This window comes from Mytilus edulis, chromosome 6 (genome assembly GCF_963676685.1).
Source record: "Mytilus edulis chromosome 6, xbMytEdul2.2, whole genome shotgun sequence".
NCBI classification, from domain to species: domain Eukaryota; kingdom Metazoa; phylum Mollusca; class Bivalvia; order Mytilida; family Mytilidae; genus Mytilus; species Mytilus edulis.
The window spans coordinates 65,234,499-65,306,587 of NC_092349.1; the positions used below are offsets into that span (position 1 = coordinate 65,234,499).

Below are 72,089 nucleotides of genomic sequence, written 5' to 3' on the forward strand. Positions count from 1 at the left end.
TATATAATAGAACAAATATTTGAAAAAAACGTCAATTTGCAGAACATATCGACGATTTAATTTCGTTTTACATTTTCGGGATAATTGATAGTTAATTGATTTGAAAATATGTCTTTATCTGATATTCACAATATATTGCTGTATATATCTTTACTGAATTTTGAAAATATAGAAGAAATCATGAAAATAGTAGTTGATCTTTGACCTTTCTTTATGCACAACTGTTACCACATTGTTCTTTTGGTGATATCGATATTTCAATGGTTCATATTTTGATAATATAGCAATACAGTATGTTTAAAAAAAATATTGTGTCTAGTCATCATACTAATTGCTTCTCATACATATCTAAGAACGAGAACAACTTATAGAAACATTCATTATCATGTTAGTAATAAGATTTAGAAAGGAAATGGGGAATGTGTCAAAGCGACAACAACCCGACCATAAAACAGACAACAGCCAAAGACATGTATCTGAAAATAACTGTAGACATGGCGTTGGTGTTTTGTCGATTATTAGAAAAAAAAGCTGCAGAAATAAAATTGAGAATGGAAATGGGGAATGTGTCAAAGAGACAACAACCCGACGAAATAAAAAACCAACAGCAGAGGGTCACCAACAGGTCTTCAATGTAGTATATAAAAGTCTTCTTATTAAGAAATGAAATGTAAATATCAATAAAGATAACAACTAGTTTTATGTTTTCCTTTGCTTTCATCATCCGAACATAACACTTTTCTAGTTACTTCAAAATAAAACCACTGAACACTAGTATGGATTATGGACGCACCGAAGCAGTTCGACAAAACAAAGGGAAAAAACATAAAGCTGTAGTGTGACCATTTTCATCTCATTACAAACGACTATCAATTCAAATGTTTTGAAAGTGAAATCTTGGATAATTTTTTTTCTTTTGTGAACCGTATTTAATAAAAATTGTAGTTCAGCGACCGTGCGATTTTAGTAATCTTTCCATGGGGTAATTATGTGAAGACTCTGAAACCCCGCCGCTTTTTAAATTGTAAAATTCAAATTGTTCTTTTTTACAACCTATTTCTGACAATGCGCTTAACAATAGCACTGGGGTTCCTGTCTTTGGCAACGGTTTGTTATCTTTACACAAAACAAATGAATATTCATTTAAAAAAAAGGAATAGCTCTGAAGATAAACTCATCTGAAGAAAGGGAAATGATTGCTGCTTTAAATTTGAAGTTTTCAAAAACGACACTTAACAAAAATCCCGATGAACAAAAAAAAAACTAAATAGCAGATTCCTAAGTCTGTTAGATTAATAGATGATCAAACCTATCTATGACTATCATTATTATATCGTTAGTGATGAGTTTTTTCTTGTTAACTTGTGTTACTCCACCTTGTAGAATTATTGACAACAATTCACTTGAAAACAGATTACAATACAGGTTTCTGAGCCCAGTAGTCAGCACTTTGGTGTAGACATGAACATCATTTATATGATCATTTTTATAAATTTCCTGTTTACAAAAGTATGAAGTATTCGAAATACGACGGAATTTCTTATACCAGGCATATATAACCTTAGCCGTATTTTGGCACAATTTTTTGGAATGTTTGGTCGTAAATGCTCTTCAACTTTTTACTTGTTTAGCTTTATAACGTTTTTGATCTGAGCGACATTGATGAATCTTATGTAGACGAAACGCGAGTCTGGCATATTAAATTATAGTACTGGTACCTTTGATAACTAGTTACACAACACGGGGTGGATACCACTGCTGGTGGACGTTTCGTCCCCGAGGGTAATACCAGCCTAATAATAAGAAAGAAATGGAAACCGGACGGGGATCAGGATCTCGAAACCATCCAACCAAAGGTCTGCCTGATAAAGCTACGGTAATCTATCCGTGGTATAAAATGTCACATATAAAATTTACACTATAACTTATAGCTTCCTTGTGACGTTTTTTACTTGTGCATGTAGTACTTAATTTCTCAAGGAAGTTATTAGTGTAAAAAAGATAATTTATTTCGATTGTAACACAAGAATGGAAATAGATGGTAAAAGATTTACAATATAATAGGTTTAAGTAATGTTTGAAGTTTGATTTTTAAATTTAAATATTTAGGACTTTTCATTTTTTAAATCATTTGTTAACGACAATGATCTGAAACTAAAATGTAATGCATCATCACAATCTAGGAAGTGATTTAGATTGTAAAAAGTGTATTGACCTCTGTTCAGATTCATAACTTTTAAAAAACTTTGTGCAAGGTGATAAGGTGATATTTTTCCCTTTTAATTTTTTGGTGAAAAAGATATATATTATATTTGTAAACGATTCCTTTTTATATATAAAAAAAAGTGAAATTTGTGATACATGAAATTAATTTTGAAAAGTTTATCACATAAATCGCATACAATAATGTAAACATAAATTCATAACGGTTTCAATATAATATTTATATCATTTGCATATTCGTCTTTACTTTTTAATGTTTAATGTTTTATGTTTGTCTTTTACATTGAAGGGTTATCATCACTTATTCTCATACGACCATCGGATAATGCTTTACTTAGGTTCTCGTAGAACATTTCCTCAGAGTTATACGGAGCCTCGGAATCAGATGGCCACACAATACATACGACTTTATACCAGATTTCTCTCAAGGCTTTGGGAAGTTTGTCCTTTTTTATGTCATCCTTCAGTATAACAACTACCATTGATTCACGACCCTCTCTGAAAGCATGCATTTTTGTCATTTCTATTTCATACGTTCCCCAACTACTCTCCAGGAAATCGTCAGTAATAACAAATACGACCTTTCTGCTTGAATTGATGGCTTCTACGATGCACTCGGCAATAGGCATTCCACCTTGGAAATCCTTGTGATATAAACAGAGGCTAAAGCCTTTCGAGTCCAATTTGTCGTGGAGTGTTTTTACCCATGGTATGTCTTTGTGACTGTATGAAATAAACGCATCATAATTGAAATCATCCGAAAGAGGCTGGTAATGCCTTAGTTTAATCTTAACTCTCAGAAAGAAATACTCAAATGCAAATCGGTAGCGATAGTATACTGTTCCAAAGATTAATGCCACAATAGTGAAAGAAGTAATGCAACTTGCCACTGTTATCCATAACTTCGTTTGACAACTGATTTCATATGATTTTAGAGTGTGCAAGAAGTGAGACAACGTTACAAGAGTTCCATTTTGGCTGATGCATTCAATGTCACTAATATCACTTATAAAGCCTGAATGGTTCATCCATTTAAGAAAACTTAGAGTATTACAAGAACATTCAATCGGATTTCCACCGAGAAAAACACTTGAAGGTTTGATAATGTTTAGCATAGCCATATCGTTTTCGCTTAAACACGACAATCTATTATATTTCAGACTGACACTTTTAATTGTATTTGGTCTTGACGGAAAGTTTGGTAGTGATTGCAAGTAGTTTCTGTCCAATATGATAGAAAGCTTTTGTCTAAATGAATGATGAAATAAACCATCTGGTAAGGAATTTATGTGATTTTGCATCAAATCAATGTGTTGTAGATCTAAATTCATTTTTAGAAATTCTGAGGCATCTGTAAGGGTATTCAAACCTAATCCAAGACTAGCATCTCGTGCAATGAGAGTAATCAATTTTGGAAATTGAGACAGAAGATGTTCACTTAAAACTTTGCAAATAAATCCTGAAATATCTAAATACTCTAGATTTTCAATGCCAAAAATCGTACCATCACAGTCCCTGAATGTAATGTTAGCCAACTTTAAAGTTTTTAAATTTGACCCGTTGATAATAGTTGTATGAGCTATTCCTTTCATAGTGTGTTCTTTTACGTTAGAATGTAAGTCTAATTCTTCTAAAGTTTTTGGAAGGCAAAACGACTCATATACGTCATTTCCAGTCGATCGTTTAATATGTGTTTGTCTCACTACCGTGAGCGGAATTCTAGCTATTTTCAAATGCTTAAACATACAAAATGCATACAAATAGTTATTCTTGCTGTTAAACATTAAATTATTGGATAAATCTAATTCTTCTAAGCAATTCTCCTTATATCCGTACACTTCCAAAGGCTTAAAGTGTATGCCAAGTATACTATCATCCACCAAATTTAACTTTTGTAGACATATGTCTTGAAGTACTGCAAAATGATTATGGCCAAATACAAACCCGTTTCGATGTGGATTTTGAGTAATGCTTATTTCTGTCATATTTTTACCTTTGAAAACCTTGAAAGAATTAAAAATACTGCTTATGGCGTCGTATGCAGCTTCCCTATGCGAAATCATTATCCTTAGCGTTTTTAACGATGGAAAAGAAATGAACGTATCAGGTGCGAGAGAACTCACCACGTAAAGTGATAAAATTTCTATTTTCAGACACTTTAGGTTTTGGAATAAATTGTCTGAAAATATTTGTCCAAATGGTGCAAAAATTCCGAGGTCTTGTAATTTTAACAAATTACAAAGACTTTTGTCTATTTGGTGTCGTCTATCTAGATCAATTTGTAACTTGACCAATGATCTTACTTTTGATATTTCGGATTGGAAATATGGATAATTATCGTAGAAGTAATTCGTAGATGTATCTAGTTTCTGAAGAGAGACCAAACCTTGAAAAATATTTTCAGGAAGGGACTTTGAAGTTAACCTGTTAGATCCAAGATTGAGATCGGTAAGTTCGACAAGTCCCTCGAATGCTCCCATTTCAATCGCTGTCAGTAGATTTTCAGATAAATCTACGCGTTTTATTTTTCTAGTTTTTTGGAAAGACCACACAGGAACTACGCGTAAAAAGTTTCCTTGAAGATAGATATCTATTGTTGAATTTTGCAGGAAAATTGGCATTAATGTTAAATTTTTCCGTGAACAATCTATAAGCTTGACAATCTGGTCATTAAGTTTGCTGTGTGTGACCTTTATTGACCCTGTAGAAGTAAAAAAAGGAAATAGCATATAATTCATTTTATTATTTCCAGGCAAATATGTAGACAAAGTTGACCCTAGATAGGTATGGCTATTATTTTAGATCCGTTTTGTTCATAGCTCTTTATATGTTGCGGTTCTTAAAAATCTTTTGCTTTAAAATATTTTGCTTTGAGCCTTCCTGACTAAGAAAAAATACGGGAAAGCGTTTCGGACGCATGTAGTTTATAAATTGTTGTTTTCATATTTTAAATAAAAGCAGATAATTTGATTGATTCGGTATTTCCTAAAAGTTGAAGAAAATGATATTTGATATCGTGAATATAAAAAAGAAGATATAGTATGGTTGTCCATCAGACAACTCTCCACAAGAGACGAAATGACACAGAGATTAACAACTATAGGTCACCGTATGATCTTCAACAAGGAGCAAACGCCATATCTTATAGTCTGCAAAGTCTTTTCGTGAAATATAATTATGCATGATTCTGTTACTGCACATTGTAATGATGAATTAACTCATGTATTAACACCTCCGTTTGTCATTACTTTTAGAGAGTGAGATTGAATATCCGTCTATCCTTTTTGGCTGTAAAAGCTAAGGAGATAACGGTTTTTATACCGACAGTCATATCATACAGGATTCGTGTTTTAACATCATCATTGTTACAAATATTCAATACATGTATATATGTTACACAAAAGTTATTTTTAATTGATTTCTTCTAAGGGAAATAAATACCTCATGGACTTTTAATCAGCGCAGATTTTTTTTAAATGATATTGTCATGCTCTAAAGCGTAACATAAGGAAATGTAAATCTGATGGATGTTACCTATAGGTTATGACAAAGGAGAATCGATGGCAAATAAGTATATTGGACATCTAAAGTTATCAATAAAGCCTGTCAACAGAGATGTTGTGAAATCGAACCTTGTTCGTTGCTGGTGCATTTGACTCCTTCTTAAATGACAATGACTGCTACTTAATCTGCGATTGATTATTTAAGGTCCCGAGACTTCATAATAGCTTACTAACCTTAACATTCAGTCTTTTATTGGTTTCTACAAATAAGTCATTATTTTGAATCTGTAAATACAAAATTTACAGTGGAAAAGTATCATTAAAATGTTTGTTTTCCTTCTAATGGTACCGGTCACTTTTTATGCTAACGTTTTTTTAAAATAACTCTAGCTGAAATATTATTAAAATTTGACCAGCTTAAACATACTTGAAATTATACCACTGTTCATAAATTGATAAGAATATAAAGAATGCTCACATGCTAGCAGTATACATTGACATATTGTCAGGAAGGCGTTAGATACTGCCATCTCCTTTAAGATACTTTATAATCTTCAGTCAACTTTTTCACATCTTGTTATGAAATGAAAGCAGGTGAGCACTCATGCCTTGTACATCTCGTTATGACATGCGTAACACAGGGGAGAACTAAAATAAGTACAACGTTTAATAGGATAATGAAAAAAAATAATTATAATGCTATAACGTTTTGTAAAGGAATTAATATCTTAAATAAATATCGTGCAGTGTCATTCAGTTAAGTTTTATAAAGAGGAAGTTTTGTTCTATTACATTAATTTGCTTAATCATCACTTTCAATGTTTGAAAATACAATTATTTACAGATATATGAAGATGAAAAACAATGTTTCAAATAAATAAAATATTTCATTCAATCTGAACGATAGTTATAGATAATCGTTGGTCATCTCAACGAGATTGATTTTCTCGCTTTTTCTGGTACGGAGAAAGTGAGAACAAAACAACAGAGTTGAGATGACTTATGAAACTCTGTTAATTGCTATTTTTCCAATGACGACGTTTACATTAACATTGACAACGACTTGTCCGTTCTTAGTTTCTAGCGATAATTGTTCATGTCACTCTACTGTGCTTAGAAAGCAAGTTATCAGTTAGATAAATGGAATAATTTGTAAAATAGCGTTAGTACATTATATGAAATTATGACATGTATAATGTCACAAAAAACACACAATTCGTTTCACATGCACCATTATGGTGTCTAACTTGCTTATAACAGAATGAAAGTATAATGCAACTACTATGTTGATGAATGTCTTAATAAGCTTTTGCTTTGACCTTTGTTGAAGGTCGCACGTCGACCCACAGTTGTTAATTTATGTTTCATTTGATCTCTTATCATGCTTATGGAGAGTTGTCTCATTGGCAACCATATCACTTTTTTTATACGTATTACTTTGAAGAAGCCGTCTGGTGTTTGGTAGGGTTCATTTTACTTTCTTACCTTTTTGTGGTTTGTTTATATGTTTTACTACCCAATAAATAATGTTCAATGAATGAGACGGTTTGGATTGAGAAAAGATAGACTGATAAGTATTTCTAGAGATGGTATACATGCATTAAATGTCGCCTTTAATAGAAAAATAAAAACTAGAAATGACCGTATACGTTATAAGAGGTTTAGTGGGAAACATCTGTCTCGATTCAGCTAAACAAAAACAGAACATGTAACCAGAAATAAAAATAAAAGGATAACAATTGGAAAACTAATTATGTATATGGATTCAATCATGAGATAGGAAATAGATACAAGTACAGAAGAAATACATTGTACATGATATGTTTAATCCTTAATGTATGGAACTTTTTATTTTATTGTTTACGGTATGTTACCATAATAATATGTATTATCATAACCCGGGAAGTACTAGTAATGCAATATTAAATGAGGCTAAGGTGTTGTAAAACATTAAAAATTTTAAACATGGCGATATTGCGCAAAGTATAAAAATAAAAAAATGAAAGGCCATAGAAGCTGAGATGACAACGTGTTTTCTTGGTAACATACCTAATATTTTATAGTTCTTAGTCAATTTCCACTTACAAATGCAGAGATTATGAATAACTATTGAAAAATACTTATTTCTCAATTGGATCAATGCACAATTTCGTTTTGCAACTACAAGTACGCAAAATGTGTCAAATCTGATATTTTCCCCATGAACTTGAACGTGAGATATGTCCACCTTGTAAATTTCCTACCGTTTTAACCATCGCAAACGGTAGACTTATTGATGGTGCAAATTTTGTCAGTATTTTAGAGGAAGCATAGTGTATGTGCTAGGGCCACGTCAAGAGCCTGTATGTTGACATGCTATAAATACTTTTATATATGGGGATATCTATGCATTCAGTTGACACATTTTGAATTCTTCGTAGATATTTGAAATACAATAAATGTTCTACCTCAGGCGTATATATTTCTTAAGCCGTATTTTAAATAGGATTACGTATTTTTAAACATTCTTCGAAGTTTTACTTTGTTCGAGCGTCACAGATGAGTCTTATGTAGACGAAACGCGTGTCTAACGTAAACAATCGATCATATGCCTGATATCTTTCAAATTGATTTGTTATTCATTATGGTTGTCGTTAGTTGCTTTTTATGATTTTTGCTTTTTTTTGTAGTTTTGAGCATGAATCAAGCTTTTGGGTATCTAATTAAAATTGTTTTAGAACCTTTATAGCTTATTATACAGTGTTGGCTTTTGCTTCTTGTTTTAGGCCATACGATAAGCTATAGTTGTTTACCTCACTGGTATACAGAGATCATAGTGTCCTTTTAATCATACTTAGTAAAGGTACCGGGCTTAATATGATATCTTCAGCCTTCAGGTTTCATCTAGTAACTTTCCTTTTTTTATCAATTACATAGTCTATTAATGAGCCTTGTAAATGCAAGTACTCAAAACTCGGAAATCGTGTATTAGTTTGTTCATTTTACAATTTGGTGTTATTGTTAACTACCCTTGTAAAATTGTTGTCAAGTGCATGTTATGTATAGTTTATAGTTATTCAAAAAACTGTAAACCAACAAACTTTTGCGAGTAGAAAGATACTGCAAACATAAAACTTGATTTTTTTAAATTATTTACCAGCAACAAGTAAATTTTACAATCGCGCAATTAAATCGCCGAAAATTGGATAAGAAAGGGCTTAACGCAATATTAAGCTTAGGGAAAATAAGTTGGTGGACAGTACTGATTTACGGCTTTACATATTAAAAAGCCTGCCATACATCTACGATTAGAGCCCAAATTACACTTACAGGTAGCACCTGATTATTTGATGGTCTCAATGTGTAGATATAAACCATAAAGATGCACAAAAAACAAAGTCCTCAGACAGGTATCTTTTGTTGAACAAACAAAAACATATTTATAAAAAAATTACCTCTGGCAAATTACGGTTTGTCAATCTCCAGCTTTTTTTTATTCCTTCTCTGGATTTTACTGCCACGTATTTGCATTTTGTACTTATATGTACACATAGTTTATTGTACTTTTGGTTTTATCCATGTTGAATGTGGTGCGAATATGCTGAGTACAGAATAGACAAACATCCTTTAATAAATGTCAAATGATAAAACAAAATGGCCAATCTCTTTGCATTAGCTAGGTTATGTCATTTAATTAATAAATAGTTATCAATGGTACCAGGATTATAATTTGATACGCCAGACGCATGTTTTGTCTACATTACACTCATCAGTGACGCTCGTATAAAAATAACTATATAGCCAAACAAGAACAAATTTGAAGAGAATTAAGGGACCCAAAATTCCAAAACGTTGTGCCAAATACGGCTAAAATAATATATTCCTTGTATACTAAAATCCTTAGTTTTTTGAAAATTTTAAGTTTTGTCAACAGGAAATTTATTAAAATGACCATATTATAAAGCGATACATTTCTTTTTGTATCTCGAATTATACAGTGGTGGGTTTAATAATTGTATTGTGTACTAGTAACTTACTTCCTTTGAAATTTCAAATTTTTTAAAATTGAAAAGTCCACACAACATACATTACGTTGTCTCATTGGCATTCATACACCATCTATTTATATCTTTATAATTACATTAGTTATTAATTATGTGTCATTATTATACGTTATATTGATTGGTTAACAGGAACATGATCATAGCGAAAAAATGTAATTATAAGTATTGATTACTTCTGTTTGTAATTTCATAAGGTTGTAAAAGCGTTGACCGCGCTAACATATTAAGAATGAAAAGCTTCCGCCCTTAATGCAGAATGTACTTCGGTCAACGCTTTTACTTCGCAATAATTTACAAAAAGAAATTTTAATTCTTAAATAAAGGTTAAAAGACATCCTTTTTTTCTAAATCAATATCAAGAATATACGATATAAAGATCCCTTGGTGAAGTTGAAATTGTACTGTTAAGTTCACTTGTTACTGTATTTGTTTACCAACAAATATTCCGTTGATTAATTAGGATAATAGATTCAACGGTTTATCAGGTGAAGAGAAATTAAAAAAAAAAATCAAACTTTTTAGTCGGCTTATCATTCAAAAGATAAACTTGCGGATGTACAGTTACGATATACTGCCCGCATTTGTGAAGAAGATGAAATTATTAATACGAGAAAAGTAATAAATGATGAGTGTATTTTGTGGGTTTATCTTTTTTTGTTCTGTTTTAGAGAAAAAAAAAAACCAGAATAACCATCCGCGCACCATTTGCCCTGATACAGACTCCCACAGATGTTATGCATGTTATTCCTCATCTGATTTTTATCCTAGTATTTATAGATAACAAAAAATCATAAACCCAATCTTTTACAAGCAGGATAGAAATAATAGGTCAATATGTACACTTTTGAATCGGAGAGATGAGTATAACATTTTGCATGTTATCAATATTCAGTTTACAGGTGTAACTTCTTAAACGCTACGTAGGGTTGACGCCGATGTTAATTGGGGGTTTTTTTTTCGGAAAAGAACCGGTCGAAAGCATATGATTTTCAACGGGTCACATAAGTCTGCGTTTTATGCTCCACCTAGGGGAAGTATGTTTTTCCGTCTGTGCGTCCTTTTGTGCGTTCATCTGCTTGTCTGTCCGACCATTCTCCCATCTGTCCCGTTTCAGGTTAAAGTAAACGGTCAGTGTAGTTATTGACTGAGTCGGAGTCCAATCAACTTGAAACTTAGTACACATGTTTCATATGATATGCTCTCTTTCATTTTAATGCCAAAAGAAGTTTTTACCCCTATTTTAGGGTCCACTGCAGTTAGAAAATGATGGTTAGAGTAGGGCGTACGAGAACTGTAGTCATATTCTTGTTTTGGTTACTACCGTAACCATCGTATATGTTTTCTGAAAATTGACGCTAGTGTTTCGACTTTCAAAGATAAAATACATACATGCATGTTTATCTATTTAAAGAACCATATAACTGTCGAATGTATTGGCCTACTTTTAGTGATTGGCAGGACCTACAAAGTGTACAGAAAAACATTCCGTTTCCATCAACGAACATTCAACTGAAATGTATTGGTACATGTGATAACAAAACAATAGGATTTTTTTTTTATTTAAGGAAACATACAGTATCACTGCAGTCACACTCAAGTTGTAATATCGTACGAAGACAGTATATTTTATGTTGAGTGCAACAAAATATATCCGAACAGATACCTTATACAAGACAAATCATAGATTATGCAGGCGAAGTAAAGAAAATAAAAAAAAAACATTCTTGAAGTTAAATACGTCATCGGAGTATAAAACAAATATAACGTTGTGGCGATTAAAATCTGTCATGACCATATCCGCTGCATTTGTTTCTCGTCGAAAAGACTTACATGATAAGAAGAATTAAAAACAAATTTGATATTACTAAGTAATTCAATTTGAAGATGATTCCTCCTTTTTGTCAACTGTAATCGAAAATGTATGTATAATCCTAGATATAGACTAAGTTTCGGCAAATGTCTTGTCTGCAGAGTTATATGCAAACTTGTCTGTGACATTTCATTGTCATTAAACTGACTCTATATATTTACTTTTGACTATTAAAAAGTAAAATCACAAAATTACTGAACTCCGGGGAAATTTTAAAACGGAAAATACCTAATTAAATGGCACAATCAAAGGCCTAAACACATCAAACGAATGGATAACAACTATTATATTCCTGACTTAGAACATACTTACATGTAGCTACAATTGAGACACAAAACGAAATACATTAGGTTATTTTCAAAAATTTATAAAGCGAATTATTGAAAAATATTATCGTTTTTAGCTGTCAATTTTGTCAAAATGAGATAAACATCGATGATGTATAAATGGCTTGCAAGTCAATTATTAATTTTCATTTGAAACGATTTTCATAATACCTTCAATATAAGTCCCATCTGGAGATTAGTTACGTAACTATGCACTAACCATGTTTGGATATTTAAAAGGAATAGAATGTTAACATGGACGCGTGGCCAACATGACCAATACAATTGTAGGGAAGAACCATTTCGTTGACAAATGGGCTAAACGAGGAACCGCGTTTTTTTTAATCATGGCAAGAAATTAAACATATTGATTGATTAATTGTTGGTTGCTGAATGTTCAATGGTTAAACCAAACAGACATAGAAATGTTACTATGTTTACATCAAGTCATATGACCATTGCCATTCTTCGGCTGTCATATCGGTGGGTATTTAGATGGAGTCTAGCATGACACAATATGCTGATTAATTTTAACGAATTCGCGCATTGTAAACTGTTTCTTTGGGGGTATTTATAATTTCAATATGCGTTTTGATATTTTATGAATCAAAGATTCGTGTCAAATTCGTGAATTTGAAGTTGAAAATTAATTTGATTCAGTAACAGTTATGAATTATAAGGGCCGTAGAAAGTTCGTAGTCACTGCTTTTACGTCTTGCGAAACACGGTTTCAATTTCTTGTTGTGTTGTGTTTATATATCAGACAATGCATAATAACCAACACTTTAGATTATTTTGATCATTCAAATTGTAATTTGGGTAGATACACAAAACAGAATACAATGGCAGCAAAACACGACGACTGCTTCGTGTGTTTATTTTATTGAAAGGTGCATTTGCTCACAATATTATACTATTTGTTCTCGGAAAAAACTATTGCCAAATCATTGCTTTTTCTTTCAGTTTCTATGCAAAGCACAAATAAATTTTGAGAAAAGATATAATAATTCTATATTTTAATTACAAAAGCAAATTTTGGGAAAAGACATATTCATTCTATATGTATTGAAGTCCAGTATTTATTTCTTTCTATGTTGTATTTTGAGTAATTGCATGTCTTTTCGTTTTGTAAGTAATATACAATAACGTTGTCAGTTCTCTTCGACTCACGAATTTCATATGTCCCAATGGTCTCCTTCGCAACGTTTTGTTAATGTCTTTAACATTCTAGTCATAATGTACGTATTCCTAAATTTTGGACACATTCACATTTGTTGTATTCATGACATTTCAAAACTTCAAATAACAAGATCCAGATTCCTCACAATTAAATTAATATTCTTATCTTCAAATGATTTTCAAAAAAATAAAATTTGTGATTTTTTGGGGTCATAACTGTATACATCAAACTTGTAAATTGAAATGTAATCTATTTTAGTGGGATGAGAATTTTATTCGCGTCAATCAATTGTGTAAACCATATCAGTAAATAGTCTTAAAAAACTAAATGTAGTATTATAATCCCCGTTCACAATATAGTTTCTAATTGAAACGAACTATTTACATACATGTAATTTAGTTTCGCTTTCCGTTGGACAGAATTTGAAATCAAACAATTCATTTTTACCCCTAAACAACCAATCAATTAAAGCCTAATGGAATATAACTGAACATTTTTATAATAAGAACATCTAAAGAACATAACTTCGCATCATTCTCTCAAACGTCTATGCATTACGGCTTTCAAAAGTTGTACTGTCGTTTCGTTCTTTTTTTTATAAAGTTCATCTGTTTCCCTATGTTTAATATAAAAAAGAAGATGTGGTATGATTGTAGATGAGACAACTCTCCACAAGAGGGACCAACATGACACATAAATTAACAACTAAAGTTCACCGTACGACCTTCAAAAATGAGTCAAGTCCATAATAGAAATGATAAAATTTGTTACACGGATTTGCTTTTGCTTAATCGAATTATGGCTATTGAACAGCGGTATACAATTGTTGCCTTTATTAACTGTCTTATGTCATTTATTAGAATTTTGCAGACGTTTAATGTTAAAATATGTCATTTGCAATTGAATATTATCATCATTTATTCTACTGCGACTGTCAGATAATGCTATACATAGTTTTTCATAGAAGATTTCCTCAGAGTTATACGGGACCTCCGGATCAGTGGGCCACACAATACAGACTACTTTATACCAAATTTCTTTCAAGGCCTTCGGAAGTTTGTCTTTTTTAATGTCATCTTTCAGTATAACAACTACCATCGATTCACGACCCTCTCTAAAAGCATGCATTCTTGTCATTTCTATTTCATACGTTCCCCAGCTACTCTGCAGGAAATCCTCAGTGATAACAAATACAATCTTTCTGCTTGAGTTTATTGCTTCTACAATGCAATCGGCAATAGGCTTCCCTACTTTAAAATCCTTGTGATATAAACAGAGGCTGAAACCTTTTGAGTGCAATTTGTCGTAGAGTGTTTTAACCCATGTCATGTCTTTATGACTGTATGAAATAAACGCATCATGGATAAACTCTTCCGACAGTGGCTGGTAATGCCTAAGCTTCATCTTCATTCTTAAGAAGAAATACTCAAATGCAAATCGGTAGCGATAGTAAACTATTCCAAAGATTAAAGCCAAAATAATGAAGGCACTAATGCAACTTGCCAATGTTATCCATAGCTTCGATTGGCAACTGATTTCAAATTTTTTAAAGATTTTTCAAGAATTGAGACAAAATTACAAGAGTCCCATTTTGGCTGACGCATTCAATTTCATCAATATCACTTATAAAACCTGAATGGTGTACCCATTTCAGAAAACGTAGTGTATTGCAAGAGCATTCAATCGGATTTCCACGAAGAAATATACTTGAAGGATTTATAATGTTAAGTGTAGCCATTTCGTCTTCGCTTAGGCACGAAAATCTGTTGTATTTCAGACTGATAAGATTTATAAAGTTTGGTTTCGATCGAAAGTTCGGTAGCGATTGGAAGTTATTTCTATCCAATATGATAGAAAGCTTATGTCTAAAAGGATGAAGAAAAAATCCGTCTGGTAGATATTTTAAGTTATTTTTCACCAGGTCAATGTGTTGCAGATCTAAATTCATCTTTAGAAATTTTGAGGCATTTTGAAGGGCATTCAAACCAATTCCAAGATAAGCATCTTGTGCAATTAGAGTAATCAGTTTAGGAAAATGCGAAAGAAGATTAACACCCAAAACATTGCAGTTAAATCCTGACATATCAAAATACTCCAAATTTTCAGCGCCGTTAATCGTACCATCGCAATCTCGGAATGTAACATTAGCTAAATTTACAACTTTTAAATTTGACCCATTCAAAATAGTTAAATTTGCAATTCTCCTCCTGTTATATGATTTAACGTTCGTATGGAAGTCCAGTTCTTCTAAAGTTTCTGGAAGACAAAATGTGTACGATACGTCATTTTCAGTTGAGCGTTTGCCTCTAAGTCTTGAGTCTCTAACTATCACATGTGGAATTCTGATTATTTTCAAATGTTCAAACGCACAAAATGCAAAAACATAACTATCTTTGTTGTCGAACATTAAATTAATGTTTAATTCCTCCAAACAATTTTCCTCGTGTCCATATCTTAAAAAAGGTTTAAACTGTATGCCAAGTATACTATCGCCCATCAAATTTAACTTCCGTAGACATATTTTTTGAAGTACTGTAAAATGCTTATGATCCAACAGAAACCCGTTTCTATGTGGATTATTAGTGATACTTATTTCTGTCATATTTTTACCTTTAAAAACCTTAAACGCGCTAAATATACTGCTAATGATGTCGTACGTAGCTAACCTTTTGATAATCTTTATCCTAATTGCCTTTAACATTGGCAAAGAAATAAACGTATCTGGTGCTAGAGAAATTACCGAATCAAGTGACAATGTTTCTATTTCAAGACACTTTAGGTTGTGAAATGTATTATCCGAATACGTTTGTCCTGTCATTCCCCAAATTTGAAGTTCTTGTAATTTTGATAAATTACAAAAGCATTTATCTATTTGGTCTCGTCCGCGAAAATCAATTCCAAGCGTATCCAATGATCTTACTCTAGATATTTCTGCCTGCAAAAATGTATATCTGTCGTGGAAAAGGTTATCATATATTGCTAAATACTGAAGCGAGATCAAATCTTGAAAGATGTTCGTATGTAGAGAATTTGAAGTTAATTTGTTAGTTTTAAGGTTGAGATAAGTAAGATTGACTAGTCCACCGAATGCTCCCCGTTCAATCACCCTAAGTAAATCATTAGACAGGTCTAACCGTCTTAGTTTTTTCAATTTCTGGAAAGACCATGCTGGAACGACCTGCAAATAATTGCCACACAGAAGTAGATATGTTGTAGAATTTGGAACGAAATCAGGCATTGATGTCAAATTTTTGCTGGCAGAGTTTATGAAGTTGACATTCTGATCATTTATTGTACTGTATGTAGCCTTCATCAAACCTGCAGAAGTAATGAAAAATCAATATGATCATAAAGTATATTTGGATCTTTACAAAAGCAGATATTGTGTTCGATGGAGTATTTCTTTAACGTTCTAGTTTTTCAAACCATCATTACATAATTAAAATGTTTATCGACTTTTTATCTCATATTTGCATTTTATCTGTTTAAAAAAGACGAGCAAAAGATACAAGAGGGACAGTCAAACTCATAGTTCGAAAATAAACTGATAACGCCGTGGCTAAAAAATAAAAAAAAACACAAATTGACAAATAATAGTACATAAGACACAACTAGGAAAACTAAAGACTAAGAAACACGAACCCAACCAAAACTGGGGGTGATAGCATGTGCTCCGAAAGAGTTAGCAGATCCTGCTCCACATGTGGCACTAACAAATAAAGACATTATGCAGATTTTAGCTCTCCAACCATTTTGATTGTAGTATTTCAGAAAAATGATCGTTAAATGTGAAATATGCTAATTTTGAGAAAATATTTGTATCCATTTTTTTTTATAAAAAATAAATGTTATTTTCAAATGCAGAATATATTTTGTTTAAGGATGTTCGTCATGTTTTGGAATTTTTGTCAGATTTTCGGAATACTCTGGTTTTATCCAATTCAATGCCTTAAGAAAATTTGCCAATTGACTCCCATTTTTCTTTTTATATGTCTTTTGCCTATAAAATTATAAGCCATTTGTAAAAGTCTAAAAAAAAATATTTGTATTTTAACAGTGTTTGAGAACTTTAACTTGTAAATGATAAAGCTATAAAAAATCAAGAGAGACGTTTTCCCGTCAAAACTTCAATGGCTAATATCTCGAAAACAAGCACTTTGACCTCCATATATTTTTTTGCTTTTTTGATTCCTTAAATAATCTCCTATCAATATATACTAGTTTTATGAAAAGCTATTTATTTTGAAACTCAGCAAAGAACTTCCTTAATTCAGGATAATATTTGCTATGTAGAGAAGATCACTGTAACTTTTATAAAGAAATGTGTATTGAGTTCAAATAATTTGTTTTGATGCAAGAACCTTTTTTACTTCTTAGAGCACAATTCAAACATAAAAGATCTATCTTCTCGTATTTTATTTTAAATTTTATCGATAATTTGTGTTTCTTTCACTCTTAATTTGGCTTACTTTTCAATTAGTAATGCATTTGTGTCTCAGTAAATTACGAATAATTAATCAATTTAACTTATAAATATTTGAAATAAAACATTATTTAATTTGTTTTATGATTTTGTTTTGATTTTGTTTTTTACAGTTCAAATTAAGAACCATACAATATAAAATATATTTTGACTTCCCAGAAGATAAAATAAACTCCAATAACAGGAATTGATAATTAAACAATTTTTGATTTTTATTATTTATTTTGAAAATTAAAAAGTATCTAGGTTAATATTTAAATATAAAATATGAATAGACAAAAGAGCATATCAACTAATGTTTTATTCGACAATTCTTATCTAAATTTATAGAATAATTCTCAACAAATGCTCATGGCATTGTTGCAAAATAAGACTTGAATTTCAATAATTATTTTTCATTTGATATTACAAAACAAACCTCAATTACACTATTTTAAGAACATTTAACATAACACACGTTTGTTTGACAATAAAAATCTTTTCATGTGGGGAATCGTTAATCTAAAATTTGAAAAGTGGAACAAACCGAAATGATACACACAGCAAAAATAAATAAAGTAAACCCCTATTCTTAATATCACATTATTTGAACGAAAACCTAATTAATATCTTCTCAAAGCAAGAAATTTTATAACCCTTATACATTGTAACAATACAAAAACATATTTTTGTATTGGAGTTTTGAAAATGGCAAAAGATAGAAAGAAAGAAAACAATTCTGACAATTTTATTTAAAAACTCATTCTTTTTCCGAATTCCTCCACTAATACATATAAGACGCCACGATAACATTCGTCTTAACTCGGCCGATTCCACAATCTCATCTAACAAGGAGAGTAGCGGGTTCTACCGAAAGCTGCCAAATGGCCACGATAAGGCAGACAGTCCAAAAAGTTAAACACCATCAATCAACAAATTAATAATGAATGGAACACATAACGACAGAATGCACAAGAAAAAAATCAGTCAATTTTCCCTATCTGATGGTTTCAAACGCTTTTTTGGTCCAAGCAAAGGCATAAAAGGTCAATTAAGCAGGTGAAATTTAAATTAAACAAATTAAAGGGAATCAAAATATTCAACGTCAAATCAAAATCTGACCCGCACAGACATGTTAAAAATAATAGCACTATTTCCTGAAAGTCATATCAAAATCTGATCCGCACAGACATGTTAACAATAATAGGACTATTTCCTGATTGATGATATTAAATAAGAATACTGACATACTAGCAGTATACATTGATAAAGTGTCGGAAAAACTTGAGACATTGCCATCTCTTAAAGGATATTTTACACTCTATAGTCAACCTTTTAACATCTGGTTATAGTTTAAAACATATAATAACTGAGAGGAGGAAATGTAATGTTAAAGCACGAAATAACTTCCTGAATTATAATGTATTTGAACTAGAGATTCATACTTGTAAGAGTCACCAGTCGCTCACCTGAATCTTCGACGATTGCCACTTAATTTGAAAAAAAAAATCATCATCAAAGGGGAACAACGCTATTAAGTGTCAACTAATAATATCTATCTATTGTTGTTTTCAAGATAATAGAGAAAAACGCAACCTATTGGGAACGATCGTATTTAAGGGGAAATAACTTCAATAAGATGCCAACTGAAGATTTCTGACTTGCTAATTAATTTCGTGTACATCTTGTCTTGCTTAACACTTTTACTGTTGACAGAATTAATCTATCTATCATAGTTTTTAACATAATTTAAGAGAGAAAAAAAACAATCTAAAATCGTCATTAAAGGACAATAACTTCAACAAGGTGTCGACTAGGATTCTTATTTATAGATCTTGTTCTGCTGATCATTTTCGCTATTCTTTAAATATCTACCTAAAATTAGTTTCAAGATAATTGACGAAAATGATAAAATTGGTAGATTTTAACATATAAGTGCAATAACTCGTATAAGAGAGACTCGTCCTGAACATGCATGAAATATTTGACACTGGACATTAAGCAACCAACAACCTTCAATCGTATAAGAAGTCGTCTGATATTTTTGATGAAACTGAACTGTAGATTTCAATATTATGACCAATCTTCCACTGCCGATTTTTCTCTTTTTTAAGGCAGTTTGCACGTTTACAGACAAAACACTTATAATATATTCTATTTTTAGCCATGTCAGTCATGCTGGGTGGCTTGTAAGGTCTTCAAACACATTTTGAAACAAGCTACCACATCTTCGTTTTTATATATACCCCAATGTGGCAAAGTTTGGTTAAATTTGTCCCAGCTGTTACAAAGATAAGATTTTTGTTAAGGTTAACGAACGACGACGGACGATGGAAGCCTCGGCCGAGAAAAGTTCAGTTGTCCCTTTGGTCCAGGTGAGCTTCAAAGACAGACCATGATACAGTTTTCTATCATCTATTCATTTAAAACTATATAAAATGTGCAAACAAAAAAAAAGAGAAATACCAGTAGTTGAAAAGTCGATAAGGTTTTGTGATTTCATAAGAATGGATAATAAACCTGATTTGGAAGAGTTACAAAGAAAGTTATGTTTAAACTTTAGTTCCTTATACATGGGACTTTTTTTTTCTTTTCGTTCATTATTTACGGCAATGATCTATAACCAAAATTCAATGCAGTATATATTCGATCCAGGAAGTAATTTAGTATTTGACAGAGGTGTAACCAGCTGTATAAATGGATACATTGTGTTTACAGATCTTTAAAAGGACAAGCCGATATTTTTTGTCGGTTTACTTTAAATTAAAAATGCTATCTTTGTTGAAAATACGATTCAGGAAGTTTGTCACGATTGCTCCATAATTAATAATTACATTTCGTGCGATTCCGTAATTTCGATTAGATGAGTCATTGCAATAGTTTAATTTTATTTCTCAATAAAATGCAACATCTATACAATTAAAAAGATGTCGTTTGCAACGTTTTTCTTTGACGTCTTAATACTACAGTCGAGTCATAATGTAATCTTAAATTTTTGATATATTAAAGTTTGTTGCACACATGACATTTCACACAAAACCGGTCCTACTTAAAAGCGCCCGGGAGCGCCCAAATGAAGAAAAGGCACCGGGAATAAAAAAAAAAACGCCCGGGGATAAGAAAAAGCGCCCGAGAAAAAAAAGGCACTCGGGAGAATAAAATAAGAATATTTTTATAAAAATGAATGTTTTCCTTAATAAAAAAAAGTAAGCATTGCTTGTTTTGTTCTTACTATAAATTGGGATATGCACGGTGCTATATCTAAAGTGAGTAGATATTGTTGTTTCACTTTTACATTTTAGCTTTCAAAGTAAGTAAGTAAATATAAACAAGAGTATATAGAAGAATCATATTGTCCTCGATCAAAACATACGTATATTTAGTTTAAAAAAAAAAATTAGTGCCTGAAGTCTAATATTCGCAACTGCATGGTGAACAATTTTCAAAGTTTTGTATTTTATTGAACACACTTGAATTGACAGTGGAAGATCATGGAAGGGTTTCAACAATCCTGCCACTAAGAAAAGAAAAGTTAAAGCTACATCTATCTGCTGTTGAAACGATACAATATTAACGAGAATGGTTAGAGATTCTTGGTCCTACAAAGAAACTACCAGAAGTCTATAGTTATAATAACATGTGCCTGTCACTTTGATAGTTCTTAAATAATGTGTAACTCTTTTAATTTTATAAAATTATTATTTATCTGTAAAATTTAAGTTGTTTTTGCATAATTCATTTTGATTTCGTTTTTGAAAAACATGTCTTTTGGAGTTCATTTCTTTCTAACCTAAATTTTGTAAACGTTGTATGCATATATTATTGTTAAAATTGAAACATTCATACTTGTTTTTGTGCTTTATGACAAATGTCTATTATCTGAGTTTGCAAAATACTTGTTTAAAATTTTTAAACATATGCCGGCACAACTTATTTCATCAAAACAAAGTTGTCTCATGCCAATACAATATCTATGTATTTTCCATGGGCGCTTTTTTCCTTCTCCATGTTCTCCTGGCTCTTTTCTTTTCCCGGGCACTTTTTCAATTTACCGGGTGCTTTTTCTTTTCCCGGGGATTTTTTCTTCACCCGGGAGTTTTTTAGTAGGACCCAAATAAACAGTTCACAATTCATCACATTTAAATCAATATTTAATCGTCCAAGGCGTTTCAGGAATATCTTATAAAAAACTAAAACTGATAATCATACAACTAATTTTGACCCTGAATATCCAATCAACTAAAGTCGAATGGTATGTGGCTGAACATATTTTATGATTAGAACATCTTACTACTGTTGCCTTTATTTACTGTATTATGTCATACTATAGAATTTTTCACAGGTTTGATGTTAAACTATGTCATTTGGATATTATCATCATTCATTCTAATGCGACTGTCAGATAATGCTATACATAGTTTTTCATAGAAGATTTACTCAGAATTATACGGAGCGTCGGGATCAGATGGCCACATAATACAGACAACTGTATACCAAATTTCCTTCAATGCTTTTGGAAGTTTGTCTTTTTTAATGTCATCCTTCAGTATTACAACAACCATTGATTCACGACCCTCTCGTAAAGCATGCATTCTTGTCATTTCTATTTCATACGTTCCCCAGCTACTTTCCAGAAAATCCTAAGTGATAACAAATACAATGTTTCTACTTGAATTTATTGCTTCTACGATGCAATCGGCAATAGGCTTCCCTACTTTATAATCCTTGTGGTATAAACAGAGGCTGAAGCCTTTTGACTGCAAATTGTCGTAGAGAGTTTTAACCCATGACATGTCTTTGTGACTGTATGAGAAAAGATATATTAATTCTATATTTTAATTACAAAAACAAATTTTGGGAAAAGACATATTCATTCTATATGTATTGAAGTCCAGTGTTTATTTCTTTCTATGTTGTATGTTGAGAAAATGCATGTCTTTTCTTCGTTTTGTAAGTAATATACAATAACGTTGTCAGTTCTCTTCGACTCACGAATTTTATATGTCCCAATGGTCTCCTTCGCAACGTTTTTGTTAATGTCTTTAACATTCTAGTCATAATTTACGTATTCCTAAATTTTGGACACATTCACATTTGTTTTATTCATGACATTTCACAACTTCAAATAACAAGATCCAGATTCCTCACAATTAAATCAATATTCTTATCTTCAAATGATTTTCAAGAAACTCTAACAAAATAAAATTTGTGATTTTTTGGGTTAATAACTGTATACATCAAATTTGTAAATTGAAATGTAATCTATTTTAGTGGGATAAGAATTTTACTCGCGTCAATCAATTGTTTAAACCATATCAGTAAACAGTCTTAAAAAACTAAATGTAGTATTATAATCCCCGTTCACAATTTAATTTCTAGTTGAAACGAACTATTTACATAATTTAATTTCGCTTTCCGTTGGACAGAATTTGAAATCAAACAATTCATTTTTACCCCTAAACAACCAATCAATTAAAGCCTAATGGTATATAACTGAGCATTTTTATAATTAGAACATCTAAAGAACATAACTTCGCATCATTCTCTCAAACGTCTATGCATTACGGTTTTCAAAAGTTGTACTGTCGTTTCGTTCTTTTCTTTATAAAGTTCATCTGTTTCCCTATGTTTAATATAAAACAAAAAGATGTTGTATGATTGTAGATGAGACAACTCTCCACAAGAGGGACAAACATGACAAATAAATTAACAACTAAAGTTCACCGTACGACCTTCAAAAATGAGCCAAGTCCATAATAGAAATGATAAATTTTGTTACACGGATTTGTTTTTGCTTAATCGAATTATGGCTATTGAACAGCGGTATACAATTGTTGCCTTTATTAACTGTCTTATGTCATTTATTAGAATTTTGCACACGTTTAATGTTAAACTATGTCATTTGCAATTGACTATTATCATCATTTATTCTACTGCGACTGTCAGATAATGCTATACATAGTTTTTCATAGAAGATTTCCTCAGAGTTATACGGGACCTCCGGATCAGTGGGCCACACAATACAGACTACTTTATACCAAATTTCTTTCAAGGCCGTCGGAAGTTTGTCTTTTTTAATGTCATCTTTCAGTATAACAACTACCATCGATTCACGACCCTCTCTAAACGCATGCATTCTTGTCATTTCTATTTCATACGTTCCCCAGCTACTCTGTAGGAAATCCTCAGTGATAACAAATACGATCTTTCTGCTTGAATTTATTGCTTCTACGATGCAATCGGCAATAGGCTTCCCTACTTTAAAATCCTTGTGATATAAACAGAGGCTGAAACCTTTTGAGTGCAATTTGTCGTAGAGAATTTTAACCCATGTCATGTCTTTATGACTGTATGAAATAAACGCATCATGGATAAACTCTTCCGAAAGAGGCTGGTAATGTCTAAGTTTCATCTTTATTCTCAAAAAGAAATATTCAAATGCAAATCTGTAGCGATAGTATATTATTCCAAAGAGCAAAGCCAATATGGCGAATGCACTAATGCAACTTGCCAATGTTATCCATAGTTTCGATTGACAACTGATTTCATATGTTTTTAGGTTTTGCAAGAATTGAGACAAAATTACAAGAGTCCCATTTTGGCTGATGCATTCTATTTCATCGACATCACTTATAAGACCTGAATGTTGCACCCATGTAAGAAATGCTAATGTATTACAAGAGCATTCCATCGGATTTCCATGAAGAAATATACTTGAAGGTTTTATAATGTTAAGTTTAGCCATATCGTCTTCGCTTAGACAAGAAATTCTGTTGTATTTCAGACTGATAAGTTGAAATGTATTTGGTTTCGATGGAAAGTTTGGAAGTGATTGAAAGTTGTTTCTGTCTAAAATAATAGTAAGCTTTTGTCTAAAAGGATGATTGAACAAGCCATCTGGTAAAGATTTTATGCTATTTTTCATCAGGTCAATATGTTTTAGATCTGCATTGATCTTTAGAAATTCTGATGCATTGTTAAGGGTATTCAAACCGATTCCAAGAGTAGCATCTTGTGCAATAAGAGTAATCAATTTAGGAAAATGTGACAGGAGATGTTCACTCAAAACTCTGCAGTCAAATCCCGACATGTCCAAATACTCTAGATTTTCAATGCCATAAATTGTGCCATTGCAATCTCTGACTGTAACGTTAGCCATATTAACAACTTTTAAATTTGACCCATTCAGAATAGTTAGATTAGCAATTCTCCTCGTACAATATGATTTAACGTTCGAGTGGTAGTCCAATTGTTCTAAAGTTTTTGGAAGGCAAAACGAGTAAGATACATCATTTGGTGTCGATCGTTCTAGTCTGTTGTCTTTAGATACTACATGTGGAATTCCCAATATTTTCAAGTGTTTAAACGCACAAAATGCAAAAACATAACTATTTGTGCTGTCAAACATTAAATTTATGTTTAATTCTTCTAAGCAATTGTCCGTATATCCATATTTTAAAAAAGGTCCAAACTGTATGCCAAGTATACTATCATCCATCAAATTTAATTTTTGGAGACATATTTCTTGTAGAACTGCGAAATGCCTGTGGCCTAACACAAACCCGTTTCTATGTGGATTATTATAGATACTTATTTCTGTCATATTTTTACCTTTGAAAACCTTAAAAGAATTAAATATACTGCTTATAGTGTCGTACGTAGCAAATCTATACACAATACGTATCCTTAGTGTCTTTAACGTTGGAAAGCAGATGAACGTATCTGGTGCTAGAAAAACCACAGAATCAAGTGATAATATTTCTATTTTAAGACACTTCAAGTTTTGAAATAAATTGTCTGAATAATTCCGCAATCCAACAAGTTCAAGATCCTGTAATTCAGATAATTTACAAAAGCATTTATTTATTTGGAGTTGTCCGCGAAGATCAATTCCTAGCCTTACCAATGACTTTAAATGCGATATTTCGGACTGCAAAATAAGTGTATATTCATAAGAGAAAAAGTTTAAATGTATGTTTAAATCCTGGAGCGAGATCAAATCTTGAAATATTCCCACATGGAACGAATTTGACGTTAACTTATTATCTCTAAGGGAGAGATATATAAGTTCTGTTAGTCCCGCGAATGCTCCCCGTTCAATCAGGTTTAGTTTATTCATAGACAAATCTAAGCTTTTTAGTTTTTTCGATTGTTGGAAAGACAATGCAGGAACTACCTGTAATAAATTTCCACGCAGATTTATATCTGTTGTAGAATTTTGCTGGAAAATAGGCATTGATGTCAAATTTTTCATGGAATAATCTATTACGTTGACGGTCTGTTCATTCATTTTACTGTATGTGGCCTTTGTTAAACCTGTAGAAGCAAAAACAAATGCATATCAAAGAAAATGTGTTATCATTTACACAGACAGATATGTTATTAGAGGGATTAAGGTAAAAAAGGAATTCATTATAAAAAAGTCTTCTCATAACCTATGTTAACTGTTAATCGCGTCATTGGACTAAAACTGTTAATGCCATCTTGCTGGTAAAATATCATAAAACAAAATCTTATAGATCAAGGATGGGCACGATTACTGACACATGCAATAGATTTTTTTTTTTTTTGGTGTATTCGATTACCGTTTTCATCTTTTCTTTATATAATATCAGTTAATTCAGATAATGTATAATGAATTTAAATAGTATGCTCAAAGGCAAGAAAACAAGCACATTGGTCCCATTTTGATTATTTTTGAGCGCATACATTAAGAGAAGAGATATATTCCTATATCTTATCTCAAAACTCTATAGCTATCGTTTATTTTTTTTTCCTTCTATCAAAATTAGAGTGTCCATGTATAATATGTGCAAAATCTGTGTGACTTTTTATTTTATCATTATAAGTTTATAGTATATACTATAATTTTGCAAATTATAAACAAGTTATCAATTTCAATTCAACTACCCATGTACATTAAACAATAAAAACTTCAATTATTCAAAATGTACGATAAGACAATTACAAAGTTTGTATTATAATTGTTGCATCCGGACCATTGGTCCTACAGAATAAGTCATTTTTTTATACAGTTTCTTGCACTAAATGTTAATATGATATTTCTCAATTAATTCAAAATTATAAAATATAAATAAATTTAATGCTAAGGATAATACAGCAACTGGTGTCTTATATGAAATGCACGAACTATATACTTTGCTCAATTTCTAGCTTTTGTATAAAGTACTCACAAATTTGATAAACATTTGAGAAATTGTCTTTAAATTGTTAAAAATCACCAAAAAGTTTAATTCGACAATGAATTTAAAAAAAAGGCAGTCAAAGGTAAAAATGGTACTCAGTTTCGGTCGTTTTGCAATTGCTACAAAATATGCATGGTCTTTCTTCCAGAGATTCGTTTGAATAAATTCCAGTTTACTTATTTTATTATTCAGATTACAGTATAGGTTTATGCACCTTAAATCCAATAATATCCTTTAAAGGAAATAATAAAAATGAGCCTCGTCATTGGTTTGTGATTATGTGATTACTTTGGCAGTTTTTATAGTCATTATATGATTTTAAAACAGACAAAATATACCATAATTATTTGATTATTTGATAATCTAGGACTGTATTATAGCTCTTTGATTATCTTGTTAAAAATATTAATGTTTATGTGATTTCTTGGCCGACCCCATGAGGGGCCTCACACATGAAAGAGATCCCCATTTTCCCTCTCTGATAGTATCAATAGCTTTTTCGGTTCAGGACAAAATTTAAAAATGTGAAACTAGCAGGTGAAAATATCACCAAGGTAAATTATGTCAAATCCGACTCATCCACGTTTTTTCTTATTTTCTAAAATATCAACACTATACCCGTATTAATTATAATGAAAAGAATACTCACCTACTAGCAGTATACATTTACATAGAGCCAGTAAAACTTTAGACATTGCCATTTTCTTTTTTATATATTACAGCCTAGATTGAAAACGTTTTCACATTTGTTATGAATTGACACGAGTAATAACTGAGACAAAGAAATTGTTTTTAAAAGACGAAAGACTTCCTGAATAAAAATATATTTGAACTAGAGGCCCATTAGAGTCTCTAGGCGCTCACCTAAATCTCAAACAATGACCACTTATTTTGTTAAAATCATCATCTAAGGGGAATAACCCTATTAAGAGTTAACTGATTTTATTAATCTATTGAAGTTTTCAAGATAATATGAAAAATGCATCAAATTGGGGACAATCGTAATTAAAGGATAATACCTTCATTATGCTGTCGATATAATAACATAAACAGTACCAATTTTTCCTCACCAGATACGCGTTCCGAAATCATTGTCTCTTCAGTGATGCTCGAGGCCAACATATTGTCGACTTACGATTTCTGTCTTTTTAACTTATGTGTGGATCTTGTCTTGCTTATCTTGTTTGCTATTGAGAGAATCTATCTATCTATCATAGTTTTCAAGGTCACAATTTAAAAGCAATAAAATAGGAAAAGCATTATAAAAGGACAATACGTACAATCTCTCAGGAACAATAAAGTATCGACCGAAGATTTCTGTCTGGTTGACAAATTTTAAATCCTGTACATGTATTGCCGACCATTTTTGCTATCTGTATATTCTATTTATCTGTTATGATTTCAAAGATAATGAACAAACATGAAATATGTTTTTAGAAATTTAACAGCTAAAGGCAATATCTCTTATGAGAAGTCGTTTGGTAGTTTGGATGAAATGGACAGAAGATTTCAATATTCTGACCGATTCTGCAACAGTTACTGTCGATTTTTTTTTTGTAGCGATTTTCAAGTTTAAAGACAAAACACTGATAACAATAATCTATTTTTAGCCATGTCGGCTATGTTGTTAGGCCGGAAAGGTCATGGAACACATTTTGAAACAAGTAACCCTAATGATGATTGTGTCAAAAATTTACCCAGTAGTTTCAGAAAAGAATTTTGTGACGTCTTACGTCGACGGACGACGGACAACGAACGAATGAAGCCAAGTGATGAGAAATGTTCACTTGTCCCTTTAGCCAGGTGAGCTTCAAAGGTATAGCGTGATAACAGTGGCATTGTATTTTAATGTAAGAGGGCAATACCTTTTTATGTTAACCTGTTTTGGCCTTTTTCAAGGTGTTGTGAACTGTTATCTGAGATCAATTTAAACTGTTATCTGTTTTCAACCCACTTTGTCAACTGTTATCAGCATTTTTGCATTTTTTGTTCACTGTTTTTGCCAAAATCGCGGAGTTGTTTACATGTTAACAGACCCCCTATTGCCCCTCCTCTTTAATCTATACTTTGAAAAATGTACAATTAACTTGCGCACACAGAAAAAAAACTACAAATGCAAGTATTTGGAAAAACGATAGTGTTTCAGATTTCACAATTATAAAAAAGATATGATTTTGGAGGAATTACAAAGAAATTCGTGTTTAAACTTTGTTTCTTTATGTATGAGAATTCGTTCAGTATTTACGACAATGATCTGTCAAAAAAATTCAATGCAGTATTATTTACCATCCGGAAAGGTATTTGACAGAGATGTAACCTGTAAACGTATACATTATGTTAAAAGATCTCTAAAAGATCAAGCCGATAGTCTGTTTTTTTTTTTTTTTTTTTTTTTTTGCTTGCTAAGAGGTAAAAGAGGGTTTGGATGGGATTAAATGAATAAAGAATAATGACCTTAAAAAATGAAGATTAGAGAAGAATGGGCAAAAAAAAATGAAGATTAGAGCGTGGTCTAATTTTTTGAAGATAAGAGAAAAAAGGGGTTAATTTTTTGAAGATTAGAGAAAAAAGGGGTGAAAATTAAATGTTTATAGACTAACAGACCCCCCGCCCAATCAAGACCCTCGTAAAAGAATGTTACCGTTGTTGCAAACACGATATCAGGAAGTTGTCACGATTGATCGCCGTTAGTACTTATTTTTTTCTTCTCATAATTCTCTATATATGCACGGTACTCAACAGTTTGAACTGACTAGTATTAAGTTTGATACGGCTTCGGTCTCTTGCTTGTATATCTTGAGGTTACTTTTTAGAAAACCAAGAATGTATACAATCCAGTTTCGATAACAGTTGTTTGTGTGGAACTTTACAAAATGCCTTGGAGAAATCTGTGATAGTTATGTCATGTTGGATTGTCATGGCTATATATCAAAAAGAAGATATCGTATGATTGCCAATGAGACAACTCTCTACAATAGTCAACATGACACAGAACATAAGAACTGTAGGTCACCGTGAATCCTTCAACAAAGTCCCTACCGCAGTCAGCTACATGTATTATAAAACACCCCGAAATGACAAATGTAGAATACTAGTACTTCAATTGAGAAATGTAATACGCGTTCATGAGATAGTTAAGTAACTTGGTGTCACAGATTTTCCGAACTCTTAATAAATCCTATTGGCTATCAATGAGTCTGGTGTTCTTTTCTAGATGTTTCAGTCTGGTCCTTGTTATGATATGTTCGTGTAATTTGCAGCAATACATGTCAATGAAACTGGGCCGTTGTTACTGGCGTTGAATCGATGGTCGCCTCTTTTAAATATAGCTGTTACATAACTTACATTTACATACTTTCTTTTTGGAACTTAGTTGGAGTTTTATGGCCTGTTTCTTATCTCCCTGTTCCTGTTCTTCTTTTCTCACTGCTTCTCTGATTCTTTTGGTTTGAATTTATATGAGAAACATGACCGGTGCCAATTGTGGCCGGAGCAGGATCTGCTTCACTTTACGGAGAACCTGAGATTGCTCCTTGTTTTTGCTGGGATTGTGTTGCTAATTCTTTAGTTTGTATTTTATTTGTTGGGTGTGTCCTGTTTTTTGTCTTTTTGTCTTTTTTTGTTGTTGCCATGGAGTATTTTTCGACTTATGAGTTTGAATGTACCTTTCTCGTATCTTTTGCCTTTCTTCGATGTCACCTACTCGTATTATAAAAGGATATATCGTTATGACAACTTTTCTAAAATTGATTGTTTCGAAGAGGGAAGTACTTAATCATCTCGTTTTAGCGACGCAATGTTTTCAGTCAAGTTTATTTAAAGTCTCAACTTTTATCTTAAACGATGGTCAGAAAGGAACACTGATTTAGTTTGACGAAATGACACGGTCCAAAAGTAAGAAAACCCTTGTCCTTTATTGAGCTAGGCTGAACATACCTAATAATTATAACTGATTTATGAACTAAACTGGTTAGAGATAAATTGAAAATGAACTCTACATGATCTTAAAAGTAAATGTTTTCTTTGACAATATCATTGAAAAAGTACTTATACAAAAGTTAAACATGTAAAAGCAAGGTATATTTTTTTGTGATCATGAATTACAAATGGTATGTTATAAACTATATACATGTGAAGATTCTAATTACAACAAATGAGACAAAAATACTGTGAACTGGTTTTTTTTTGGCTCAAAAGACGGGAAAAAAACGTAAAACAAATATCTGTTTATCACAGTTGGCGACAAAAAATTGAACTTGAAGCAGAAACAAGGTTATAGGTATTTTTTTTTTTTTTTTATTTTTTTTTTTATTTGGTCGGGTTGTTGTCTCTTTGACACATTCCCCATTTCCATTCTCAATTTTATACTGTTAAACAAAGTCAAGTCTTTTTCAACCAAATAATTTCTGCAAAAATGATATATATTATAGTTTTACAATATAATATAGATGGACAAACTACCGATGACTAAACTGTATCAAGAATTGATTTTCTCTCTTGAATAAAGTACACAATAATAAACTTACTTTTTTAATTATAAGATTATCCTCTGATGACATTAACCTTATTAATTTTGAATTATTTGGGAGGCTTTTAAAGTTTTTGTTAACCTTTTTTAAGTAATTTTGTATATTCAGATCTTTTATTTTCTAAAACAGGTCACTGAAGAAGAAAAATGAATTTCATCCTCAACCTCAGTGTTACATAATTTACATATTATATCCTCCACTCGAAGCCCCATATATCTGCCTCTTTTGATTTCTTATTTATGTGCACTGACTCCGAACTTAGTGAGCAGTCGCCTTTCATCCTCCTTTAAAATTAACAAGTATTTTTCAATATAAATATTTTCTTTCAATAATCTGTAAGTTCTTAGTTTATTTCCATGCTGTTTATTTTGTCTATCATTGTAAACATCAGATTCCCAAATATCAACATTTATCAAAAGGGTCAACAGATTGTTCAAAGATATTGTTAAAATGATTATAAAGCACTCAGGAGAGACTGTCATTTAAAGACAACATGTTTTTGTTAAATTAAGTCTAGTAGTGTAAACAAACAGACAAACAAACAAACAAACGAAATAAATAAACTTTCAATAAACTTGCTACAGCATTTGGTAAAATATAACAGCGTTTGCTGTGTGAAATGTCATAACATATTCTGATAACAGAATAAATTGTTAACAGATTCCATGACATTTTCATTTAAATCCAGTCTATGGCCATAGAAGACATTCGGCTGTTATCTGCTCATTGGTCGGGTTGTTGTCTTTTTGACATATTACCCATTTCCATTCTCAATTGTATTGTCAATATTAGATTCTTATCCCCTCTGGATGATATCATCATTTCCATGTTTTGTTATCGATAACTGTAAAAAAAAATCTATTAAAAAAGGGGATGCCCAAAAGCAGTATGAAAGAGAATTGAAAAAGAGGGGTTAAAGATACCAAAGGGACATCTGAACTCACAAGTTGAAAAATAAACTGACACTGACATGACTAGTAAAGAAAAAGACGAACTGTACACAAAACACAACAGAAAACTAAAGACTGAGCAAGACTAACCCCACCAAAAAGTAAGGGTGATTTTGCCAGTTAAAATTACCTTTTAAGTGCCTATATTTTATTTCCAAATACCCTGTAAGCACAAACCAATCATGACATAAATTGATAGATATATTGCCAGTACTATTTGGGTTGTCTTTGTATACATTTACTACACAATGTCGTCAATGTTGTCCTGAATACTGGTATTCTGAGCAATATCAGAACGGGATTAATTAATGATACAAAATATCTACACATAGCACAAACAAATCTGATACTTCTACTACTGGTATAACAAGACAGTAAATGTCCGTTAGATAAAAATACAAATGATGGCATACCACTCAATAAATGGAATCCTACATGCATGAGAACTGTCAAATAGGCCTTAAAGTTTTTCGACTTCAGAAAATTGTAGGTCAGTGTTCCTATTAGTCGCTGCTTGGTCGTTGTTTTACTTTTTTGATCGTGATCCTTTATTATTCTCCTCTTTTCACTAATTTGACTCTCCAACTCACTTATTATATTTACTTGTGACTTTGATATTTTTCTTTTTGGCAACGACAAATTTTCTATGTTGTTAGTGTTAAATATTTTTTTACTAGTTCCAGGTTCATTGAGAGTACTGGAGGTATCCATTTTTGTTGTTAGACCTCCACTAGTACCCGGCTCTAAAACAGACATGTAAGATATACTATCTAGTTTTCCATCCATAACTCGGTTAATGTGTGGTTTGCTTTCCAGAATTGCAATGTTACCTGGTTCATCAACTAAAATTGAGAAATTCAGTACAATTTTGAAAACCTTACTGTTACCAGATTCAGCAACATTACCCCAAGTGTCCAGTTTACTCTCCAAATATTTGTTGTGACCAGGTTCATCAATGGAAGTTCTAGTTTCCACTTTCTTTCCAAGAAATTCTTTAATACAAGGTTCACCAACTGAAGATCCATGAACTGAAGAACAAGTGTTCATTTTACTTCCTAGAACTCCTTTTATACCAGGTTCACCAACTGATGATCCAGCAACTGAAGGACAAGTGTTATTTTTACTTTCTAGAACTTCTTTAATACCAGGTTCACCAACTGAAGATCCAGCAACTGAAGAACAAGTCATCATTTTACTTCCTAGAACTCCTTTAATATCAGGTTTATAAGTGGAAGTGTTTAGTTTACCTTTCAAAGCTCCAACCCTTCTGTTTCTTTTTATCATGGTCATAACAATCTTTGAGTTCAATAATATAAGAGAAAAAATAAAAATTCCCCTGGCTGATTTTCTTAAAGTTATGAAATGTTCAATTTTGTCTCCATACACACTGTACAGATCACATTCTTGTCCTGGTGTATAGACTTGGTTTTGTACCCAGACCAGTGATGGAATTATTACAAGTCCAGAAGTAAAAATCCACACTCCAACAGATAGACCAATGGCCATTTCACGTGTGACATATTTCAGACATTTCAGAGGAGTGATGATGGAAAAAAATTTCACAAATGTCAGTAATAAAATTAAACTTCCAGTTATGAACAACTGGGTTTGGGCCAATAAGGCAATTGAGAAACAAATCTTGTAGTTATAAAAAAGATAAAAATCTTTATAAAAGTAGGTGAATGAAGTCACCAGTAACAGGGAACCATTCAATAGGTCCGATACTCCAAGAAATGTATAAAATATATGTAGTTGATTTCTGACTTCCTTCTTAATCTTGCATGAAACAACAAGAAGGACTGTATTTAAAATAATTATTCCTAATCCTTCAATAACAGATATAACAAAGACAGGATCTCTGTGGTCGAGAAAGTTATTAGTACTGTTTCTCATTATGTGCACCGGATTTTGTTTATGCAAGGATTTATATTTCTAAACTTATCTATAAGTTCCTTACTTTACAGAACTAGATTCCTTCCTGTCCTCTCAAAATAAACTGAATTCCAGTATTTTTTGTAGTACGTATTTATATTGTTATTTCGAACCAAAATATCAGCTCATTAAATACCACAGGCAAACTGCTATAAAAACATAACTGTGAATCAGATATTCATATATATTGCTACAATAATCATTACTTGATGATCAGCATTTTGAGGTGCTAATGATAATGATAATAACTCTTTATTCAAATCAGTACAGCTAATAGAATATACATTTTTACAATAAATCTTTCATTGCATCAGTGACAATAAAGTATTCTTTTGTTTGTAAAGAATAACTAATAATTTACAGTAATATATATACTAACAGTTTTTATGGTTAGGTTATTACCTATTTCAGATGACGTTAATCTAACAATTAAAAAAACTTGTCTCACTTTCTATAGCTCCATAGATTATGTATCGCATCATGTATTATAATCGTTATTCATATATATGTTACAAGCATTTTCTAAATTTAGGCATTTTGTAAAATGACTGAATTTTCAGGCAATTTAGAAAATGCCTAACCTCGACAGGCATTATACAAAATGACTAAAAATACCTAGTCATTTTGTAAAATGACTGAAATTTTGATGCGATATTCCACAAATTGTCTGTTGAGTTTCAGGCAATTTGTAGAAGGAAGATATCAATGAGATGCATATGACAAAGTTGACAAAAACACAATATCTTACAAAGATAATAAATAATGGTTTGGCAGAACTAATTTATTCTCCAAAATCCAGATTGGAAGTTTTTTTTTTATGCCATATGATATGTTCTTTTTAGGGAAACTACGTTAAGTACGTACTCACTCTGTATTTCAAAAACCAACAGTGAATTTATAATTATTTTGTCAATATGGCAAACAGACAAATTGTTCTGTCAATAGAACAGAATTTACAATCACATTTTTAGAAAATATAGATTCAAAACAGTAAAGTGAAACATATGAAATAGAGAAATGTTCGTTTTGCTGGATTTTTATTTATTTATTTTTTGCTTTCAGTTGCAAATATGTCATACATTTTCTTCAGAACAACCTTAGAGTTCTCAAAAGAGTTGTCCGATCGTCTGAAAATGTCAGGGCTGATAGATATTAACCTGAAGAACTTTTGAACCCCATGTCAGATTTGATCTAAATGTATTAGATTTAGAGATATATCAAACCAAAAACTGTATTTTACCCCTATGTTCCATTTATAGCCATGTTGGCCATATTGTTTGGCAATCAGGGATTAAACAAGACACTCTAATGATCAATTGTTGCCAAGTTTGGTTAAATTTGACCTAGTAGTTCCATAGGATAACATGTTTTTTAAAAGTTAACAGACAAAGACGGAAGCAAGCCGCCGAGATGAGAAAAGCTCACTTGACTCCCTTGGCTAGGAGAGCTAAAAATCGACAAAGAAAAGAAAGCTTACAGTGCTTTCACAAGAGAAGCGTTTCCTGCTAAGATACTTTGATTTTTTTTTTTAGAACATATGAAAAAAAAATATGCATCTGAGATGTGTGTGCTTATTGCAAAACCTTATGTTGCCTAACGTTAAGTACTTTATCAGTAAAGAACAGTAAAGGTAATGAAAGACCTAAACGTGTGATGATCCAGATTTCTCCAAATGTGGTCTGAGTGCTTAATAAGATTTTACGCCAAACAATATATTTGCAAACAATTAGGACAAATATTATGTAGTTCTGTCGTGCAAACATTTTTAGAAATTTAAAAAAAAATGTCAGGTTCTGTGCTTGTGTGAATTGTAATTATTCAGTAAAATGTATTCTTGATTATTTAAGCTCTTCTTTTTTAATTCAGTAATTATCACAAATAAAACAGCTCTGGTTTTCAAAGCTTTCAAATGTTTTTCTTAAGATTTTATTCTATAAAATAATTTCAGGCATTTTGTAAAATGCCTTTCAATTTTTCTAGGCATTTTGTAAAATGCCTAGAAAATTTAGTCATTATGGATAATGACTGAATCTTGCAGGCATTTTGGAAAATGCCTAAAGTTTTCAGGCATTTTACAAAATGCCTAAATTTAGAAAATGCCTGTAACATATATATATATATTTATTACACTTTTATTATTATAGAAACGTAATATAAAGACATGTGTTTAATTATGATTATTGTAAAATACTAAGAATTTTAAAAATGCTTAAATTGTTTTTTTAATACATATTTTTTTTTCTTCAGTATATCAACCTAAGATGATTTCAAGAGACAATTGTGATATTTACCATAGACATACGATTGCAAGGTATTTTGAAATATAATTTTTTTCTTAAGCATAATTATCAACTTACAAATGTATATCTTAGATGATTTAGAGCATAATATAAAAAGATGTGATATATACCATAGACATGTATGTTTAATTATTAATTATAATATATCATGAAATACTAAAAAGTGCTTGCAAGGTATTTTTGAAACATAAACATTTTTCTTAATATAGATAATAAGATATGGACATGATGGATATAAGAAAATTTGGTATAAATGCCAATGAGACAACTCTCAATCCAAGTCACAATGATTAAAAAGTTAAAAAATATAGGTCAAAGTATAGTACGGCCTTCAACACAGGGCCTTGGCTCACACCGAACCAGCAAGCTATAAAGGGCCTCAAAATTACAATATTTTTTTAAAAATTTAAAACTAATTTTCTTAACAATATCTACCTTAGATGATTTAGAGCATAAATGTCTCTTGAGTTTCGTTTTGAAGGCTGCCCATCTAACTCTATATCAACACTGTAGGTGCTATAAATGATGTGAAAGATATCTGAAATGATCACTGCATTTGAAGTAACTCTTTGAGGGGTCCAGAATTATAAGTAGCCTGCAACATAATACTAATTATACGACTGCAAAACAAATTTTTTGTGGTCCGTATATTGGTATCACGTCGTCGTCGTCGTCCGAAGACATTTATTTTCGCACAATAACTTTAGTATAAGTAAATAGAAATCTATGAAATTTTAACCCAATGATTATGACCACAAAAGAAAGGTTTGGAATAATTTTTGGAGTTTTGGTTTTAACAGTTTAGGAATTAGAGCCCAAACTGGGGCCCAAATAAGCATTTTTCTTGGTTTCGCACAATAACTTTAGTATAAGTAAATAGAAATCTATGAAATTTAAACACAAGGTTTATGACCACAAAAGGAAGGTTGGGATTATTTTTGGGAGTTTTGGTCTAAACAGTTTAGGAATTAGAGCCCATAAGGGTGAACAATTTAACTTTGTTTGATTTCATCAAAAATTGAATTATTGGGGTTCTTTGATATGCCAAATCTAACCGTGTATTTAGATTCTTAATTTTTGGTCCCGTTTTCAAATTGGTCTACATTAAGGTCCAACGGGTCCAAAATTAAACTTAGTTTGATTTTAACAAAAATTGAATTCGTGGGGTAAATTTGTCAAGTAAAAAATTAGGAAACTCTGCAGCAGCTGATTTAAAGCATTATTTAAAATATCAGTTACATGTGACTTAGCAGCTATAAAAATAATCAGTTGTATGTGACTAAGTCTGTCTCTCCATGCGTCAGTCCAGCAAATCAGTTTTCCACACTTTTTTCAACATGCTTGAAGATATTCATTTGATATTTGGTGTATTGTTTTATCAAGTTACAGATCAAGTTCAAATTGTTTTTCTGTCTAATGATTGTGTGCAGAGTAATGATCCTTGGACTTAAAAAATTCATTTAAATTATTAGTTTTTAACACTTTTTTCGTCATTCTTGAAGATATTGACTTGATATTTGTTATATTAAATGCGTCTGCTCCTACTCCTGAATACAGCAGGCTGTGCAGAGAAGAAGCATTAATAGTAATACCAATTTTCAAGTCTAAATTAGTTTAACCTGCCAGCTGTGGATCAAACTCAGGACCTCCATCACTGGACACAAGCATGTCGATACACCAAGATGTGGTTGGGTTGGTCAACCTTAAAATCCAATAGACAGGGACTATCAATAAGCACTGGTATATTTACATAAAAAGTTAAAATGCAGATTTTTGTTGTAAACAGATATAAGAAATTGTCTTTTTATTTATTTAAAATACATACATGTTACCAGAGTTTAAATAAGCAACAAATTAACATGGCTCCTCTTGTGCACCCTCAACCTTCCACTTCATTTTTTTTTTATCTTAAAACCTATTCATCATGTTCCAATATAATGCAGATATTATAGGTGATTTAACATAGTTCTAACTGGATTATCTCCCATTTACCAGAAAAATACTCGACTAAAAAAAAGAATTAAATATAAAACTGCATTGCATGTTCATGTTATTTGTATTGAAAGGAGATTTGTCAAATTCTTAGATAAAGTATGATGTATGTCAATTCTCCAGACAACTCTCTTAAGAATATGAAAAAAGTATGATAAAAGCATCCAAATAGTGCTTCGAAATACATGAAATATATGATAAACATTGCCTCAACATCTGGGAGTTATTAAAATTGTGCATTGAATTAACACAAATGCCAATCAGATAATAAATGATTCTTTAAGAAATTGCTGCATCACAAATAATGAAAGCTTTCAAAATTGCACATGTGACTGTGTGATTATTTTTGCGACGACCCATAATTTATACATTGCAATAATTCCATAATTTATAGCAATTCATAATTTTTTATCATTAGATATTTTTTTTTATCACATTGTATTTTATTTTTTGCTGCAACTATAGATTCTATGTTAATTGCCTCTTACCTAGAACCAGCAAGATACAGTACACTGAAAGGCAGAGTCAACCATGTCCTATAAAAGGTATTTATAGCTACATAATGTTAAATTTAATGTGAAAACAAGAATTTAGGAGAAAAAAAAATCATTAAAAGTATAAATTTATCAGATAACCTTAGCTTTATTTGGTAGAACCTTTAACAACTTTAGGGTCACCAACCAATCTTAGAAAATCATAGCAATTACGTTAATGAACAATGGACTCTTAAACTGTCATGTAACATCACAGTACCCAAACTGCACCGAATACCCAAATTACAGCTACATGCATGACCTATTCAACATTTAAACAGCTGAGAAATTCTTAAAAGTTTTCTTTGAGACTAAACAATTTGTGTTTTGATTATTTGACATTATACACGTGTTACAAAATAGGTGAATAAATTCAAATGTACACTAAATTGAAGTTTATATCAACAGATGAAGCTTTCACTGAAAAAGAAAAATGTACAAAAACGCCACCATGTGACGTTCACAAAAAGTCATCTTTTAAAAATGAACCAAAAAAATATGTTGCAAGCATCCATTTAAAAAAAAATTAGAAGGGATCGAGCATGTACTAATGTCAAATGGTTCTACAAATTTGAAAAAATAGAACAAAACATCTGCTATTTGATTTTTAATGATCTGAATTTAAGTATGGATGCACTTTGGGTACTCCTCATTAAGTAATCATGGATAGTTTGGAGGTCGATTCAAATCCTTTTTTCTATAACCATGATGGCTCGATGGGGATTAAAAATCAAAATATAAAGAAGGATACGGCTAAAGAACAAATGCAGCATGGAAATTTTCATCTTTATCATAAAAAACGTAGGTGAAAAAACAAAATATGTGCAGTTTTGATACTGTCACGTTAATTACATAAGCATTGTGATAAAGAAAATATACAGAAAATGCATGAATGTTATAAAACATAATATCCATTAATAAAGTAACATTGTTACACTGCTAATTTACTTTTCATGTAACTTTGACTTAAGCATGATATGATATTTTGTAGATTTCCAGTTGGAACTAAGCTCTCTTTTGATAAAGCCCTACCTTATGTATATTGGGCTAGAGGAGAATTAAAACTGGCTACAGATCATTTCTTGGCTTTAGTACAGACAGAAAATAGAGGTAATTTATGTTGTCAAATTTGAATGTTGATTACTAGTATAATTGATTGATTGTTAGATTATTGGTTGTTTAATGTCCAGTGGCAAATATTTCATGCATATTCAGGACAAATTATATTTTCCAGGATTTATTTCAGGTCTAATAATCAATTATGTCTTATTGTTATTATTTATTAATAAGATGTTTTAACTTTTTACATTTTATTTGTATACAGTAAATATCTAAATTCTGCAAAGTGTCTTGCGGAATAATTTAAGGGTGTAGCATGTTTTTATGCTGTCTTAGCCAAGCCCTTCATTTTGTGACAGTTAAATTAATTCATTTAATATATATTATACTGGTAAGTTTTTTTCACGCATAAATATTGTTTAATCATGAAAAAAATAAGCTCTGTTATGATGTGAAAAAATGGCAGCTAATTAATTGTCCTGTTTTGAAGCCATATTTAACAGATGGTGACTTCGTAAACAATCAACAAAGAAGCATGGATATTTAGCATATATGTATTAAACATGTACAATACGATAATAGTTTATTCCGAGTTCACTGCATACAGAAAATATATCGATAAATTGTTCTCTGAGAAAAAAAGTTTATGCACATAAGTTGTATATTAAAAACTAGCCATTTAACTACAAAAAAAAACATATGCATCAATTTGTTTTGATTTGAAGTTTCATTTGACTTTAAAGCATTATTACAATAGAATGTTGTTTGAAAAACTATGACAAATTGAAAGTCTAAAGTCTATATAAGGGGAGGTTCAACTTTCCGGTAAATTTTTGAAATTATTTTTTTTCGGGAAGATTTAAAGCACTATTTTTGAATGAATGAGCAAGGATGCATGCTCAAATTGGTGAAGGAGATCTAGCTGCTAGATTCTACAGAATGGCTAGTGATGCAGCACAGGAAAAATTCCAGAGATTTTATAACAGGGAACCAGGGGTGGTGTTCTCGAAGCTATCTTAGGATTAGGACGTGTCCTAAGACCATCTTATGACAAGTCTTTTTCTTAAGTCGTGTTCTCGAAGCTCTCATAACTTAGGATATATCACATTTTTCGTCCTAACTTTAGGACACCTAATTAGGTGTCTTAAGATCATCATATCTTTATCCCAACATTGTGCATGATTTTCCCTAAATTTTTTACGTGAAGATGAACATGAAATGAAACGTACCATTGGTTATTTACTCGTGTAAAGAAATTGCGCATGATTTTAAACTTTGAACTTCGTGTTTTACGATGCGATGACACAACGAATTTAATATTCTCATTTCAAAACAAATTGTTTTCCAGTTTAAATCACAATCCTTTTTGATATTATTTTTTTCAAATCGTGCATTTAATTAAATATATACATTTAATTATAAAATTTCGTAAACAATTTTATTAACTGGTTTCGGCTGTAATAAATGTTTTATCAAACAATTACTTTAACTATTTAGAATTCCGCACAAAGGATATGTTTAGGACGTCCTAACATAAGATGCGTCTGAGATAGCTTCAACCATGTCCTATAAAAGGTATTTATAGCTACATAATGTTAAATTTAATGTGAAAACAAGAATTTAGGAGAAAAAAAATTCATTAAAAGTATAAATTTATCAGATAACCTTAGCTTTATTTGGTAGAACCTTTAACAACTTTAGGGTCACCAACCAATCTTAGAAAATCATAGCAATTACGTTAATGAACAATGGACTCTTAAACTGTCATGTAACATCACAGTACCCAAACTGCACCGAATACCCAAATTACAGCTACATGCATGACCTATTCAACATTTAAACAGCTGAGAAATTCTTAAAAGTTTTCTTTGAGACTAAACAATTTGTGTTTTGATTATTTGACATTATACACGTGTTACAAAATAGGTGAATAAATTCAAATGTACACTAAATTGAAGTTTATATCAACAGATGAAGCTTTCACTGAAAAAGAAAAATGTACAAAAACGCCACCATGTGACGTTCACAAAAAGTCATCTTTTAAAAATGAACCAAAAAAATATGTTGCAAGCATCCATTTAAAAAAAATTTAGAAGGGATCGAGCATGTACTAATGTCAAATGGTTCTACAAATTTGAAAAAATAGAACAAAACATCTGCTATTTGATTTTTAATGATCTGAATTTAAGTATGGATGCACTTTGGGTACTCCTCATTAAGTAATCATGGATAGTTTGGAGGTCGATTCAAATCCTTTTTTCTATAACCATGATGGCTCGATGGGGATTAAAAATCAAAATATAAAGAAGGATACGGCTAAAGAACAAATGCAGCATGGAAATTTTCATCTTTATCATAAAAAACGTAGGTGAAAAAACAAAATATGTGCAGTTTTGATACTGTCACGTTAATTACATAATCATTGTGATAAAGAAAATATACAGAAAATGCATGAATGTTATAAAACATAATATCCATTAATAAAGTAACATTGTTACACTGCTAATTTACTTTTCATGTAACTTTGACTTAAGCATGATATGATATTTTGTAGATTTCCAGTTGGAACTAAGGTCTCTTTTGATAAAGCCCTACCTTATGTATATTGGGCTAGAGGAGAATTAAAACTGGCTACAGATCATTTCTTGGCTTTAGTACAGACAGAAAATAGAGGTAATTTATGTTGTCAAATTTGAATGTTGATTACTAGTATAATTGATTGATTGTTAGATTATTGGTTGTTTAATGTCCAGTGGCAAATATTTCATGCATATTCAGGACAAATTATATTTTCCAAGATGAACATGAAATGAAACGTACCATTGGTTATTTACTCGTGTAAAGAAATTGCGCATGATTTTAAACTTTGAACTTCGTGTTTTACGATGCGATGACACAACGAATTTAATATTCTCATTTCAAAACAAATTGTTTTCCAGTTTAAATCACAATCCTTTTTGATATTATTTTTTCAAATCATGCATTTAATTAAATATATACATTTAATTATAAAATTTCGTAAACAATTTTATTAACTGGTTTCGGCTGTAATAAATGTTTTATCAAACAATTACTTTAACTATTTAGAATTCCGCACAAAGGATATGTTTAGGACGTCCTAACATAAGATGCGTCTGAGATAGCTTCGAGACACAACTTAAGAGTGTCCTAAGTCGATCCTAAGTCCATCCTAAAATTGCTCTTATCTATGACTTAGGACGAATCTTAGGATACTTTCGAGAACACCACCCCAGATAAGTGGCCAGTCAATGATAATTCTTATATCATTTGCATATCTATAAATACTTGAATTGGATGGGTCAATTCATCTTCGCTAGCCAAGGGTTACGATCTACTCCCGTTCTCTTCACCCTTGGCGGATTGAGATAAAATTTCGGAGACACAAGGAAAGGATTTGTATTGATTGCAGTAGAAACTCGCTGCATCCAATCAAAAAGCGCCCATAATATGATCACGTGTAGATGTAGAAAGTGTTTGTAAACAATTGCCACGTGTTTATTGTGCAACAAGTCTTTACATCAATAAACATACGACTATATTTAGTGACAACTTGAATGTTTTTAATCAACTAATAGAAGTTCCTGTGTATGTTTCATGCACAAATGCATGAATGTTGAAGTATATTTTCGTTTCCGGCTTTACCAAGTGCGTAGAATCTAGACGCTACCGTGTTTTACCTCCAAATTGAAGAGTTCAAGTGCTACCATTGGTCTAGAATAATGTGTTCTGAATGGGCGTGACTTTAATCTACCGATAGATGGCACAACATTGATATCACAAATGTTAGCTCAGTCTGCCAAGGGTGACGAGAACGGGAGTGGGTCGTAACCCTTGGCTAGCGAAGATGGGGTCAATTAGAATTTTTCTCTTGGTTTACACTTCGATAAACCATGTCTCCGAAACTACTTTCGTAATCTGTTCATGCGCGATACATATTTTTGCAAGGATACTGGGGCCGTGTCAACGAAGCTGTCCTAGGACTAAGACATGTCTTAGGATGGTCTTAGGACACGTCTTAGTCCTAAGTCGGGTTAACGAAAGTCTCCTAAAATAAGATATGTTCAAAATTTGGTCCTAAAGTTAGGATATACAATTAGGTGTCTTAGGATAGTCCTAAAGGTTACATCGCCCTAAAACGTAATAAAAACAACAAATATGACATAAACTCAATACTAAAAATACTAATAAAATATTAAACTATCATTAGATAAAATTAATAAAAAAAAATATTGTTTAATGTTTGTTGAAGATTTAATTGTATTATATTAAATTATTTCGTGATGCCTTTTTTGAAACCTAAACAATACTATCATCATAAGCAACATATTTTCAAATATGGGAAAAAGTTTACTTCTTTTTTTACCTAATCCTGATTCGATACATGTAATGAAATCGAGTGGACCTAAGGACAAAACTAGTTTATGTACTAAAATTGCAGCACGAATATCACAAAGTTTTGTGACCATTTACTTTTGTTTTCGTATTAAATTCATTTAGGTAGCAATAAACAGTTAGGAAAAAATACTAAAGTTTGCCCTTATGAATTTTACCATCCCCTTTTCATTGCTTTCTTGCAATATCAAGCTTACTGTTTGTGTCATATATGGGCATATGTATGTAATCAGAATCTTCCATAGATTTTATATCCAGTATATAAAATGGTGAAATATAATTTCTTTTTGGTGTATCCATGGCAACAATCTGCATTTATTTGTTATAAAATATTGCAAAAAGGGGGGGAAAGATGTCACATATTTCCCCAAAATTTGGCTAAAAGTAGAATTTCAATCGCTTGAAGTAATACCTTTTCTGAAACTGTGTACATATATCATTCAGCAAATCCAATGAAAATCATATGTCTTTCGTCTCATTTTTTTGTAAAATTGCGTCAAAAACTTCGTGTAGAAAAAAAGAGTTTGTAAACAGTACATTAATTTCTGGACCGATGGCCGGTCTAGCTATGAAAATACGGATTGTCAAACAGAAAACAGCCCATAAAACATGTAAAAAATAATCTTGATGCACTTATAAACCATCTTTGAAGGCTAAATTAGCACTCATCTGTCTAAAAATGAATTTTATTACACAATAACTTTCCTATTTGAAAAATCCACCGGGGCCAAAATGCGAAACTAAACTCCTAACTGTGTATTGCTACCTTATATCTTTTATCATATGTAATAACGTATTTATTAGTATTCCGTAAAAACTTTAACTTTTATTTTGCGTTAATTGTTTTCTATATAAGAGTCATCATCCCTCTCTTCACATATATGTTCTAAAATACAATTCAATCTATGTCATATAAATCTCTACATATATCTTCAATTAAATAAATGTGTTAGGATGGACCTAGGACCATCGTAGTTAGGACTGCCCTAAGACAGCTTTGTTTTACATCCTAAGACATGTCTCAGACACGTCCTAAGACCATCCTAAATAATGTCCTAAGACCTATCTTAGGACATGTCCTAGGATACTTTCATTGACACGGCCCCATGATCATACTGGGATTTCAGCTAATTGAGATTATAAAACAAGTGCATAACAGTTTATTCTATTCTAATGCATATATAACCAACAAAAAAAAAGAAAAAAAGAAATGCCCTAACAGTTGGAAAGCAAGTCCTTCGATACGGCCGTTGTCGTCAAGCTCTATCAGCAACAATAGCAGGGGGAATTAATTAGGTGGCGCTACAGTCGTCCGTAACGTCAAAAAGTCCGCCAAATCTATCGGCTAAAAGATTGACGTTTAAAGTATTTTTTGCAACTTGTCATGCTTTTATTATATTTTATTATATTAAAATTTAAAATTTGTAGGTTTTGTGACCAATATAATTTATTTACGAAATACAAACATTACAAAAAATAGCTTGTTATTGCTATTCCCTTTTCCTGTCCGTTCTAAAAAAAATAGCCATCTTTTTTGTTCGCAAAAAAAAAATCGATTTTTCCTAATTTGACGTTTGCGTATCCAAATACAGAAAAGAACGGTTATAATCTTAAATGAAACCGGGAAACCTATTTCAAATTTATACACTTTTTTGAAGCCATCATTTTTTACTTTTATACATCAATTTTAGTGACCACCAGCCATGTCAATTTGTATCTGGTTTTAGCTACGTTTCAACTTCAGAACAGTGAAGTTTAGCTTCTTTTCATTGTACCTGTTTCAAAGTGCTCTAACATACTGATTTTATTAAAAACATGAATGAAATTTTGATTAAAAATTGTGGATTTTCACAATTCCATACGATACTTGTATTTTAAAGTAACTAAAACCCCTTTTGATCCCCTACACAAATTGACGGTGACATTGTTTTCTTTTTTCAACATACGTCATGTAACGTTTATAACAAAATCATTCGGCAATCCTCGGTAGAATCCGCTACTCTCCTTCTATATGATGAGGAACGGAATCGGCCGAGTTGAGACGAATGTAACAAAATATGTGTCAGGGTCATGTGCATAGTATAAAAATTACACATTGGAAAAGTGAAACAACAAACAAAGATCTTCTTTATTGCGTTTAAAGCTAAACGTCTGGGAAAATTCTGACAGATCTGACAAACTATTGATAGCCTACTGTATGGATGGACAAAAGCACAAACATAGCAATAGAAAATGCATTGCAAAGAAAATTCTGTAGGAAAGAAAACATATATGAAAAAAGAAAATGAAGATCAGTTAATAAAATCTTGCTTATATTATTATCTCTTTACTTAGTAAGCTATATTTCCATTCTCAATTTTATAGTAATAAGAGCAAAAACTAGCTTATCAGATCTTATCAAGCCAAGTCAGCCAAACAAGAAGTTTATTCAGAGATGTGTTCTTACAAAATTGAATTTATTCAAATGGCAAATTCTTGTCAAATTTAAGCATCTTTGATCATTATTGAAGTAAAATGCACAAAATTTGTCCCACCAGTTTCATTTCATTTCCTATTACTAGTATTCAGATAAAGTATATATACAATACTTTGTTTATAAATATGTAATTATTTAAAGAAGCTGATACAGCAACCTGTTCAAGAGAAGAAGCCCCATTTTTTCCAAAAAGTTTACTTTCATAATATATAAAATATCCTGAGAAATAAGACAAAGGGCTACTGTGCAAGCTAATCTAATAGTTTATTTTTACAATAATAATGATTCTGAAATTCAAAATTGTGTCACTTTCACTTATAATTTAAAGCATATATTTTTTTTACAAAGTTTCTGTCAATATTTTTGGTATAAAACTTATAAATCCCTTTTTTGTATTTTACTGTTCAACTAAGAAACAGGCTCGAGTTTAAAGGCTCTCTTAATTTGAAGAAATTTGTTGAGACTCTTGGTCACACTTTATAGAATATAAGATATATATGATCAGTACTATTTATTTAATAATTATATCAATATTTCAGAAAGATTATTAAAATTGTATAAACTATGTTTTATTGCATTAAATATAATCAGAAGTGTTTAAAAAAATTCTGCATGTAGTATATTTCATCCGCCAGATCTAATTTCTTTCAATATAGCTAGGTTATTAATTTTACATGTAGGTGTCATTATCCACATTTCTGAGTTGTTTTTTTTTTTACTGCAGTAATATTTTGTCTTTTAATATTTACATTTAGTCCTTCTCTGAAAAATAGGGGGAAGTATCTCTTCTTTATATTATCATAACATAGTTATAAATCGAGTTTCGTTTATTTTCTTTCTAATTTTTGTAAGGTAAACTCCTTTTTTAATTTTTATGCATTTTGCTGGGTTTTTATTTTTGACTGGTGATATTAAGGGGAGATAACCACTTGCACAAATCGGCATAAAAACCACCGCTTCGGTTTGAAATCAATTTGACGTTTGCGTATCCAACATTCTATTGCCGAGATATTCATATCAAGTGTTTGTCTTAATGAGATGCTTTATTAAATTTAAATTCAGCCCATCATTTTTAGTTTCCTCGTAAATATTTAGATTTTTCGTTCAGGAGACTTGACAATTTTCACCCAAACTCCAAGTTTGCAGATAAAATAAAGAATAAAGGACTTTGATTTGATGTGTGAGCTTTGACGAGAATAAACCATGGATACTCAAGATTAGTTAGGTCAATAAGTTTTTATTACGACAATAGTATTTAGTGAGTTAAAATAAGGTTTGTCTCATCCGTTTTTTTACTGAATTTTCACGGTCACGTGACTCTATTGTTGCTGATAAACTTGGGGTCAAACCGTGACCTGCTTTCCAACTGCTAAAGCTTTGAAAATGTATAAATAAAATTCATAAAATTCCGCGAAATGTCACGAAGGATTTGGCGAATTTACGTCATGGCAAAAGACGACGTCACACGAATGAAAATTTTCAAGGGAAAGATTATTTCGTTACGTGTACGCTTCAAATTCGGATAATATCTAATTAAAATGAATTTTTTGAGGTAGGTGCTATTTTATTCTAGATTCTGTTGCATTTATCGGACATTTATGGTTTTAGAAAGTCAAGATGGCGGCGTACTCCTTAGATACGCCATGCCATTGTGCTTTTGATGGTAAATAAAGTAGCCGTCAAACAAATGATGTAAATTAATAATGGAGTATGTTTGGCTGAAGAATTATAAGCATTAAACACATTTTTTCTAGAGGTTATTGATGTGTAAACCGGGTCTCTTACTCACAAACTTAACATAAAAGTCCGAAATTTAGTTTGTGAGTTAATCGCCCCGGTTTACACATCAATAACCTCTAGAAAAAATGAGTTTAATCCTATAATGTTAGTGGTCAACCTCAATGATCAGGGGTAAGTAGATTCTACAGAATGGCTAGTGATGCAGCACAGGAAAAATGCAGATATTTTATAACAGAGAACCGGATAAATGGCCAGTCATGATGTCAGTGGCCAACCTTATTGATCAGGGGTATGTAGATTTTACAGAATGGCTATTGATGCAGCACACGAAAAATGCAGATATTTTATAACAGGGAACCAGGTAAACATCCAGTCAAAGATGTAAGTGGCAAACCTTATAATTACAATGATCAGTGGTATTTTTATTCAATTTTCAAAATTTAAATAACATGTATTCTATCCTTAATAAATTTTAATTTGTGCTAATACTATAATTAACATGTGCATCTGGTTTGCTTTCAGTCGAACATTTTGAATTAAGTCACTGTTGAATTTAGATTTTTGTAAGGTTTATGTCGAAAACAATCTGTGCTTCACTAGAACTTTAATCTTTTATTTACATAATTTTTAGGATATTGTGCGAGGAGAAGGCAAGTAGGTCTAGAGGTTATTGGCAAAGTGTGCTATCCTCTCCTGAATACCAAAAAGAGGGTAGTGAACGAGCAGCCATTGAAGCTATGTTATGTTACCATGGTTACTGGTGGACAGGTAGTAATAAAGTTATCTGCGCATCTGGTGCAAGAAAATTGATACAATTAATTTTATTACTATCACTGGGTCGATGCCTCTGCTGGTGGACTATTAGTCCCCGAGGGTATCACCAGCCCAGTAGCCAGTACTTCGGTACTGGCATGAAAATACGGATTTTTTTTTGTGTTATTAAAATTTGCTTTTACAAAATGATAGAAATTATTATAAATTAAGGAATGTATCTCCCTCATGCAAAGCTCTGATTCCTTTCACGGATTTGGCTATACTTTTTGGACCTTTTGGATTATAGCTCTTCATCTTTTATATAAGCTTTGGATTTCAAATATTTTGGCCACGAGCATCACTGAAGAGACATGAATTGTCGAAATGCGCATCTGGTGCAAGAAAATTGATACCGTTAATTTTTAATTTAATCAATATTTTTAAAAGTAAGTTTGGAAAAAAATCCACTTTATCTGGTGCTTACTACCATCGTCAATGATCTTGAACTTTACAGTAATGTGTAACATTTTACTCTGCACTAGATACCTCACTGTATCCTTAAGAAGAAGAACAGCAATGTAAGTGTTAATTCCTGTGCTCTTGAATTTTCTAAGATCTGTGATGGAATTGTAAAAAAAAGTTTAATATGTAATTATGTCAAGCCTGTGATTTTTATGTTGTGGAATTAAGACATAATGATTCTACATTCATTGCTCTTGGTAGCATTAACATTTAGCTGTTGTCTGTAGTTAAAACTTTTTTTAGATATCAACTTCGTCAACATGGTCCAACCTTGATGGATTTTTATGAATTTGGACAACCAGCAGTATCCAGAGCAAAGTTTAAAAAATATTTTCTGGGGGCTATTTTAGAAAAAAAATTATGGGGAGTAGGCTTGGATAATACTTGAACTATTTTTATATGGTTTGAGGGCTGAGGTCTCTTAATTCGAATTATATGATTATTTATGCCAAAAAAAGCAATTGCATGTGTAATGACCATAAAAAAAAACTTATACACAAAACTTATTACATAGTGTACTACCAAACACAGTTTGAATATATTATTTTAAACAAATTCTGTATTTTACAAAACAATGAACTTACTTTTTATACTTGACACTGACAGTGGCAATCTTAGAGGTTTGACAAAACCCTTCACACATTTTACATTGTTGTAGCTATAATTCTCTTTACAACATAACCATATGCTTTTTTACATATGATAATTCATCATGGTTACATGTGGCTGCTGATTGGTTAAAGGAATTGGTCAAATCATGACCTTCACTACCATTTGGCTTGTGTTTATGGCTTTATGGGTAAATTGGATGAATCAGATGCTTTAATGAAAATGTAAGTTAGAAATTGTTTAAAAATCATGCAGTTATTTCATAATTTTATAATGGACACTTTTTTTCTAGTGTGTCTTGTTTATTAGTTTATTGGGTAACTGTTGCTTTAAATTTTGCATTGAGTTTACATTTTAATCAGAAGCAACCATAGAGGAAATCCAGATAATATTTTGCAATTGGATTCATCTTCAGTATAAACATGAGAAGATGTTGTGAGATTGTATATAATTGCCTGTGTGATTATTGGAGACGGATGTAAGCAACCAGTAAAGATTCATTTATATTCACTGTAGGTAAACAGTTGAGTAAAACTTTAACATGTTTAAAGGAAAGCTGTGTTCCTTATACTTGTTTTATATGTATTTGTAGGAGTAACTTTAGGTCATCATATTGTCGTACCATACCTCTGGATATAAAGTTATCAACAGTTAGGAGAGAATGGGGATTTGTAACATCAAGTGACCAGAGAACAATTCCTCACGTGAGAGTCATGTGGAGAACACAGTTGTGTCATCCCTTATATAATGGTTTAAGGTAAGTATATATATTAGAAGAAGATGTGAATGACTGTACATGAAACAACTCCCCTGGGTAGAGACAAATAACATAGGATTTAACATCTATAGGTCACCATATGGCCTTCAACAATGAGCAAAACCCAGACTGCATTTAAGGTCCAGAAATGACAGAGTTAGACAATCCAAATGAGAAAACTGATGGCCTGATTTACATACAAAACAATGAATTGAAAGCAATTATCAAAAACAGCAACCACAGAATAACGTGATTCTGACTTGGAACGGGCACATACAGAAGTCAACATGCCCAATAACTTTGGACAGGAATATAGAAAAATCCCCTAAAAGTACATTAATGGACATCAGTTTATATGGGTTACTTAGTTTCTGAACCACAAAATTTGAAGACTGATGGTAGCTTCATGCATCGGTGGTTGTCAAGAATTAATGTAGTATATATAAACACATTTCACCTTTAGAGAAGCAATCCCACAGATTAGGATCTACAACTAAATGTTTAACACAGAATTACGCATAGATATTTAATACTCTGGAGTTTAAGGAATTAACACTGGACACTTTTAATTTGCAAAACACTCATTTGCAAATCCGCCGTCGCCTCAAACAAGAGCTACAATATCATGTATATAACCAAAATGTGCGGAATTACATGGGATTCAATAATTTCATTGGTTTTATACTGTTACTTTCATATTTATTTTGCAATTTGAATTATAAAAACATGGGATTTTCAATATCCCATGGGACAGGGCAATATCCCATGGGATTTACCATTATCCCATGGGATTTTGGTTAAATCCCATGGGATTTTTTTTGGTCCCATGGGATTATTGTAGTCCCATGGGATATTTGTTGTCCCATGGGACAAAAAAAATCCCATGGGACTATAATTATCCCATGGGATTTTTAATATCCCATGGGACAAAATAAAATCCTATGGGATTAAAATTATAAATATATATATATAAATATAAAGTTATGTGTATGTTACAATGAATGCTGTTTGGTAGTAAAATGTTTTAAATGTATACAAGTTTTTTTTTTATTTTTTATATATACATATATATAATTTTTTTTAAATTTTGTCACAAACATGTTTTTATTTGTTTATATGACAATAAATATTATTCTTATTTTGGAATGTATAATAATAATATTTTACAGTCAAAGAATAAAGTCCTTTCACTGAAACAAAATGATGAAATTTCTAAATAAATGAAAAAATATTGTTTTGAAATCTTTGTCTTGTTTATTCTATTATGAAAAATAGAACTGAAAAAATATTTCATATTCTGACTGAATAGTTCACTCTTTTCATGAGGTAATATTTTCTTTGTTATAGGTTCATTGCAATACTTGTATAGGCAAACAATTTGAATTATATATAACTTTGTGGTGTACATAATAGTATGCTTATAATTGCAAATTTATAATATAAACACTTTTTGTTAAAGTTTTTGCTTTCTTTATTCACAGCTTGCTATGTACAATTATTCAGTCCACTATATAAGAGTGAAGTCAATAAATAATTTCATTCACTAGAATATTCCTGCAATTCTTAGACAAAACATTTTTTCAATCTGTTCTTCAAAGATCTTCCTCTGTACATCTTTATTGAATGGAGAGATTCAAATGAGAAGACAAAGCAAGTTTATTTGGACAACAACATTCTAATATCTTGTTCATTCGTTCCATCTTTCAATTGATAATTACATTGTTGTATTTATATGATCAAGTTCTTGTGCATCAATGATCGTGATGATATGACTCCTTTTTGTTTATAGTCATCATGTTGAAATTTCCTCTTTCAAATAAATGTAGGAAAAAACATGTTCCATTTCAAATTAATAAAAAAGTCGCACTATGGAGAAAAATATCAGCTTTAAGTTTTCCGTTCAGTATTGATCTGTGAATGATGACCATGAAAATCCAGATTTCTGACCTACAAATACACAAACTCAAAAGTTATCAGTGAAGAGATCAATAAAATGGCTATTTTATCATGTTTATGATTAATATGATAAACTTTCATTTAAATTTAAATATTCAAGTACTAAATTACAGAAATCGCTTAAATTTTATAATAGTTTAGTTAAAGTACAGCTTATTAAAAATTATAATAAAAAATATAGGCCACCGATGAGTTAAATAAGATATTACATTTTTAATGCCAAAAAATGGCTTTTTTGCACCAAAGGGAGATAATTTGGAGCTTTTTCAATGATATATGCATTTTAAAAGTCATCTGGGGCCAAACCGAATTGATTGTTTTGAATGATTTGGTGTACCATATGATAAAGATATAAATAAATTGAGTTATGAAAAAAAAATATTAAAACATTTTTCTGAAATTGTTATACCCTAGAGCCTCCTTAAATGTCATTTGATCTCTATTGGAGAAATGTCTCATTGGAAATCAGACTGCTAAGTGTTTCTTATTTTTATATCAACCCAGCCATATTATACCTGTCTAATATCAGGAGCTTGTACATAGTTCAGTGGTTGATGTTGGTTCATACCCGTCATTTTTATTTTTCATAATTTTTTGTTTTTATAAATTAGTCTGGTATATTTGACGTTTGAATTGATGCTCTGTTTCAAATTTGGTTAGTGTTGACTTTAATAGATTACTATAACATGTATAGGGTATGGGTTTTCTCATTACTTACAGGTCATCAATGGCCTCTAATAAGTAATTACAATGCTTACATCCACTAAATTGAACTCTGATGGATAGTTTTCTCTTTCATCATACCACATCTTATTTTAATAAATATTTAATTATCATTCAAGGACAAAATTTTTTATAACAGTGGACTTACCATTTAGGCTTTGTTGACCTCTGTAAATCTTATTTTGTTGATAATTTCTTCTGTTTATAGTTTCCCCTTTATCTTTCATGTTCTTGCCCTACACATAAAAGGGTAAACATCATTTAATGACAAAAATAACTACTACATGTATTACATAATTAGTAGGCAACTGAAAATTTTGTCTTATTTGTATATAACATCAACTTACTCATCATTCTTGCTGTTCAATATCATGAATATTATCATTATTCTATGAATATGAGGTCACAGTAAAATTAACCTTGGCAGGCAGACATCTTTTTTTATATGATACCTTGTAGTCATTCCATACAACAAGTAGACCTATGCTTAAAAAATCTAAGGCCAAAATTAAAAATATGTTTGTTTCCCCTCCCCCCATATGGGTCAAAAATAAGCGCCCGGGTCAAAAAATTATTTTCCACAAAAAAATCGAAATTATTTTTTTCCTGAAAATAATTTGTTTCCATTTTTGGAAAGTGCTTGAAAGCAGAAGGATTGATAATCTAAATAAATACACTCAAATTGAGCACAAACAACTGATAAGTGGCCTGGACTGGACAAGTCAAACCATTCATGTGACCATGCTATGACAATCACATCCAGTTAAAAAAACTAGAGGCTCTCAAGAGCCTGTGTCGCTCACCTGTTAATGTGTTTACTGATGTCGGCCATCTTCGTTGGTAGGCGGGGTCATTAGACACTTTTTTTTTAAATAGATACCCTAGTATTATGATTGTGGCCAAGTTTGGTTAAATTTGGCCAAGTAGTTTTAGAAATGATTTTTATACAAGTTACAAAAATGACGAAAAGTTGTTCAATATTGACTATAAAGGGCAATAACTCCTTAAGGGGTCCTCTAACAATTTTGATCATGCTGACTTATTTGTAGATCTTACTTTGCTGAACATTATTGCTGTCTACAGTTTATCTCTATCTATAATAGTATTCAAGATAATAACCAAAAACTGCAAAATTACCTTAAAATCACCAATTTTGGGGCAGCAACCCAACAACAGGTTGTCCAATTCAACTGAAAATTTGTGAGGGGATATATCTTATTCTGATGGACATTTAAATCTTGAAAGATTTGCCCTAAATTTCTTCGTTTCAAAGATATAAAGCAAAACCTGCATTTTACCACTATGTTCTAATTTTAGCCATGTCGGCCATTTTGTTTGGTAGGCTGAGTCATCGGACACATTTTTTAAGCTACAAACCACAATGATAATTGTGGCCAAGTTTGGTTAAATTTGGCAAAGTAGTTTCAGAGAAGAAGATTTTTAAAAAAGATACAAAAAATTATGAAAAGTTGTTAAAAATTGACTATAAAGGGCAATAACTCCTTAAGGGGTCGACTGACAATTTTGATCATGTTGACTTATTTGTAGGTCTTACTTTGCTGAACATTATTGCTTCTACAGTTTATCTCTATCTATAATAGTATTCAAGATAATAACCAAAAACTGCAAAATTTCTTAATATAACCATTTCACAGGCAGCAACCCATCAACAGGTTGTCCGATTCGTCTGAAAATTTCAGGGCAGATAGATCTTGACCTGATCAACAATATTACCCCATGTCAGATTTGCTCTAAATGCTTTGGTTTTTGAGTTATAAGCCAAAAACTGCATTTTACCCCTATGTTCTATTTTTAGCCATGGCGGCCATCTTGGTTGATTTGACAGGTCACGCCACACATTTTTTAAACTAGATACCCCAAGGATGATTGTGGCCAAGTTTGGTAGAATTTGGCCAAGTAGTTTCAGAGGAGAAAATTTTTGTAAAAGTTTACAGACGACGGACGCAGGACGACGAACGCCAAGTGATGAGAAAAGCTCACTTGACCTTTCAGGTCAGGTGAGCTAAAAAAAACCTGCCTTCCTGGTCTGTTTACAAAGGGTAGACCCGGGGAGAGGAAACAGACATTCTTTTAAATGTGGCCTGATAAAATGACAAAACCAAGAAAACTTATCATTGACCAAAGAACAATAAAATGCGGTCATGGTTTATATATGAATCTGCCATTCAGACATGCACACCTTACAATTGTTTCATATCTACCAAATATAATCTACCTGTAACTTTAAACATATGATAAACTGACAAAACAATGCAGTGTTTCATTGACCAATGAACCATGCATGAAAATGAGGTCAAGTTCATATAAAATATGACAGACAGCTAAGTGCATCTTACAATTATTTCATTCACTAAATAAAGGGGCCTTATTGCTTACAGTATCCGGAAAATTGACCAAACCACAAAAACTAAATATTTTCAAAGTTCCTTATACCCTGCCAATTTGTTATGGTAGTGCCTGTTCCAAGTCAGGATCCGATAATTCAGTGATTGTCGTTTGTTTATGTGTAACATATCTGTTTTTCAATTTTTTTGTACATAAATTAGGTTGTTAGTTTTCAACTTTCAACTTGGCTATCATGTGTAAAATCATACAAGTGTTGGGAAAACAGGAAGTTGTCGAGTGATGAATCTGAAAATGCATCACACGGTATAGCTGACTTATTTAACCCTGAAACCAAATTTCAGAAATCCTTCTATTGTAGTTCCTAAGGAAAATGGGACGAAAAATATTCATCGGACGGACTGACTGACGCAAGGATGGATGGACAGACAGGGGTAAAACAGTATACCCCCCCCCCCCTTTTTTAAAGTGGGGGCATAATTTTAATACGGGGCTATAAAAACCCATGCAAGATGTCAAAACAAAAAGAAGTAACCTAATTCTTACTTGTTAGGGGCTATTTATTTATTGTCGGTTATACATATGACAATACAACATATTAAAGGTCTGTAGAGCTTTTATCCGACATACATATATATGACAAGCACAATACATTTGTACATGAAACATAAAGCTCATCACTGAGATAGTAGTCTCAGATAGAGGGAGGCGGGGTCAACCAAACTCCCCTATTCAATCTGAATGCAGGACAGAAAGTCACAGTCAAAAAGTCACACACTGTCACAGGACAAAAAGTCACAATTTAGTTTTGAGATTATTTTTCTTTGAACAAGAAAACACTCTTTTTGTATTTTTCTTGAAGTTTTATACATGAACATGATGTAGCAACTTTAAATTAAAATTTATTAAAAACAAATAAATCAGTGCATTAGGTTTGCGCACATTACCATTACATTTGCGCACAAAAATCATTACGTTTGTGTGCAGCTTTTGATTACATTTGCACGCATTTTTTAACATGTAAATATAAAAAAAAAGATATAGTATGATTGCCTTTTACAGCTGACTATGCGGTATGGGCTTTACCTCGGGCTTTGCTCATTGTTGAAGGCTGTTTGGTGACCTATGGTTGTTAATGTCTGTGTCATTTTAGTCTCTTGTGGACAGTTGTCTCATTGGCAATCATACCATACCTTCTTTATATTGGCTTATGGTTGAAGGCCGTAAAGACCTCTAGTTGTTAATGTCTGTGTCATTTTGGTCTCTTGTGGACAGTTGTCTCATTGGCAATCATACCACATCTTTCTTTTTTATATTATGAACAATTTCCTAAAATTAAAAATGAATATATGTAATAAAAAGAAGATATTTCAAAATCTTTTTTCATTTATATTCAATCAATTGTCAACAAATTGTTTGTGACTTTTTGTCCTATTAACTTTGTTACTTTATGCCTGAGTTTGACATGTGTTTGACTTTTTGTCCTGTGACTTTTTGTCGGAATGTCCTGTGACTTTCTGTTTTTGCAGAAGTCCAGGGAGTGTTAAAAAATCACATGTGCAAGTTGAGAGTCAGCACTTACACAGGGACTACACAATACTTTTTCAGAATGTCAGCAAAAAAAGAATCACTGGTGACAGGGGAGTGTAACCGATGAATTGATCCTGAATCAGATAAGATTTTCCCGGTACGTCTAAACACCGCTCAGGAGGACCTCCTGGGTGCACACATGCAGGGCATACAAAGTGCACTCATGGCAGACCCTATATAGTCGCCGTCGTATATGCACACATGATGGATGTATATATTCGTTATAAATCGTCATACACTTCTCATTTTAGAGTTAAATTTGCAAGCAACCTCTTAAGATTCTAAAATAATAATGCTACTAAAAATATATTATTTCCCACAATTTTCGCAATTTTTTCGCCATATAAAATATTTAGGCGACTGTGCTTTTTAAACGATGACGAGGCCTCACGAATAAATATAAATATGAAATATACTGGAACATCGATTAGCATAGATCGAGCAGCAGAGTAAACTTCCACATAAATCTCGAAGTTATTTACGCCGGATAATATAGACTGTGCTCCTGAATAAAGTTGTCAAATACATTAATTTGTGTTTTTTACTTCTACAAGAAATTTGATTCAAATGCTAATTACGCACCATTTGCTGAGCAGAGAATCATTCTAAGCCAGGAACCGTCTATACTAACTGATAACAGTAAGAATAGAAAGTCTCTGTAAAAAGGCAGTCAATACTAACAGAACTGTATTAACTTAATGATACATGTACATCAAGTTCCAGCACCTCACCAAGCACCCTTGCCTTGCATACTGAGATGGCAAACTGGTGTGTGTCAGTATTTTAATATAAAACTGCGTAGGTTCATATCGTTTGATTCAACGTTTGTTTGGTTATTTTTTAAGGATCGTTGTAAAATTATATCTAAATCTTTGTTAAAATACGAACTTAAATTGTTCAATTCTTTCTATTTCATAATTTTGTCAAAGTCTACTTTTTAAAGTTTTAAATTTTACAGAAAAAATGAATATTCCAATTTGATTTGAAGAAAATCTTTTTGAACTGTCATGACATGGTGTTGCAAAGCTGATTACAGGTAACTATAACATACAGTAATTTTCCATTACGACAGTGCGTGTATTCTCGGGTGTGTATAACCTGAGACTACTATAACGGTATAACGTATAGTTTTCTAGAGAACATCCTGTCTACGTGTAATACAGATTGATGACATTATACAACATTTCTTTGGTTAAATGTGATAAGGTATCTGTGTCCATTCCCTATTTCAACACCACTAATTTTTCGAAGAAAAAAAAAAAAAAAAAAAATTATATGAAATTAAGAAGAAAAGTAGCAAATATAAACTTCAGTAATTGCGCATTGAGTAAACATAATTCCAATATTGCATGAACAAATCCGTGAGAAAACGTATATATACATGTATGAATAAAGATGTGTTTTAAAAGACCTATTGGCATTATTTCACACTAGGACCTAAGATAACTAGAACTAAGCAATGGTTGATCCAGAAATTTTCATAAGTGGGGACTCATTGACTGCCTTAGAGGGGTCACGTCCAGTCATGCTTCCGTGATTCCCTATATAATCTACCATTTGTTTCCCAAGATTTAGGAGGGGGGCTGGTACACACATATATATATAAATATACCTCTGCGGCGGAGCAAGCCATTTGAAAAGAAGGGGGTCTCAACCCAGGACAAAAGGGGGAGGGGGTGGTTCCAACCATATGTCCCCATTCAAATACATTGATCGTTCAAAAAAAGGGGTGGTTCCAACCCCCGAAACCCTCCCCCTGGATCCGCCACTGATACCTAGTATGCATATAATTAAGAACAGCTTTGAATATATGCATATAAAATAATGGTACGTTTAAAAACCGTTCAGGATCTCCTGGTTGCACACAGGACATTAAGTAACTTAGGACATGTATATATAATAGTAAGAGTTCAGGGTATACATTCGATAACTAACATATTTTATAATTTTGTAATTTTTGTTTTGATAAAATCAGAGACATATAATACATGTATTGAGACATATAATACATGTATTGAGACATATATAATACATGTGTCTCTGAAAAAATCAAACCATCTTTAAAGAAGTTATTTCAGTTTGAATCGACTGTCTTTTGCATTAGAATTCCAAAACGTTAATGTTATTTACAAATGCCAAAACCTGCAAGAAAGAAACATTTATATTCGGTGATTTTTACACTAAACGTTTTCGTAATTTGTTTTAAAAATATTAAAAAGTACATTTACATCGTTTTTTCAAGATTTGTATAGTAACTGGTTTAATTAAGTCCCCTTGATGAAATTTAAATTGCGAGACGCTAATTAATAAACTATGATCTATCTATCTATCTATCGGCATGCGTCGTTATTTGGGATACGTCACGGATGACCGATGGTCATTTCAATACGATATACCAATCATCATTTGAATTTGGGCAATTGATCTTTAATAATTAGGACTAATTGGTGATGGCAGAGAATAAGTCGCTGGTGATGGTTAAAAACATATAGAAGTAAACTTTGCCAAAAAAAAGGTTTCCTCGGAAAAAATTATGAAAATATATGAATAAATGCTAAATAATTTTTTTTTCCGAAATAATAATTAAAGACGTTTAGAAATAACAAATTTTCACAGTTGGGAAATTTTCAATTCAAGTTATTTCATTTTGAAAACGTTGAAAAATATAGATCTTATTATATGTTAAATGTGGGCCGCTTGGAGATCAACTTGTGAAACCCTGCATAATTAGGGTTTGTCTACTTTCGTCTTTTTATATTACCAAACATTCTATAATCAAGGATTTGTACAAGGCCTTGTTATAATGAATATTATCGCCAATATCACCATAATTAAATAAAGAACAGATACAATATTCGCCGAAAGAGTTTGCCATCTAACAATTCAAAATGAAATGTTGAGTCGAAACTGAGGTACCAAATCTATAAAAAGAATCACTATTATAGTCGAAATTAAACTGTATATAATATTCTTTTTTTCAAAACTCCTGAAATAATTTAACATTAACTATAGAGAGCTTACATATGCAAATCTGTTTAAAAGTATGTGAGCGTAAATAAAATTTGTTTATTACCCCCCCCCCCCCCTTTTTTCCTTCTATAAAATTTAATTGTAAACGATTTTCGTTCTTAATTTGTGTTTGCTCATTAACTGGGGTTCATGCTGTCAAAAAAAAATTGTCTCCTTGTGTAAAAGTTATTGATAAGAAAAAATTGAAGCTTCCAGAAGAATAACGGTACGTCTAAACACCGCTTGAAGGACCTCCTGATTGCACTCATGACATACGAAGTGCACTCAGGACCCTTTATAGTCATCGCACACAGGATGGATGCATATATTCTTTATACGCTTCTTATTTTAGAGTTAAATTTGGTAGAATTTGTAATTCTTAGAAAATAATAAGGGCACGTGTCACTGATTAAACAACTACTGAGCCATGAATTATCCAATCAACAAAATTAATTGGATTATCTTTATTGTTGTTTTATACATTGTGTTGTTAGTACAGTGTGACCATGCGGGAAGTAATATTGTGACGTCTAGAATGAATATCACGATGTTTTAAGATTTTCGTCTTTTATTAAAATTTCGTTCCATAAATTTTTAAGTTTTATTCTTAATTTTATTGTCATGTCCTGGACCAGTAATTAATTCTTTGCACGAGTTTGAAAAGGGAAATAATTATAAATGTTCATACTTTAAAAGAATTTATATTAATTAAAGTTTTGTATATGGAATCCGTTCTAAACGGTAAAAGCCGTACTTTTCAAACAATCAAACTCATATACATGTAGTTAGATGTTATTTCTCATTTTTATCGAACTTGTCCAGGAATTTTATTTTTGAGTTAAACGAATATTTTAAGAAATCCGTTTTTATTAAGTTTTTTTTCTCTAATTAAAGTCGTTTTGTCCAGTTTCACAAGCCTGAAACGAATTTCAATGCGAAAATAAATTCTGAAAATGAACTTGTCTCCGTTTTCGTCTCCGTTTTTTGAAAATTATGATATTTTGGGTATAATTATTTCTAAAAAATATGTAAGTTAGATTGTAGTAGCGAGAAATTTTAAAAAAGAAGATGTGGTATGATTGCTAATGAGACAACTATCCACAAAAGACCAAAATGACACAAACATTAACAAAGAAAGATTATTTCGAAGACAGTTTATTGACACGAAATCCGTTCAAACCACGACTAAGTCTTCGTGCACAGATTTCCGTTAAGGTTAAACTGAATATTGTACATAATTGTCTTCTCTTGTATAATGGTTTGTTGAGAATAAAGATATACAAATGTAATAAAATTTGATATTCAGTCAACATTGTGTTTGTTTAAAAACTTGATTTAGAGAGAGAGATAGAGAAAAGAATCACACTGAAAAACAAAAATCGAACTTGTTACAGAAAAAAAAACGCAACTATAAAATAATTTTCTTTATTCGTGAACTGCAAAACACAACAAATTAATTTACCCGTCATCATGAAAAATAAACTGAAAGAGCACATCGAATGAGATATATGTTTTATTTTTTCTATATGCAAATTCATGTTAAAGGTAAAACTGAACTAAACAATACAATTCCTAAAAAACAATAAAGATAATCCAATCAATTTTGTTGATTGGATAATTCATGGCTCAGTAGTTGTGTAATCAGTGACACGTGCCCTCATTATTTTATAAGAATTAACATATCTATCTAAGTTCGATTCAGGCGCGGATCCAGAGGGGGGAGGGGGGTTCCGGGGGGGTTGGAACCCCCCCTTTTTTTGGCCGATCAATGCATTTGAATGGGGACATGTAGTTGAACCCCCCTTTTTTTGCCCTGGGTTAGGACCCCCCCTTTTAAAATGGCTGGATCCGCCCCTGCGATTTCAACTTCTACCAAAATTTAACTCTAAAATAAGAAGCGTATAACGAATATAAACATCCATCATGTGTGCAGATATGATTACGGTAATGGGTCCTGAGTGCACTTTGTATGTCCTGAGTGCACTCAGGAGGTCCTGAGCGGTTGTTTAGACGTACCCGAAGAATAAATCATTTCCTGAACCTAAAATACATTTATCTGTAATTAAAGAAAATTCGCCTAAAACATTCTCTCATATATTTAAACAATTAATTGTAAAATAATTAATTCAACGTCGGACTTTCTGTCTGTTTACTAATACTTTTCTTGTTCAGTTTAGTTTATACCCATAATAGATGAACGGAAATAAGTACTTTTTAGGAAAATTTACAACTCAAATTTTCAAAAACAAAATTCTACAGTTTTTACCTGGATGTTTTTCTCTGTCTCGAAGCCGCAACCTTTGACCCCGTATCAAACGTAGCGACCAACACCTCACATGACGTATTCTCGATGTTGAAGTATTGACAATATACAATCACATTTATCAATCACATTTATTAATATACAGCAAGTAAGTAATTTGGTGTTGAATGCCAGTAGATCAGAATTTGTTAATTGAACTTTACCTGTTTAAGGGGCACTAGCTGCCAAATTCATGTTCTTCATCGATTTTAATAAAATTCACATAACGTGTATATAGTGTTGAATTGTTTATTAAAATGTTGCGCACAATCTTGGTTGATATGCATAAAACCATTATATTTCATGACACTGCATGAAAAAGAAATTGACTTATCGCATAATACCAGAACCAGAGACATATATATTGTATCTAATATCTCTGCCAGAACTAAAAAATAAACTACAGTAAGTCCACATACACATAAGAGGGTATGGATGTGAATTAACAGAATAGAGAACAAAGGACAAAGAAAAAAAAAGGAATAAAGAATAGTGAAAGAAAGAGAATAATGGAAAAAAGTGTAAGTTATTAAAAATATAACTAAAACAAGAATGTGTCCCCAGTACACGGATGCCCCACTCGCACTATCATTTTCTATGTTCAGTGGACCGTGAAATTGGGGTAAGAACTCTAATTTGACATTAAAATTAGAAAGATCATACCATAAGGAACATATATACTAAGTTTCAGGTTGACTGGACTTCAACTTCATCAAAAACTACCTCGACCAAAAACTTTAACCTGAAACAGGACGAACGAACGGACGAACGAACGGAGGCACAGACCAGAAAACATAATGCCCCTCTACTATCGTAGGTGGGGCATAAAAAGAAGACAGAAAAAAAGACACCCCTCCGAGACGAGCCTTACATGCACTGTTATTACCCAAGGTTAATTTTACGGCGGCTCATTTTATTTTGGCTTAGAAATAAACATAATTGACAAGTTTCCTTCCCCTGCATTCTCGATCCCACATGTAAATAGCACGGTGATTTCAAAAAGACATTGATACATCATTACAACAATTGCCGTCAGTATTTGAATATATTGATTAAGAAGGTATAGAAGATTAATGCACGCACACTATTATCCACCACTGGCCTAAATAGTTAGTCCGCAAACAACGAGGGTCATAAAAACCCAGCACTTTGAACACAGCCACCGGCATGGTGTGAATCTGAAAGCTTCCCACTATCCATTTCTACCCATAGAAAACTTTTGCCTTTCATTTATCAAAAATGAAATATGTTGATATTAATGGTATATAAGAATTATTGGGGAATTCAAACCATTCCTATTGTAAGTGATAAAACAAAATTTATATCAGGGTGATTGAAATGAGGAAAAAAAGGGGGAATCAGGAGTTCAGGGCCCCCAGTCGGTGGGCCCCACTTATGAAAAATTCTGGATCCACAGGGGCGGATGCAGGAATTTTCGAAAGGGGGGGTGCTAACCCAGGTAACCCAGGGCAAAGGGGGGGTGCAAAACATATGTCCCGATACAAATGCATTGATCGGCAAAAATAAAGGGGGAGTGCGCACCCCCGGAACCCCCCCCCCCCCCTGGATCCGCCACTGATCCACCACTGTGGTCATGGTGGTCTTCAGTTGTATTATCTTTTAAAAAAAAAATTACACCTGTATAGTGTATATTCTTTAGTGTAAATCAAGGGAAAATACTGTGAACTATCTGTGCATTGGGGCTTATTAAAAGGTATTTCGGGGGGAAGAAAGAAGGGAGGGTGAGTCCATGGGAGGTAATCCCCACCCCTTTCAATTTGAGAATATGCTATTATCTTGTAAACAGTCCAGATCCCCATCCCTAAACCATATATATTCTTGAATGGGACGATAAAACAAATCAAATGAAATTAAAAGGAGGTCTTTGGGGGTTACCCCACTCTGTTCAATTTGAGAATGTGCTATTATCTTGTGAACGATCCAGATCCCCACCCCTAAACCATATATATTCTTGTCGGGGACAATAAAATTAATAATGAAATAAAATAAAAGTGAAGTCCCATCCCCTCTAGTTTGAAAACTTGTAAACGGTCAAGATCCCCACCCCTAAACCATATTTAGATATTCTTGTATAGAACAATAAAACAAATCAAAGGAAATATAGGGAGAGTCCATGGGGTTCACCCCCACCCCCACATGTTTGAGAAACTTTTAAATGGTTGAGATCCCCTGTCATCCAGTGGTTAGGTAAAAAAATTTCAGGATCCCTGATCCCCACCGTCAAACCATATATATTTTTGTATGAGACAATAAAACAAATCAAATGAATATAGGATCATCCCCTTTGTCTTGGGTTGGGAACCCCCCTTTTTAAAATGGCTGGATCCGCCCCGGCATACCATCTAGCTAGCTATAAAGGCTTTAAAAATATGAAATCAAACAAGGAAATTAACAGTGTAGGCAACTGTTTTGAATTTAAAAAAAAGTCTTTTACATATATATAACAATGTTAAATTTTTTGTGCATTTATTTTTGCTTATCGTATTTTCAATAATAGACAAAATTGCATGATTGAATATTGTAATTTAAGAAAAATCAGCATACATGATATAAAATGGGAAGTGGAAACTGGGAATTTGACAAAGAGACAACAACCCAATCAAAGAGCAGACAACGGCCGAAGGTCACCTATGGGTCTTCAATGCAGTGAGAAAAATTCGGCACTGGTCTTCAGCTCATAAATATGTATCAGAAATGAAAACGAGATACAGCTTTCAGTTGTATTAATAAAAACCTCACAATAAGTTCTGAATATCAGAATATACAGTATTGCAAGATTCTCTCAAAATGTACACATAGAGCTGAAAAACTGTCAGTGACTGTAAAATTAATCATGCTTACATTAAAGTCCATGGAGTCCATCTTAATATGCATACTCTCGTACAAAGGAATATAAGTATGCAATAGACATCAAGTTTTCAAAAATAAGAGTATCTATGCCATTAATTTACGACAAGATCTTAATCAAGTAATAATTTCGGTTTGTTTAAATATTTCGGAGGTTAGTATGACCTCCTCTTTGGTGATGATGTTTTCGTTTTAAAGTTGGGAAAATTGTTTGTACATGTACCAACAAAAATAAAAACACAAATTCAATCTAGAATTATGTTTTTATCATTTTTTTATGTTTAGGTTGTCAGCAAGATGAAAAGGACAAGTATGCAGTTCAAAATTCAAAATGTGGATAAGTTGAGGTTCTAGGTCTTACCTTTGCAGATTTTCATATTTTGCATGAATGAATTCAAAGGTTATATGATGGACAGCAGAGAAAGAAAAAAACAACTTTTCAATTATCCTGCTCCTGGATAAATGTAAAACATCTTGTTTTTCGGTAAGTTTTATGCTCTGTTTTGATAGTGTTAGTGCATTCATCTTTCCAGTCTTTCCTCTAAATTGTAAGTTTTTGGTGAGTGTTCACCATGAATTTCAGTAAGTAACTTGTGGATTTACATGTATATACTCAAAATTTAGTACTAATATTAATGGGATTTTAGCACGACATCCTGCCAAATGCTTGTTAATCATGTTTATGTTCCAGAACAAACAAGTATTTGGACTGTACGCATACAGTCTGCCCAATTTTAAGAAGTTGGTCAAGTTTATTACAAACAAATGTACAGTACAGATCAACATAACTGAAATCTTTAATAGATTAATACAAAAAGTTTAATTGCAGTTAAAATAAAAACACAGGTTTGGTTGAGCTGGTACCAGACAGTACAAGTATACTTAAATGGTCTGACTGTACACATATGGTGGGACTGTAAGTTCTGGACCATAAAAGTAAGATCCGAATACTGATATGGTCTGGAACATTTATACATGTCTTAAAATTAATATCAAACACATTGGTGTTTTTGAACTTGGTAATAAGTTATGTGATAGAACTATAATGTTTTGGGATATCAAAATCAAAAATATCCCATTTTTACTTTTAATAAAGAAGAAGATTATTGATGTATGTTTAAATGTATATTAAAATGAGACAGCAAGCCAACAACACAAAAAATAAGGATAAAACATACATATTTTTTTTGTATCAATGTTATAATTTCCAATATGTTCAAGGTATTTTTTCATTGAAATAAAACACAAATTGAAATCTGTCTGAACTTCAAAAGCTTAAAGAAATATTGTTTCTGTTGTCTGCATTTTGTATAATATATTGCAAATTCTTGTGAATAATGGAATGTTATTATAGTTGTCTAAAGTTTTAACATTGATCTTTATACTGTAAATTCATAAATTATTGCGTGCATTTATTATTGCGATTCTGTCATTTTAGACTTAAATGCGATTTTAAATTTTACGATTTTGAGAAAAATCCTGTTTAATCCATATAAAATATTTCATAATGCGAGTTTAAATTATTGCGTTTACAACTCCGTTGCATTTTTCGCAATAAAAAAAAAACTCGCATTAATTCCGAATTTACAGTATATATATATATTATGTATATAACTTGGGAAAATACCCAAATGTTATAAAGAAGAATAAATTAATTGATTGTTATATGGTATTAGAATAGGAAGATGTGGTATATTGCTAATTTGACAACCCTCCATCAGAGACCAAAGGATGTAGGCCGTTAGCAACTGATGACACTGGACAACCTTTAACAATCAGTAAAATCCATATCGCATAGCTATTTTTATTGAAAATCATATTATTGCTACATGTATGAAAACAATTTTGTATAATCCATTACTTTAGATTTTATTGGTTCTTTTTCAGAAGGATTGAAATTCACCACCTAGAATAAATGGAGAAAACATAGAAACAAGACCAGAATAAATTCAAAGACAAAAGTTGGATCAGTTATTATTTTCATCACTCAGTCAATGATTTGAAGTTCTTTTAAATTCAAAAAAATATTGAAACCACAATAATGTCAAAGTTCTGTGCTGAATGTCCAAAAAGTGGACTATACCATCAAACAATGCTGGATGATAAGAAACTATTAAATGTTTTGTGTTGAGGGATATTGTGAAAAAAATAGATTTACTTAAATAGCTACTAGTATGTTAAGCCTAACAATAGAGTTTTTATTGATTTCAAATGGCAAATAACTGTGTTTCAAGAAAGTATTCTATAATTCATGAATAAACATATATTGATACTTACATTATCTGCTTTATTGTTTAAAAGTTTAGTTTTGAACAGTTAAAGAACAATATGCTAAATTAACATTTCCCAAGAAAAAAAGATATTCAATTAAAAAGATTCATCTTATAATAATTTACTACCAAATAGAAAACATTGTAACATACACATTACTGTTTATTTATATCTATATATTTACAATTAGAATCCCATAGGATTTTAATTTGTCCCATGGGATATTAAAAATCCCATGGGATAATAAAAATCCCATGGGATTTTTTTTGTCCCATGGGACAACAAATATCCCATGGGACTACAATAATCCCATGGGACAAAAAAAAAATCCCATGGGATTTAACCAAAATCCCATGGGATAATGGTAAATCCCATGGGATTTTGCCCTGTCCCATGGGATATTGAAAATCCCATGTTTTTATAATTCAAATTGCAAAATAAATATGAAAGTAACTGTAGAAAACCAATGAAATTATTGAATCCCATGTAATTCTGCACATTTTGGTTATATACATGATATTGTAGCTCTTGTTTGAGGCGGCGGCGGATTTGCAAATGAGTGTTTTGCAAATTAAAAGTGTCCAGTGTTAATTGCTAACATTGTATAAATATTGTACATTGTAACTAGGTATTAATTTTCATTCTGTTTATGGCTCCAACCGTTAAGGAATAAGGTGCAAAAAAGGGGGTTTCAGGTTAATGGACAATTACTTAAGTACAAAACATAATTTAAAAGCAGTGTACGGTTGGTAATTGAAACTCATTTTAATAGCTCACCTAAACTGCTCTTAAATTATTTCCATTGGAAATTTTTTGGCCAAAAACTTTAGTTTCATGAACTTCATTGGAAATTTGCCGATATAAAATGTTGCATTGGAGTTATTTTTCTTTGTCCAGAATAGTAGTAAAATCAACTTAAATCATGACTGTATAACATTTTATATTTCATGATGTATTTATATGAGTAGTTATTGTTGAAAACGTCATTAGAAATTTGAATTGAGATCATTTTTGGAATAAGGGAAAGGGGGAGGTGAAAAAAAAATTGGTGGGGTTCAATTTTTCTCATTTCAAATTTCAGAAATGAAAAAGAAAAATTTCTTCGAATATCAAAGGATTAATATTCAACAGCATAGTGAATTCCTCAAACCAAAAAAAAAAACATTTTAAGTTCATTAGACCACATTTATTCTGTGTCAGAAACCTATGCTGTGTCAACTATTTAATCACAATCCAAATTCAGAGCTGCATCCAGTTTGAATGCTGTGTCCATACTAGCCCCAACCGTTCAGGGTTTGACATCTGCGGTCGTATAAAGCTGCACCCTGCGGAGCATTCATTATAATACGTTATTCTGATTGGCTAACTGTTCATCACGTGTTATTCCTTAAGCAATTGCATTACACAATTAAACTTATCCTCCATTATAACACGAGGTCCCACAATAAAGTGCACAAGTGAATTGAATAAAAAAAAATGATAAAATTCGTGTTTGCATGATCCTAGCTAAAAAAATGTAATTATAAGTATGGAAAGCTTTTTTTTTGTAACTTCATAGGGTTGTAAAAGCGTTAAACGTGCGAACATTTTTAGAATGAAGCGCTTCTTAAATGAAGGATTTCATGGGAAGAGCATACTTTTATTTTACTATAATATGCTATCGGACACACCAAAGATTAAGTTTCAAATATATCATGATAAATTGAAATGTGACCAGTACAGGTACAAAAAACGTGGATTTTTTTTAAATGAATCCCTTAGACATGTATTGCTGCCTTTTATGTTTTCTCATAAGAACTGCATTTTTTCTTTATCTTAATGCACAGTATTGTTGAGAAACAATAATCATTTTGACAGAAATATTTTGTTTTCTGATTTGATCTGCGTTTTGAAAGTTCAGCGATTTTTTTCAGATTTTGAAGAAGAATTTACATTTCATTACATTCATGATCCGATACCTGATCTTTCACGGCCCAATCGCAATGCTTGACCAGCGTTAGGTATTCTTTCACGATCATTTCTCTTGATAAACCGAATGACACCCATGCATACCACATCATCTTATATATAGGTATAGTAAATTAGTTCCTTATCACATAATTACTGCATTTTTCAAGTTCTGTTTTTTTCTAAATCTATAATTTTCTATAATCACTTTTTGACACGGAACTAATGTATATAGCAAAAGTATCGGAGCATGTTATTAATAGTTTTTTTTTTTTCTAAATCTTTATGTTGATGATTAAAAACATGAGCACGTACAATAAATTCAACATAAGAACCGATTTTGCTAGATTTAATTGAATTGTTACTAAACATAAGCACAGGGACGTGAGGTCATAATAAAGTAGCCAGTCCTTCCCTCCAGATAGTTTTTACAACTTTTATATAATTTACCGATATAAAAGTAGAAGAAAACTAAATAGTAGTACGGCACCAATAAGTAAAAATGTGTATAGATGACCAGGAAATAGAAAGATAAACGTTATATGTAATTAAATAAAATGACTTGCAATCAGACCTGCAAAATATTGCCTCTAAAAAAGAGCGGTGACAGGATACAATCATCATCATGACCTGATGCCCTTGTGTAAATAAGAAAATGTGGTATGCATGACACTGAGACCATTCTCCATCCAATAGTTTCGTATTGATTATTGCAATCGGATTAATGTACTAAAATATAATTGCTTAAAGGGGCACTAGCTACATGTATGAGATACATGATAAACAAATTAAATTATGACTTTTTTTGTTCAGTCATGAATGAAAGTGAGATAGTGAAACGATAATTCAGTATGTGCAGCAAGTATGGTTTATTTTTTTCAAATAAGCAAAAAAATCGATTTTGAATAAGCCGGAGTGCATAGAGAAAGCAATTACAATCACCATGTAGATAACTGACTACCTATGGCAATCCTAGAAATTTAGGATCGTAGTCGAACACTCTTACTACGAGCGGGGTTTAATTCACAACCTCAATGTTGACATGATATAGTGATTACTGCATGCAAGTAACATCTTTGGTCACTCGACAAACGAGGCTTAGGAATTTCTTTAAATAATAAAACTTGAGGCTCTTAAGAGCCTGTGTCGCTCACCTTGGTCTATGTGGATATTTATTAAACAAAGAACACAGATGGATTCATGACAAAATTGTGTTTTGGTGATGGTGATGTGTTTGAAGTTCTTACTTCACTGAACGTTCTTGCTACTTATAATTATCTCTATCTATAATGAACTTTGCCCATTAGTAATAGAGGAAATTATTTTGTAAAAATTTACCAAAATTTACCAAATTAATGAAAATTGTTAAAAATTGACTATAAAGGGCAATAACTCCTTAAGGGGTCAACTGACCATTTTAGTCATGTTGACTTATTTGTTGATCTTACTTTGCTGAACATTATTGCCCTATGGGCCAGGTGAGCTAAAAAAAAATTAAAAAGATGTGGTATGATTGAAAAAAATCTCTACCAGAGAACAAATGATATAAAAGTTAACATTTATAGGTCACCGTACGGCCCTCAACAATGAGAAAAACATATACCGCGCAGTAAGCTATAAAAGGCACCGAAATTTAAAATGTAAAAACAATTCAAACGAAAACCTCATGGCCTGATTTACG

General features: G+C 31.7%; 2 protein-coding genes, 2 long non-coding RNA genes and 1 pseudogene across 5 annotated transcripts; 1 reads left to right on the top strand and 4 right to left on the bottom strand.

Annotated features, from left to right (window-relative positions):
- Positions 1–2,309: 2,309 nt before the first annotated feature.
- Positions 2,310–6,352, bottom strand: LOC139528150 (toll-like receptor 4). The gene is made up of 2 exons (XM_071324008.1): positions 6,205–6,352; positions 2,310–4,924 (listed from the first exon to the last, which is right to left on the bottom strand). Exons 1-2 carry the CDS (start codon positions 6,254–6,256, stop codon positions 2,502–2,504), a joined length of 2,475 nt encoding a protein of 824 aa, XP_071180109.1. The 5' UTR covers positions 6,257–6,352; the 3' UTR covers positions 2,310–2,501.
- Positions 6,353–13,976: 7,624 nt separating this feature from the next.
- On the bottom strand, positions 13,977–18,964 carry LOC139528151 (toll-like receptor 4; annotated as a pseudogene).
- Positions 18,965–23,433: 4,469 nt separating this feature from the next.
- On the bottom strand, positions 23,434–27,587 carry LOC139528152 (toll-like receptor 4). The gene is made up of 2 exons (XM_071324009.1): positions 27,463–27,587; positions 23,434–25,923 (listed from the first exon to the last, which is right to left on the bottom strand). Exons 1-2 carry the CDS (start codon positions 27,512–27,514, stop codon positions 23,501–23,503), a joined length of 2,475 nt encoding a protein of 824 aa, XP_071180110.1. The 5' UTR covers positions 27,515–27,587; the 3' UTR covers positions 23,434–23,500.
- Positions 27,588–52,825: 25,238 nt separating this feature from the next.
- Positions 52,826–58,198, bottom strand: LOC139528153 (uncharacterized). The gene is made up of 3 exons (XR_011665533.1): positions 58,004–58,198; positions 54,206–54,293; positions 52,826–53,325 (listed from the first exon to the last, which is right to left on the bottom strand). It is a non-coding gene; the product is annotated as an uncharacterized lncRNA (long non-coding RNA).
- Positions 58,199–64,019: 5,821 nt separating this feature from the next.
- On the top strand, positions 64,020–68,468 carry LOC139528154 (uncharacterized). Of its 2 annotated transcripts, XR_011665535.1 has the most exons (3): positions 64,020–64,382; positions 66,476–66,674; positions 68,078–68,468. It is a non-coding gene; the product is annotated as an uncharacterized lncRNA (long non-coding RNA). The 2 variants fall into 2 exon arrangements; XR_011665534.1 differs by lacking the exon at positions 64,020–64,382 and having other exon boundaries at positions 64,910–66,674.
- Positions 68,469–72,089: the final 3,621 nt, after the last annotated feature.

Coding starts and splice junctions, on each gene's coding strand:
- LOC139528152 (XM_071324009.1), bottom strand. CDS start 27,514: ATGGCAATGTCTAAAGTTTTACTGGCTCTATGTAAATGTATACTGCTA. Junction 25,924..27,462: donor TAAATGTATACTGCTAGTAG/GTGAGTATTCTT, acceptor TTGCTTCTACAG/GTTTAACAAAGGCCACATAC.
- LOC139528150 (XM_071324008.1), bottom strand. CDS start 6,256: ATGGCAGTATCTAACGCCTTCCTGACAATATGTCAATGTATACTGCTA. Junction 4,925..6,204: donor TCAATGTATACTGCTAGCAT/GTGAGCATTCTT, acceptor TTACTTCTACAG/GGTCAATAAAGGTCACACAC.